At 43.1% G+C, this 72089-nt stretch overlaps 1 protein-coding gene and 2 long non-coding RNA genes across 5 annotated transcripts; 2 read left to right on the forward strand and 1 right to left on the reverse strand.

The window, feature by feature from the left end:
- Nucleotides 1-1657: 1657 nt before the first annotated feature.
- GOT2 (glutamic-oxaloacetic transaminase 2) lies at nt 1658-24573 on the reverse strand. The gene is given in 10 exon segments (NM_001434682.1): nt 1658-2907; nt 3435-3585; nt 6813-6978; nt 7442-7592; nt 8793-8897; nt 9130-9291; nt 9815-9874; nt 11849-11977; nt 14290-14446; nt 24377-24573. Coding segments are annotated over 10 exon segments (1293 nt in total). The 5' UTR covers nt 24466-24573; the 3' UTR covers nt 1658-2784.
- On the forward strand, nt 19900-23622 carry LOC138923573 (uncharacterized). Its single transcript, XR_011437338.1, has 3 exons — nt 19900-19968; nt 20097-20306; nt 23483-23622. It is a non-coding gene; the product is annotated as an uncharacterized lncRNA (long non-coding RNA).
- Nucleotides 24390-31680, forward strand: LOC111772768 (uncharacterized). Of its 3 annotated transcripts, none has more exons than XR_011437335.1 (4): nt 24416-24552; nt 28891-29143; nt 29441-29582; nt 31365-31680. It is a non-coding gene; the product is annotated as an uncharacterized lncRNA (long non-coding RNA). The 3 variants fall into 3 exon arrangements; XR_011437336.1 differs by having other exon boundaries at nt 29451-29582; XR_011437337.1 differs by lacking the exon at nt 29441-29582 and having other exon boundaries at nt 24390-24552.
- Nucleotides 31681-72089: the final 40409 nt, after the last annotated feature.

Consider the following 72089-nt stretch of genomic DNA (forward strand, 5'->3'; position numbering starts at 1 on the left):
GAGGTAAGGCCAGAGAACCAATATTTTAAATAAATAATCCAGATTTGGGAACTATTTTACCTTAAATTACAATGAAACAAGGGCATGACTTTTCCTTCTGAGCAGGCAAACTTCCTCCTTCATCAGGTGGGAGAACATTAACATCATAGACCCGGACTAGGAAACTATAAAAAGGTGGAAGGTAAAGACTGAACTGTGGAGAAAAACATCAGGTTCACACCCAACAGGGGTTTTTGGTGAGGAATGGGACTTTGGCGAGGGTGAGCTGGCAGCACATATGTTTAAAAATAACAAGGTCTGGGGCCAGCTTGGTGGTGCAGTGGTTAAGTTCACACGTTCCGCTTTGGTGGCCCAGGGTTTGCCAGTTCGGATCCTGGGTGCAGACATGGCACCGCTTGGCAAGCCATGCTGTGGCAGGCGTCCCACATATAAAGTAGAGGAAGATGGGCATGGATGTTAGCTCAGGGCCAGGCTTACTCAGCAAAAAGAGGAGGATTAGCAGCAGATCTTAGCTCAGGGCTAATCTTCCTCAAAAAAATAAATAAATAAATAACAAAGTCAGCAAGGTGGTCAAGTTCCTTTTCTGGTTGAGGTCTTGGCAGCCAACTTTCAACCATCCTGGCTCCAGACAAGGAGACTTAATTCAGTTTCCCCTCACTCAGTCCCTTTATAGAGCAGCTGATTAATATGTTGTTTTCCCACTTAAGATACTTTTTCAAAGGTATCAGTGAACCAGTCCATTCACTTCTCCTTTCCCCACCTTGGTGTGACCATTAGCAACAGGAACACTGAAGAGCCCAGGGTCAGGAGCAAGCCCACTGTGCACCGGGTCCCTCGGGGAGTGAGAAGCAGGGGAAAAAACAAATTGAGGCTGCTCTCCCTCCCAAGTGCCAATGTGCCGTGGATGGGCTCTGAGCTGACTCCTGCTCCGCTGCCTGTCTGGCCAGTAGCTGTCCCATCTTGAATGGCTCCTAGCACTAAGCTGAAGGGGAGAGAATAACTTTGGGTGGGACTGATGGCACGCAGGTACCATTGCTAGATGTCTGCTGACGGAGCACATGACTTCATGATAGAGGTTGCACATTGGCCATCTGTTTGCATCTTGCTTGCAAATCATTTAAAAAAAATCAAATTAGCTGCCAAATTTTAAGCATCAATAGACCTCCCATAAAAGTCAGGATTTCCATTTTATTTGAAAGATTTAAGTCCTGCAACCCTGGGCTGTCATTCTCACAGAACCCGTAACTTCCCTACTTCTCATCACTGAGGAAGCTGGTCGGTCACCAGCAACCATCTTACAGCCAGTTTGCACCCCTTCTTTTACTTTACATTCACTGTTTATTTATATTGCCGACTTGGCTCCTGTAGACATCTTAAGTTGCCACCTCCCCTCCATCTCCTCATTCCTGCCCATATCCATGGGTCCTTTAAGGCACTCTACTTGTCCCCCAAGGTCCAAAAGATTATACCGACATTTCCAACATCTTTGGACTGTACAGGCCGAACAGCAAGACGAAGATGCGTCTTTAGTCTACATTTGGAGCAGCTAACATATTTACTGGCTTATGGTCAGCGGGACGTGACTCCAGACTTACGATATCTACACCCCCCACCCTTTCTTTCCGTTAAAGAAAAAAGATAACGTAGTAGACAGTGGTTGGGTCTACAGTAAGTTTATTGTAACAGAGAAACCAGGCTGCAATAAGTCTACATGATTCGAGCAGATGGTGGTTATCTTTCCAAAGGGTGAAGCCTGAGTCCAGCTGGGGGCACAGAAAGGTTAAAGCCAAAGCTCAGAGAATCCTCTCTCCTGGTTCTACCCTGCGACGCCCGACTCATGATGTGAGATGAGTGACTGCACCACCACGCTGAACGAAGGTACGAGGTCCAGTTGGGCAGAGGCAACGTCCCGACAGGAGACAGTTAAACACTCATTGAAGAGGATGCAGAAATAAAGTTCAGTCACCTACTCTCTGCTATTCTCTGCCGAGAAAGGTGAGGCTATGGGACGAGCAGTAAATTATGTTCTTCATTCTTCAAATAAGTACATCCTACAGGATGGGGTGATGGTCAATCAAGCAGTATAATAGGATGAAAATCTAGGCTAGTTATGGACCTTTGTGCCCAAGGAAATGAACAGCAATGATAAGGGAGCAGAGAGCAACATTAAAATGCCTGCAGATATTAAAAAGGAGCACCTTCTTTCTTTCTTTCTTAAATAAGACAGGAAACAGCATCTTTTATATTCCTTGCTGCAGTGGCAGCAGACTCACTGGTTTTCCTAAAACATGATTTCTGTAATAAGGTCTGTTGACAGGGCTGCTCAACCACAGGACTAACGGGAGGCTGCCTGTGATGTTAGAACGAGGGCTTCTCACACAGCCTCTCCTACATGCTATTTTCACGCTGGATCTACAGAGGAACCCCGACACCATCAGGTGCTTCAGTTAAAGCTTCTGAAATATGGCAATGGTGTGACTGCTAGGTTTTTTTGGGCTATGCCTTTCTTGTACATGTAAACTCTTCCGGAAAAGCTGGAGACAAAGGAATGAGGGAGAATTTGGTTTAGAGCCGCAAAGTTCCAGACACCAGCCACACGTGCCTCTGCCCTATTTCACTACACGTTCTTTGCTGAGAAACACATTCAGTCGCTGAGTGTTACGTACTGTGGTTGAAAGAAATGCTCTGTTCACCACCATCCACCCGCCCTCTTCTGCCTTGTGAACCTCACACCAGTGGGGGTCGAAGACAGGAAGGTCGTCTCTGTTTCCTCTCACGGGGGAGTTACTTGGTGACCTGGTGAATGGCATGAGCAAGGTAGCCCACGTTGCCAGAGGTGACCCCTGCCACAGAGATGCGGCCGTCCTTCGTCATGTAGATGGAGAACTCCTTGGTCAGCCGCTCCACCTGCAGAGAGGAGAGAGCTTGGGCACTTCTGGGTCAGATGGACTTCCCCGGCCCTGGCATGGCACAATTAGCCAACTGTTAAAGCAGAAAAATAAACAGCTCTATTTTCTCACTTAAACCCTATTCCTAGAATTTGGGGTGCTAGCTTAGAGTGAAAAAGAAGAAAAAAGTCTTAGATTCAGCATTTGTAGAAAAACAGATTCAGAATCCAGCTTTGGAGCAGCTCTCTCTCCTATCAGCATTCGGGCTCCTGCTTGTCCTGGGATCCCTCCAGATTGGCAGCAGTGGTCAAAAAAGGATCGCAACGGGCTCTGCTCTGCACAAGTTTGTAACCTCAGGGAGGACACAGACAGGCCAGTGACTAATGAAAAATGAGACAAAACGAGCGCTACATCCTTCTGTTACCTAGGAGGACTCCAACATAACTGCTTCTAGGGAAATCCTGAGTAGGCAGGCGACCTATTAGGAATTCTGGTTTGCAAGAGCTGATCAGTCAGTCGGCTGCGGAGAGATCGGAGTCCACTCACCTGCTCCGGCTTCAGTCCTGTGAAACAAAACATGCCAATTTGGTCGGCGATGTGCTGCCAACTGTGGGAGGAGCCCTCCTTCTTGAGGTTGGAGACCAGCTGAGTCCGCATGCTAATGATGCGGTCGGCCATGCCTTTTACTTCTTGCAACCTGTAAAAGAAAAAAAAAAAAAAAAAAGGAAAAATGCAGCTCAATTCTGGACAAGCACTGAACAGAGAAGCCACAGCTCACAGCATTTTGACCTCCCGTGAGTACTGCCCCAGTGTGCCTTAAGTCTCTGTCCTTGACTGCGTCATGTGCTGTCACTGGTCTGGGAAGAAAGCTATTTTATAGCATTCTCTTTCATACTGGGACACTATTTTGATCAGGCAACTAAAATAGTTAACAAAATTGAGTTAGTAAGAAAATGAATGAATGAATCACTCTAGAACTTGGGAAGGCTAAGGTGCCCCATCCTTTATGCGGGAGGCAAAAGGTGTGGGCTAAACAGGAAAATATGACCCCATTTTTAGCATGCATGAAATAAACATTCCTGCCAGCCCAATGAAGACAACGCACTGTGAACCTATGAGGTGCTAAGAGCTGAGGAGAAAGGGAGGCCTGAGATGTGGTCCTTGCCTTTGAAAGCTTACAACTGACGCCAGGAGCAAACCTGGAAACGACCAACTGTGGAGCAAGGCGGGACAAGGTAAGAAGCAGTGGAAGAGTGCTGTGCCGAGAGTACCCCAAGAGGAGAGGGTGTCGATCTGGGGGCCTGGAGAGGCAGGCAGTCCTCCAGCCACACACAGCTCGCTTGATTCTGGATAGTCTTTCCCCTCCTCAGAATCTACCCTTGCCATGCTATTCCCGTGGCTCTATGGGAAATTCCTGCCGGCTTTCACCAACCCGATGACTGCAAAAACATTTACAGTTTATCTTCCTGTTCTTACGTGTTCACTTTCCTAAACGATCTCTGGATGACGATGTTAAAACAGAGGTTACAAACTGCCAATTAAAGGTCTTAGTCATGTTTTATTTGACTCAGTTAAACATTTTAACATTGGGCACTTGCACACAGAAAGGTGGAGTTTTCCTCTCTTGAAAAATGAGAAGCGGCAACACTGCACCAGCAGGGCGATGACTGGAGGTGGAACCCCCGGCCCCTCTGGGGATGCCACTGATTGTTAAACTTCCTGCAGTCCCATCCACCCAGCTGCATTCACTTTGAGCCCTGGGTCTTACGGCACTGAGTGCCTGACCATGGCCAGATCCGGGGCGACCTTAGCAAAACCCCTCCATGCTCCCTGTTGCCTGCAGAATGAAGCTCTGGCTTCTCACAGGACCACTAAGGGGCTTCATGACCTGCTCCCCCTCTGCAGCTTTGCTGCCTTCTCCATCCTCCTCACACTCGGTGTTTCTGCCATGAAAACCACCTGAGACTTCGGAAGCACACTCTGCACAGCGTGCATCATGCGCCGGCGCTTCCCCACACACATCTCCCTGTCCGGTTTCCTTTCTCCTTCATTTCCTTCAGGGGAAAAAACCCTTCTTCTCTCTTCAAGGCTCAGCTCAGAGGCTGGTGTCTTCATCACATCCTCCCTAACGCTCCCTAGAATCCACACTCCTTTAGTCAGCATTTATTCTGTCCTGTATCAGTGCCACGTGTACCTTTCTCATGAGACTATAAACTCCTCAAGGATAGAGACCACATCCTAGTCATCTAGCACAGTATCTCTGCCATCATTGTACACTACAGACTTCCATAGTAAAATTCTAAGTGACAAAACAAAACCAACTCGATCCCTACAAATAGCAGTATGGTATATAGTATGTTACAACAATGGATAATAGCAGGCAAAGACAAAAGGCTGGGTTACAATGACTGGAGTTATGGTTAACTATTTCCCCTCTCCCAAACTTTCTAAAATGCACTTACACATTAATTCTTTTTTTTTTTTGCTGAGGAAGATTCACCCTGAGCTAACATATGTGCCAATTCTTCTCTACTTTACATGTGGGTTGCTGCCATGGCATGGCTGACGAACAGTGTAGGCCTGCGCCATAGATCCGAACCTGTGAACCTGGGATGCCAAAGCAGAATGTGGTGAACTCAACCACTAGGCTATGGGCCAGCCCCATTACACGTTAATTTTATAACAGAAAAAAATAAAATTATAATTTAAATTTTTTGGTAAGTCTAGCATGGAGCCATTGTATTGAAAAGAACTATCCTGAACCAGACTCTTACTATTTACTTCAATGTTAATTTAAGGTAGAAAAAATAGTTGTCACACGATGACTAGCTGAGCTGTAGATAGTTTCTTGCAGACAGCAGACTTAGCTTTTCTACCCAAGAAGCTTCTCAGAGATCTATCCCCTCAATTGACCAGCTACCCAGGATAAACTCTCATATCACAAGTCACATCTCCCAAGGGCTTCTTGGCTTTTATTAACTCTGAATTACACAGAGCAGGGATTCACAAACTTTCTATAAAGGACCAAATCGTAAATATGTTAGGTTTTGTGGGTCATATGCTCTCTTTCACAACTACTGAACTCTGCTGTCACGGCCTGGAAACAGCCACACACAATCCAGCAAGAAATGGGTGTGGCTGTGTTCCAATAAAACTGTATTTACAAGAATAGGAGGTGGACCACATCTGACCTGCAGAGCATATTTGCCAGGCCCAGATCTAGGGGAATATTTTCTAAATTGAGTGTCACGACCCATTAGAAGGTCATAAATTCAATGTAGTTGGAAGTAACTGGTATTTAGAAAACACTGGAGTATAGACATGAATCTTAAGTATTGAGTTTTGGCAACCGTTTCAGTTCTATAAACACACATAGGTGATGTGTGTTCAGGGTCATGATGTAACTGAATGTCTTATGTGGACGGTGGTCAGAAAGATCGAGTAACACTAATCTAGAGCACAGGTCAGAGAGATTCAGATGGTATAGATAATAAAAACCAAATACATGCAGAAACATTGAGGGGCCGGCCCGGTGGGGCAGCGGTTAAGTGGGCACGCTCTGCTTCTTGGCAGCCTGGGGTTCGCCGGTTCAGATGCCGGGTGCAAACATGGAACTGCTTGGTAAGCCATGCTGTGGTAGGTGTCCCACATATAAAGCAGAGGAAGATGGGCACGGATGTTAGCTCAGGGCCAGTCTTCCTCAGCAAAAAGAGGAAGAAGATTGGTAGCAGATGTTAGCTCAGAGCTAACCTTCCTTAAAAAAAACCCACAAAAACCAAAAAACACACATTCCTCTGTCCCTTCCTCTCCTTCCACACGTGGAAGCTGTATGGTACTGCGTGTCACTAGCTGCCAACTATAACGAGCTTTCAAGGATCAATGGTGGGAAAGGGAGACGGCTGGGGAGTGGCAATGTGCCTTTACCATTGTTTTCGCAGATCAGGGCTGGTCAGAATGGTTGAGGCGATCCGGGCCCCATTGAGAGGCGGGTTGGAATACAGGGGCCGGATCAAGATCTTCAACTGTGACTCCACCCTTTTGGCTTCATCAGCATCTTTGCAGACCATAGTGAAGGCTCCCACACGCTCACCTGAGAAGACAAAATGGTTCTCGTCTTCTAGTTCTATCTAAAACGCTAAAGCAAATCAGGATTAAATTTGCTACATATCATCTGCTTTCGTCAGAAGCAAAAATAATGCTGTTATAAATAAAAAGTTTTCAATACCCAGCATGGTGAACCTAGGTACAACAGAAAGTCTGAGTACTCAAGAGTGCTCAAAAGCCTCCTTTTCTTGTCTTACAGAGCAGTCACTTTTTGTTTAGAGAGGCAGTAATCAGTTTCTTTGCTGGAGGAATTCAGGGACACTGAAGAAGATATGGCTAAGATCAGTAAAATCCACTTTGCCTGTCTTTCCGCTCTGGGTAAGGAGGGACATGGAACACACACACAAACACCACCTCCCCTCGCCCCCAACTCTACACCCTTTGTGGCATCTTCTCCCAGCATTTCTTCCATCTCACACTGTGAGGTCAGGCTGGGTCCTTTGGCTTACCGTATAAGCCCATGTTCTTGGCATAGGATTGGCAGAGACAAACATTAATGCCCTGTTCAATGAAATAGCGTACAGCCCAGGCATCCTTGTCCCCATCACCACTGGCAAAGCCTTGGTAGGCCATGTCAAAGAACGCAAAGAGATTGTTTTTCTGGAAAGGAAAAGAGAAGACCAAAGCTTTAGGCAGTCCCTCTTAAGATGCCCCGGATGGTTACCGTGCTTATTGAGACCATGCTGCCTCACACAGACAAAGTCAACACAGTTTTCTCCCCAGATGGCAGTCTGGAGATGTTTAATTTTCCTGCAGTTAAGATAACAACATATATTTTTTTACTTTGGTGGATATGGTCCCTCAAGGAGACATTAAGAAAAGAGAATCTTAATTTCAATCTGCCCAGAATGCTGCTTGGTCAAACAGGAAGCTCTTTTCGGGCCTGTGGTGGTCTGGGTAATTGTTCTGGTCCAGTCACAGGACCAGCATCAGCCTTTTCTGGGGTAATGTAACTCTGGCTGACTCATCTTATACCCAGGGCTCATGGGACGGCCTCATTAGAACTGTCTCATCTTGAAAGTGCCCTCTGGATGCTGTTTCTCTGTCTCATTCTCTTTGCAGCTTAGGGCTGACAGAACGTAAAGAAATGGCAACCAGGGCCCGGCCCTGTGACTGAGTGGTTAAGTTCGTGTGCTCCACTTTGGTGGCCTGGGGTTTTGCTGGTTTGAATCCTGGGCGCGGACATGGCACTGCTCATCAGGCCACAGTGAGACAGTGTCCCACATGCCACAACTAGAAGGACCCACAACTAAAATATACAACTACGTACTGGGGCAGTTTGGGGGAGAAAAAGCCAAACAAAAAAGAAAAGGGCAACCAAAGGGAGTGAAAATAGGGACACACAGCAAGAGGAATATTTCCTTCCCCAGGAATTCTGACTAGAGCCTTCTCTGATAGCTGCCCCTATGCACGATCTTGGCAGTGCCAGGGTAAGTAGCAAGGACAGGCGGGGACATGAAAAAGCGGCTCAAGGATGAACAAGTCACTGCCAAACACAGCGAGTACAGGCACCAACAGCAGACACCCTGGGGCCAGTGGACGCCTGCTGTACAGGCCAGCCAACGACAAGTTTTATCACCCAGGCTGAGGAGCAAAAATTATTTTCAAACTGCTCATCTATCATCAATTAAAAAATTGCTAATTATGCAAATGACCTCTTTCCTGGCAATTTAACAATGCACGGAAATTTCATGCAGGCTCCAAGATTAATTAATTCTCCCTGTTAAGAGGTTGCCAAGTTAAGCATCTAAAGCTAGTTACTAAAAACAGAACCGTCACCCGTCAGCGCGCCCTCCTCACCTTCACCAGTGTTGCTATTTCTTTCCACTGCTCAGGGCGAGGGTCCACTCCTGTGGGATTGTGGGCACAGGCGTGCAGGAGAATAATGCTCTGCTGTGGTATTTTCTGAAGAGACAAATGACCAAGAGATTACTTTGCACCTTCCAAGGGGACAGCTTCCCTGAAATGCCATGAGGTCACTGTTATTTGATAAGTGACACAGATGACCTGAGGACTGGGAACTAGCTCATCCCCCGCATTTTAAGTCAGGTATTGAGATCCAGCTGGGAGACATCAAATCTCTACAAACAGGTTTACTCCTTGCTTCTTCACCCCTCCTGCCCTGAAAGCCACTTACTGAAATGTCCTCCAGGGCGCCCGTGACATCAAAGCCGCACGTCTTGGGGTCGTAGTACCGATAAGCATGGAGCTGCAAGCCAGCGTCCCTGAAGATGGGTGTGTGGTTTCCCCAGGATGGTTTGGGCAGAAAGACATCTCGGCTGAACTTAAAAAATCTTTGCTAAAAGATGGGATGAAAGGGAACGGAAAAATGAAGCAAGGAGAGAGAAAAAAGTTGATTATTATACTGAGAGGACACTTTTCTCTATTGAAATTCAGCTTCTCTCTAGGACTGAGAGAAAGTATTGACTCAGCGGCGAGACTGCCTGGATTGGAATCCAGGCTCTGCCAATTAAATTGGCTGCTGTTGCCAAGGACCTATCTGGGCCTCACTTTCTTCATCTGTAAAATGGTGTTAACTGAACCTCCTTCATGAAGATTAAAAAGCTAAAACAAATCTCCTAGTAAGAGTATATATGCAATAAATTCTATTTATTATAATAACCTTGTAATTTCTTCCAAGTACTTTCGTGCCCCCTCCCTTCAGGCAGGACTCCATTTATCAGAGAACGGGAAATCTTCCAGCTCTGTGGCAAGAGGAAATCCACTTCCGGGTCAGCAACCACGCACGCCATAGGAAACCCCACCATCCTCAGCTTACAGACTGTCTTACAGCTCTTTCTTGAGGGAGTTTGCAGACTCACCAGAAAATTGGCTCCGATCCTTAAGGCCCCAGTTCCAGAAATGCTCTGCACGGTGACATACTGAAGAAGAGACATGCACGGTCAGTGAGGTGCAACTCTCTGTGGCCCACAGCTTAATAAAACCCAGCTCAAGCCCGCAGAGCGGCACCTTGCAGTCAGTACCCTTCCTCCTTTAGAAGCTGAAGACAACGTTCCAAAAGAATGTTTGGAAACGAGAACAGTGCTATTGTTTCATTTCTCCATTTTCTAAGAGATGGGTTGAGTCTTCTCAGGGGTTCTCAAAAGGCCCGTCTCTTCAGTTTTCAAAGCCTTTCTGATGTAGAAGCTAATTTCTTATGGCCTATTATTAGTGCCACCCTGTGTTATGTGAGGAACTTTCAGGACACAAAAATCCCACCCTCTTATGAAAAAGGAGTGATTCATACAGAGAAAAAAAGACACTGAGAACAGCGACTACATTAAAATGTTACTCTACAACTATACAAAATTGAATGACTCTCTGAACATCAAAAAAACAAGTCATCTTGAAAAGCAAGTTAACAAGTGCATTAGCATAACACTTCTACATTTTACAGTTGTCTGAGAGGTCCCCTTCTATGATGACAGATAATCTGAAAATGTTATCTTTTGGGTAATAGAGAGATGCCTGTGGCAGATCTGTTGCTTCAAATTGGTCAACTTTAGGGGATGAGTAAGAAACCACAGGTTTTTTTTTTTTAAAGGCACCAGAGAAGTACGAGGCTCCATGAAACATAAACCTATCTTCTAGACCAGGGAGCAGTGGGTTAAATGGGGGGAACCCAACTACCAAACTCTTCACTAAACAAAGTTTGTCTCCACAAACTTTGGCATGACGGAAATAAAAACATAACTGTAGATCTGAAAATAGTAATGATTCATAAAGGCAGAGCAATTTACAAAAGACAAGCAGATGTTATTTTAAGACAGGCCAGTCTTACACTTAGGTTACAATTTGCTGGACAGAAAGAGAATAAGCAAAAATTCCAGAAAAACACAGAAGTTTCTGTGAGGGGTTAACAGGCGGTTGGCTGACTGCATGGATACCCATCAAACCGCGTTCTGCCCATGACGTCCGATCACGACCGCATCACCCCGGGTGGTGGCTGTATGCTCTTCCGAGCTAATGAGCTAACGTGTGGACTTAGACCAGGCTTGTGAAGAAACTGTATTGATTCTGGCTTTGGGGGAAGGGAGAGGAGAAATGCTAGCTTAGTTTTGCTACTTTGTGTGTTTTTCCCCAGAAAAATAAATATTTAAACATACAAATGTATCCATTAAAAAACACATTTGTTTCAAAAGAAAGTAAATTGTAAAGCACAGGGGCCCACGGGCCAGGGCCTGGCAGCACCCACCTGCCCCAGGCGGTTCTACAGGAGCGCCGCCTGTGTACACTGTGGGCACACACACTAGCTTATGTCTAGTGACTTTAGGGACATCTTTCTCCCACAATAAGTGGGACCCCAGGGAACGGGAAGGAGGAGACACCGCTTGTCCTTCCTGCCACGGCTGCAGTAGAGCTCTCTGGATCTCTGGGAGAGGAGGGAGATGGCAGGAAGGGAGCACCGTCTGCTCTCTTTCAATGTCCAAACGGGCTGTGAAGGGGCACCAGAGGCCACTGGACTAGCCCTGGCCTCGACAGTCCACTTGTGGCGTGTTTCCTGCCCGCTCCCTCCGTCTAAGCCGGAAGCTCAGGGCATGAGGCTGGGGGCTAATTCCTAACGCATATTCAATGTGAAATGAACATAAGTACCCAGAGACTAACAGCAAAAGCAGGGTCGAATCCATCAAATTACTACTGCGTTTTTGGAATTGGTGTTATACGAAATCTTTTATATTTAATTAGTGCCAATTTACCACCTAAAGAAGAGACATTAGCAATAGTGTGGCCACCCCAGAACAATCATCACACACAAAGTGACATCTCTTTTCTTATCTGTCTAATTATTTCACATGTGTTTAAACTGTTAAATTTATAGACAGCCCCTGTATGATGCCAGAGTCGGCTCTGCTTACCCGGCCGCTTTTCAACGCTTCACTGTTCTCACCCAGAGCCAGCTCTGCAGATGCCTTACAAAACTCCGCCAGCCCCCCAATGGGCAGGTATTCTTTGTCCAAATTTTTTGCAGCAATCTGGGCCTCTGCCTAGACAAGAGAAAATGCATCCATTTAGTTTCTTCTTACCTGGAATTATATCATGATTAATAGTCAATGTTTTCCTTTTTTTTTTAAAGACTGGCACCTGAGCTAACATCTGTTGCCAATCTTTTTTTTTTTTCCTTCTGTTTCTTCTCCCCAAAGCCCCCCCAGTACATAGTTGCATATTCTAGTTGTAGGTCCTTCTGGTTGTGGCATGTGGGACACCACCTCAGCATGGCCTGATGAAAAGTGCCATGTCTGCGCCCAGGATCCAAACTGCCGAAAACCCAGGCTGGTGAAGTGGAGCGTGCGAACTTAACTACTTGGCCACAGGGCCGGCTTCAATAATGAATGTTTTGTAAGTTAAATTTTGGAAGTAAAGCCTTGTTTTTTATTTGGAGATGCTATCTAAGAAGAAGGGTAATAATCTAAGAAGAAGTAAAATATTTTATATTGCAGAACAGCAATATCTGAAAATTTTTATTTTATTATTGCTTTTTTTTTTTTTTGCTGTTGTTGTTGAGGAAGATTCACCCTGAGCTAACATCCGTGTCAATCTTCCTCTATTTTATATGTGGGTCACCACCACCAATGAGTGGTGTAGGTCTCTGCCCAGGAACTGAACCTGGGCTGCTGAAGTAAAGCGTGCTGAACTTAACCACTAGGCCACGGGGCTGGCCCTATTATTTTTTTAAAGTTAGGTTTTATGTGGGTGGGTATACAGTGTCTCTTTGTTACCATTTAACATAAAATGGCGTTCTTGGAATGCACAAGAACAAGGTTTAAGGACACTTAAAATAGATACAAGACGATAAAATAAAACTAAATACATAAAAAAGAAGTATTTCAGGGACGGCCCGGTGGCATAGCAGTTAAGTGTGTACATTCCACTTTGGTGGCCTGGGGTTTGCCGGTTTGGATCCCGGGTACGGACATGGCACCACTTGGCAAGCCATGCTGTGGCAGGCATCCCACATATAACATGGAGGAAGATGGGCACGGATGTTAGCTCAGGGCCAGCCTTCCTCAGCAAAAAGAGGAGGATTGGTGGCAGATGTTAGCTCAGGGCTAATCCTCCTCCTCCTCCTCAAAAAAAAAAGTATTTCAAGGTATATGTCAGTCTAAGAACTTTAAAGGTTAATAATAATAGCCACATATCTTCATGCTTTTGAGTCAGAGGCCTGCCTGTTCCATATTGGCTGTGTGACCCTGGGCAAATTATTAAACTTCCTGAGGCTCAGTTTCCTCATCTATTGAATGGGGAACAACTGTTTCTACACCTCATGTGACTGAGGTGAAGAGCTGATGAGGTAATGTACAGAAGCGTGTGGACGTGTTCCAGCTTGCAACAATAGCTAACACCTGCCAAACACTTTCGCCTGACTTACTGAGACCCAAGGCAGTCCCTCCAGGACCTAAGACCCAGCAGCGGGCAGTTTTTAGTAGAGTCCTCTCATCGGAATTGTTTCTTGAGCTTTTTTCTACTCAGAGAATTACAGAGATGACACCTAATCCACACTCCCATACGTTCTGAAATTTCTTCTTTCGGTAGTTCGCTCTATTACTGCACCGGCTCGGGGGGGCCTGAACCCGCCTCCTGCACAGTGCACAGCTCAGATGATTACAGAGGTCTTTCCTCTTGCCCAGAAGTATTCTTCCGTAACTGCCACTCACGGTGCCTAGTTCTGCTGTATGGAGGAACACCACCTCACCACCCCGCTTTGGAAGTGACAAAGCAGCACATTCATATTTCATCAGAAGAGGTGCAGATGGAAAGAAAAATACATACTTAACAAAAACTATTCTAAGGGGATTAGTTATACTATTTATAGTTATAATGATAAGCAATAGAAAGACTACTACTAAAAATACAACAACATAAAGAAAATTATTCTGTGGTTCAATAGGAAGAAAGGAGCAAGCATGCCTGTGTAGGAGGGCTTCATTAAGGCAATCAAAGTGAGAGAAGCGGAAAACAACAACAGAAATCCTCATCCACAAAGGGCTATTCCTGTCACCAAGAGACAAAGTTTAAATTCTTAGTCTTTTTCTGCACCCTCGGGATTAGACATGACACTATGCCTCTTTTTTTATGGATAATCACGGAAGTCCAATCTTGGAAAGACCAGGTAGTTCCAACCTCTTACTTTTACAGCCTAGGAGACGACAGCCCAGACAACCTAAGTGATTCAAGCAGTTAGTATCAGAACTAGAACCCAGGTCTCCAGACTCCCAGCCCAGCAGTCTTTCTGCCACTCTCCAGGAGCTCCCTTCAGTTGATTCAGCCCCATCAAGCAGGGCACGGGTGGCAAACTCACCTTCCGGACGCTAGGGAGCACGTAAGGTTTTCCATTATCATCCCGGTAGGCACCAACTCCCAGATTCATCTTTTTGCTGTTGGTGTCTCTCTTATAGGCTTCTGTGACTCCCAGGATGGGATCTGGGGGCCCCATCTCCACATGGGCCCACCAGGAGCTGAAATGGGAAATACAAGACATCAGTCACAGTAGCTAGATTTCCACGGTCAGAGATGTCTCGGATCTGCCAAAAACCCATTTCAACAATGTCTGCCTGTTTATTACACACAGGGTACAGCAATAGGCACCAACAAGCCAACAATGCGTAAGACTTCAAAGCACTTCGCAGACGAGTGGAGAAGACCCATAATTCCACTACAAACACTGAGAAGCAGAAGGGGGGCACTGGGACGATCCTGGGCGGGACAAGGCATATGCGTAGGTTCTCGAAGCAGCCCAAACCTGACTCAGGTCAGGCAAAGCACACTTCAAGTAATTTGGCAGTGAGAAGTTGAGAGTGGTCAAAGATGAGACTAGAGGAGTAAGCAAGGGCCAACGCAGGAGTATTATGTGATGCCCCCTCCCCTGCAAAGGGCTGGGGTTTTATCCTGCTCCCAAGCTTGTTAAGGGCATCATTTGGAGAGCTTGTTAAAAATACAGGTTCCTGGGCTTCACCTTGGAGGGAATGAAAACACGTAGACTCATTAACGTTAATGAGGGTAGTGGTGATCAGATTAGGGGAATCACATGAACGGACTTACATTTTTAGAGCCCACGTAGTTGCAAGGTGGGGTACTGAACACAGAGTGGTAAGGGTAGATGCAGAAGGGTCACTGAGGAATCTGGTTTGTTGCCCAGCAGGAGTGACAGAGATGAGGGCCTGAACTGAGGGGGGACAGCAGGAGTGGAGAGGATGACAGAGAATTGCTAGGTACTTAGGAATTAAAAATCAGCTGGAAGGACTGGTTGTAATATTTCACTGATTTAATTACTTATTGAGTTAAAACATTTGACAATGTTCATTATTTTGTATTTGTATGAGAGTCATGATTTTACCTTAAAAAATTAAGTCTTAGGGGTCATCCACCAAGGCCCAGCGGAGTTGCCTGACTGGGCCGGTGACCCGTGCTGCTGAGGAAGTGCACTCCCTGAGTGACCCTCAAGAGGCAACACAACTTTATCCAGCTCTGGTTCTCGAGCTCATTTGGGGGTTCTGGATCACTCGTGGCCAGTAAGCTGGTCCCCACTGGCAGCAGTGACTCTGAGTCTGGCTTCATGCTCTGACCGCTCAGTGATCTCTAAATGGACAGCAAAGGTCTACTCTCTGGTGAGAATTCTCTGGTGAGAGATGACAGATAATCTGGTTTGTTTTTTTTGCCATCTCTTTTTTATCCGATTTGTGAGATTTTTGTGTGTGTGCTTATTATTTACCTGTGGCTGAAGTTGTAGACCTGAAGAGCTACAAGCTCCCTATATGTTGGTAATTCAAAAAGGCTTTTTTTGGTTTTTACCTCTGAGTGTCTGAATGTGAAGTGTTTTCCAACTCTGGAGAGATAAATTAGATTATAAAACCTCAAATTAAAGGCACTCTATTCTGATTGTGTTATAGAGACGGAATTTCTAGTATTTCAAGTGTGCTAGACTCAGTTTTTTTCCTTAAAGAAACTAGCTCAGAAACATTTAAAAAATTCAAGTTCATATAAGTAAGGTAAATCTTTGATAAATGAGACTAGTTTAATTTTGATTTAATAAAAATAGCCATGTCTTTTATTTATTAATGGTAAGTATAACACAAGCATATATTTTCATCTCTGTGGGTTTTTTCCCCCTAAACTTATTCTGGGTTACTGATAAAATAAATTAACATTACTCCTCCATAATGTTTAAAATTATGAAAAATGTAAATTTGTTCAACTATTCTGACAAATTTTTAATTTCAACAGTAATGACATATTTTGACTCTGTTATTAACAGATTTTAATTTTTAGAATACTTTTAGATTTACTGAAAATTGAGCAGATAGTACAGATCTAGCTCCCACGTACCCGCCTCTCACAGTTTCCTCTTACCACTAACATTTTATGGTAATAGGGGACATTTGTCATAATTAATGAGCCAATATTGATACATTATTAAGTCCACGACTTCCTGCTCCGCCTGCTGTGACAGCTTCACACCTTCTGGTATAGTGGAGGATGCCCCTCCACTGGAATTCGATATTTTTCTCATTAGACTGGGGTTATGGATTTTTGGGAGAACAGTGATTATATTTTGTAATATATCAGTTTGAAGACAATTTCCAAGATCTTTAAGTAACTTAAAATCTTGGAATAATATTACAATGAGTCCATTAACGGATTAATGAATCATTGGATACCTAGATAACTTCTGAGTAAGATAAAATACTGACAACATTGATTACTAAGCCGGGTTTAAAGTTCATATACTTTTGCTTCTTATTTTTATGTGCTTCAGAGAGGCTTTAGCTTTGGGTCATTTTAGTGAACATGTTCTTTCTTCCCATTTTAAGAAGGTATAAAAGGGATGTGTGTGTGGCTGGAGGTGTTGCACTGTGTGGCTCCATGAGCTTTACTGGTCTGCTAATGTGCTTGTGCAGGGCTGACATCAACGCCCTCCCCGTTTTATCTGTGAAATGAAAGTTACTTCGGTTAAAAGTTATAGTTAATAAGTTGATTCTATACCAGGATCAATAGTGACAAAGCAATACAACTGTGTATATGTTTTTGTCTTTCAAGGAAAAAGAGTCGTGTTGTCCCAAAGCAGTGGTTCTCAAAGATTTTGGTTTTTGCATCCCTTTACGCTCTTAAAACTTAGTGAGGGCCCGGAAAAGACTTTATTTATGTGGGATATAACTAGCAACATTTACTGTATCAGAAATTAAAACTGAGAAATCTGTTATACTCTCCTAAAGTGTCAGTTTGTTCTAAACATTAAAGAGCATGTAAAGACAAACCTTGGAAAGGGAATTCTGTTTTGATTTCTAATAACTGAGTCTGAAAAAAAGCTACGAAAGGTGTTAATACCTTAAAATTCTGCTCAATCTTGCCTGGTTTAGCGATCAATGACTTTCCTTACAATACGAAAGGTTATATTTTTACCTTCTGTGTACTCTGCCTGGATAGGAGAGATTCTGTGTTTTCCCAGAATACTTCTCTAGGCTTTATGTTGACTCTCTTATATCCTTGATTATTTAAGGAAAAAACAAAACTAACAAACAAAAATGGTTCTGCACACCTGAAAGAGGTAAGGTTCTTTACCACCATGTTATATGTTCAACGTGAATTTTTGCTGTTGTTTTGATTAAATAGGTACGCAATGATTATTTCTCAGGCACTCACAAATCCCATCTTAATCAAGTTGATGAGGATTTTTAGGCTGGTTAATTTTAAAACTGCAGATGAGAATCAGGCTCCGAGGAGTGGAATTTGCTTGCCCTTTGATCAGAAACAACTGCATTTGTGAAGGAAATCTCCATGCCTCCCTCTCTGCGCCAGGAGGATGGCCTTATCTCTGGAAACTCTTAATGGGGAAGGCAAGAACTTAAGTTGTTTACTGTCTGGCAACCTCATGTAACTGACCCCCCACCCCAAAATCCTCCTTTGTCTTTAGTTGAAGATAATATTTGAGCGGTGACTTCTGCCATTTACTCAATCTGGTTTGATTCTTATCTAAAAGTTGTGGGACCGCCCAATGGCCGGACCCTACCTGCAGTGGTACCATTTTAACTTTTTTTCCTTTGTCTTGCAAAGAGATGACTCACATACCCATGCCTTAAATTTAGCCCTAACCCTCAACTCGGGGCAGCAGCAGGAGCTCTGCCTGCCCATGGGTCCTGTCCCCATGCCAGCGGGGGCAGCAGCAGCGGCTCTGCCTGCCTGTGGGTTCTGTCCCCATGCCAGCGGGGGCAGCAGAAGCAGCAGCAGCAGGAGCTCTGACTGCCCGTGGGTCTTGTCCCCACGCACCAGCTCTGCCTGCCCATGGGTCCTGTCCCCATGCCAGCGGGGGCAGCAGCAGCGGCTCTGCCTGCCTGTGGGTTCTGTCCCCATGCCAGCGGGGGCAGCAGAAGCGGCAGCAGCAGAAGCTCTGACTGCCCATGGGTCCTGTCCCCATGCTATTCTATACTATTCTCTAAATAAAAGAGCACTACTGCCAGATCTTAAGAGTCTAAGAAATCTTTCTTTCGACTCCTCGGCTCACCGACCCTGCATCAAAGTGACCAAGTATCACCCAACAACCTTTTTGATTTGGCCTTCCCCAAATTGAATCCTAAGTATAGAAAATGAAAATTTCAGGCTAACTTTCCCCTAAAACTATCTTTGAGATTTCCCAGAGAAGCACCATCTTTTTTCCCAACACTCTCCTGGCAGCACGAACGCATTAATCTATCAAACTGAGGTTTTACCTTATGGCAAATTACTGTTCTGAGACAAAGATTAATCTACCCTTTTTCTTCAGAGGAAACAAGCAAGGAGTTTTTAATACAGTTTCATATTACAGAAAACAGTGTCTTTATGATCTCTAAATCAATCATTGAGAACCTGCTATGTGGTAAGAGCTTGGAATAGAAAGAGTAAAACACAATCCCTCACCACCACATTAGCCCAGCGGGGAGTTACACACAATGCAGGCTGGGGGGTGGGAGGGTGGAGGGGTAATATATGGTGATACAAAGACAGCCTCAGGGCAGAGAATATTATTTACAAGGACCCTGAGGACAGGCTCTTACAGCCTGGGTAGGGGAGATAAGTATAGGCTCAGGAAGGCTTCGAGAAGGAGGTGACCTATGAGGCAAGTGCTACGGATGAAAGGAGGAAAAAGGCATTCCAAGCAGGCATAAGAATAAAGGCTAAGGGTTAGAAAAAGCTGCGGGGGGGAGGGGAAGGGAAGATGGGGGTGTCGGGGGTGTTACAGTATAAAGTGGAAGCAGGAAGCAAGGCTCTAAATTACCTAGGTGAAATAGCCCATGTTCTCTTAGCAATCATTTATCCAATCTCAACCGATCAAATGTTTCAGCCCGGCACAGGGAAAGTTCCCTGCGCTCACCATGCTGACTAGCCCGGAGGATTATTTCGTTAGAATTTCTTTCCCAACAATCGTTTTCTTGTTGAGCTGTGGTCAGTCAGCACTCACAGCTCACTCCTTCATGAGGCACACTGGATGGCTGGATGGACACGGAACTACAGTTAAATTCATGCTCTCTCGACAAGTTGGAAATTGCCTCAGTCTCAATAGCCGTAACTGGTATGCACAGCTAATTCTCTGTTATTGAAGGGTGTATTATTCCATGTTTGGATTTCCCAGGCTTTTCTTTCTTTTAATAGGTTGCCTCGAGCAATGTCAGTACTGGGCAAACAGAACAGATTCAACAGCAGCTCAGCCACTTACTAGCTGTGTGAGCACAGGCAAATCAATTAACTTCTCTAAGTCGCAACTTTTCTTATCTGTAAAATGGGGGCTCAACTTACCTATCTCACAGGGTTGTTATAAGGATGAAGGGAGTTATGAAACATAAAACACTCAGAACAGAGCCTGGGACAGAGCGAGTGCCTGATGTTTGCTGGTATCAGTTACTAAATTAAACTACTACACTTATTTATTTATAACCGCCATGCCTGGTGAGGCCAAGCACGTACAGAATTCAAGGAGCATGTGGGCATAAGACTTCATGGCCAAATGGAGGTCTTTCTTGCTTTTCAATGATTACTACTTAGTTTTTTCTAGAGTCTCGAGAGACATTATCATCCTGCTTCCTCACTACCTCTACTGCCAGGACTCAAAATCCCTCTCATTCTTTTTCGTTGTTCCAGGCCGCTTGGTTGTTCCAGTATGTAAGCAATAGTAAGAAACAGATACCTTGAAGCAACTTCTGAACCGGGCCTGAAGAAAGCTTTCCTAATTTCCTGCCCACAATTCAGACCCTGAAAACATGCAGCTACCTGCCTGTCTACATCACTGTCGTGAACTGACGAGTGAAAGGAATACTTGGAACGTCAAGGACGTCTTATAGAGAACTTCTGGTAAGCAATTTTCATTTTTAAAAAGATGGTCTGTCTAGCAGGTCTTCAATCAACGATGACACAGCTGTTGCTCCTAACCACCAGGACAGAGGGCACTATTCTTGTTAAATGGTGTGAAAAGCCTTAATTTGTCACGTTCTTTAAAAAGTTTTCTAGCAGAGAAATTCTCTCAGAAACAATAGCCTGGAGTTTTCTGCCAGAGATCTGGTCAAGAGTGGTATCTTTTAAGGAGAATTCTAGAAGCAATGTGAACACACTGCATCTCAACATAGGATCTGAATACAGGAGCAGGGCCTCTCCCTTTGATCAGTCCCACATCAGCAACCAGGCTCAGGTCCTCCACACTCGGCACTACTCCATTCTTTAAAAGGGTAAAGACTCCATGCCCACGTTGTAAGAACTCTGCCTGATGTTTTTAAAAGGCCAGTAGTAGGTGAAAACAAGAGTGCTCTGTGGACAACGATGCTGACACCCTGTGGCCTACAGTGATCCCTATCAATGCACTTTGGACAGAAGAGCAAAGTCTCAGGCACGGAACAATACTGACCAGCTAACCAAAAGAGGTGAGGTACAAAGTATTCAGATAAGCATTTCCAATTCAAATACCCTGCAATTGCCCTGGGAGCCTACCCAGTGCTTTATAGTTCCTAAAATGCTCTCCCTCCTGTTCTTATTTTAAAATAAGAAGAGAAGTTAATTAACTGGCTCATGACCACAGAGCTAAAAACGACAAAAACAATACTACAATTTTGACTTTCTAAGTACCGGTTATCGTACCACTATTGCCACTGCTTTTCTTTTTTTTTTTTTTAAAGATTTTTATTTTTTCCTTTTTCTCCCCAAAGCACCCCCAGTACATAGTTGTATATTCTTCGTTGTGGGTCCTTCTAGTTGTGGCATGTGGGACGCTGCCTCAGCGTGGTCTGATGAGCAGTGCCATGTCTGTGCCCAGGATTTGAACCAACGAAACACTGGGCCGCCTGCAGAGGAACGCGCGAACTTAACCACTCGGCCACGGGTCCAGCCCCAGCCACTGCCTTTCTTAAGGGTCTCAGGATACTCCTTCAGTCATTTCACTAAAAACTAACCAGAATTAAGTAATTAAGAACAAATCATTATAAATCATTAAAATTAGCATATTATTCTTTCTTCATTGACCTGTGACTACCCGGTGGTGCAGTGGTTAAGTTCGCACGTTCTGCTTCGGCGGCCCGGGGTTGGCCGATTCGGATCCCGGGTGCGGACACGGCACCGCTTGGCATGCCATGCTGTGGCAGGTGTCTCACATAGAAAGTAGAGGAAGATGGGCATGATGTTAGCTCAGGGCCAGTCTTCCTCAGCAAAAAGAGGAGGATTGGCAGTAGTTAGCTTAGGGCTAATCTCCCCCCGCCCAAAAAAGAAAAAAAAAATGCAGCTAAATGAAACATTTGAACTTAGAAAGTTCTATTTAAATGACCCAAGTATGCCTGTCAATGGATGAATGGATAAAGAAGATGTGATATATATACACAAAGGAGTACTACTCAGCCATAAAAAAGATGAAATCTTGTCATTTGTGACATAGATAGAGCTTGAGAGTATCATGCTAAGCAAAATAAGTCAGATGGAGAAAGTCAAATACCACATGATTTCACTCAAAAGTAGAAGATGAAAACAACAAACAAACACATGGACACAGAGATTAGACTGGTGATTACTGGAGGGGAAGGGGAAAAGGAGGAGTGAGAATGGGGTAATAGTGCACATACGTATGGTGACAGATGATAGTCTTTGAACATGAACATATGGTGAATATGATGTAGTCTATGCAGAAATCAAAATATAAGGATGCACAACTGAAATTTATATAATGTTATAAACCAACGTTACCTCAATAAAATAGTAAATAAAATAAATGACCCACGTATGAAAATTAAGCATTTCATAGGACAAATCCTTAGTTTTTCAGAATACCAACTGCCAGGGTTTCACTGTATTAGAATGAGCTGTTTTTAAAAAAAGAAACTTCAATTACTTGAGTTTATTTTAAACGTTTTCCACTTTCACCATTTGGCTTTGGGTAAAGGTCACTTCTGCCATGGCGAGAGTGCAGGTTCTGACTGCCCTGGTGCCTGAATAGCTACCACTCACGGCCAGATATGGCCTCAGGTTCTATCATCCACTCACGTGATCACTGTTCAGATCTGAACAGTACTTCCTCAGCGGCAGGCGCTCAAATATTTGCAGATTTTATTTTTTTGTACACATTTTGCACCACTGTGGTTCCCCTACAGGTTTACACTTGGATCTAAAATACAATATTAAAACGTCACATTTGTTGCTGTTGCACTAATCTAAAAATCAAGGCTTGAAAATAAAAATATTCCATTTGAAAGACATGCCAGGGCCTGTCTAAGTGCTGAGACAGATCAGTGAACAAAGTACTAGGTACAGCTCTCACGGAACCTACATTCTAATGAGGAAAAGGCAGGAAAGAAAAATGAGTCAGGCTCTCAAACTGAAAGAATGACTAAAAGGTCACACTCATAAGGATTTTCACCCAGCACTTTAAGTAGAGCTGCAGGCCACCCAGCCAAATCCAAAAAACCAAGAGATTATTGATGACTACTATGGTGCAACAGACTTTCTCTCGTCCCTAACTTTAGGCACCCTTTCTGTTCTCCAAAACTGGTGCATAAATGATAACCTCTCTAATTCCGGTCTGCTAGGTAGGCTGGTTTAAAAAGCAAAACTCGACAGTGGGCCAAGAAGGAACCAAATCAGGGAGACAAGAAAGTATGAAAGCCTGGACAAAACCGTACTGCTGAGGGTGGGGCTCTGGACAGGACAAACTGTTCTGCTGGCTTAAAGACATCGTGCATACATCCAAAGGAAGGCAAGGCACCCCGCAGCAGAGGCCATGGCTTTGCTCCTTGAAGTTAATATCTGGTCGGAGTGGTTTAGAGAGACAGCTCTCGATTAGGCAGACCTTAAGGACTCTGTCCCAAATAGGCTTCTTGAGTGAATCAACCACCTGGCTCAGGTCTCCACTAGGAAGGAATTACCAACTCGTTTAACGCTGCGTACTTTTTCTCCGCAACACTTATCACATCGATTGAAATCACATATTTATAATTTTCTGAGCGACACCTGTCTCTGACTCAGGCTCGTTCACCGCTGTCTCTCTCTCTCACCAGCCTCTGGTCCAGTGCCTGGTTCTGTGAAACTGCGATGACAAAATATTTACTAACTCAAAAGAGTAGAGTGAGATAGAGAGGAAGAGCGGCGGCTTCCCCACGGCCAGACCTCCGAAGGGCTTAAAAAAGAAAAGGAGGTGCACTACACCCCGACCGTTTTCCATCCAAAGGCCAAGTGGCCGGGGGGGGGGGGGGGGGGGGGGGGCGGGGAGGGGAAGGGGGGCGGGGCGGGCACCGGTGACTCAGGCAGGCACAAGGGTGGGAGGATGCCGCGCGGCAAGGTCACCGAGCGCAGAGCGGAGAGCCGGTCTTGAAAGCCAGAGCCCCGGGAACCTTCCTCCCCCCGCCCCGGGCACGCAAACGGCCACCAGCACCGCCCTATCAACGCCAACCGGTCCCCAGGGAGCCCACGACGGGTGAGCCCCGCTGTCCCCCAGGGCAGCACGTCAAGGGCACACGCGCCCCCCAGAGCCGCCGCCAATCGGCGCGAGGCGGCCCCGGTGCCACAGCCAATGGGCGCGAGGCCGGCCCGGCGCCGCAGGCCGCGTGCTCTCCTCTCGCCCCTCCGCCCGCCTTGAGCCGAATCTGCGGCCCAGGACCCACCTCCCCTTGAACGGGAGTCTGGGCACCGAAGAGGGCCACACTTCCTAACCCAGGGGAACGCGTTGGCACGCTCGCCTGCAGTCCTGGGGACAGCGGAGGGGAGGGCTGTAGGACCCCGAGGGTCATTGTGAGGGGCAGACGCTCAATCATCAGCCCCCAGTGAAGCCGAGGGGCAACAGAGAAAGCGTGCGTGTGCGTGTGCTTGCGGGGGGTGGGCAGATGTCCTGGGGCGCCCAGAGCTCGGTAGGGCGGGCCCACCATCCCGGCTCCGTCTCGGTCTCCCCTGCTTACCTGGCTCTGGCAGAAGCCGCGGCAGCGAGGCCTGGGTGGAAGGCGGAGGCGACCCCGGACAGGACGCGGCCGGAGTGCAGCAGGGCCATGGTGGGCGGCGAGAGGGCAGTGGACAGCTGCAGGACGGAACGGAGAGCCGGCGGGCGCGGACTCGGAGGCGCGGGTTCCGTCTGAAGGTAAGGACGGCGACTTCCCCGGGCGAGGCTAGAGCGGCCGTCCGCCAGCCCGAGCCGCGTCACAGCGCACCCTGGCGGCCGGAGCCGTGGGTCGGCCCCGCCGCCGAGTCAGCACTGCCCGGGCCACGTGGTCCCGGAAAAGGGGGACGGCTCTGCTTATCGCGGTTAGCGCGCTTGAAACGCTTCATTCATTTAATCACGACGGACCGGACCGAAGAGGTAGCTGTTGTCATGCCAATTGGGAAGATGGGGAAAGGTAGGCTGATGGAAGTGGAGTAATTTGCCTAAAACCATACAGCCAGGAACCAAGGGGGCCGACCCTCAATTTTCAGCCGGATTTTTCCCCAAGTGCAAATCACCTCACGTTCTTCTTGAATGTTTCCTTGTCCCTGTAATGGAGAAGATAACATGGCTATCTCATGGGGGCATTTGTGAGGATTAAGTGAGATTAGCTGATTATGTCTAAAAACAGGCCCTGGTTTAGTAAGCACAAAATAACCTGTGGTTATTAATGACAAACGTGTTTGTCAAATCCTTGTGTGAAGGGAATTAATCACCTTTAGAGGAAAAAGCGAATGAATCTGAGAACCCAGAAGTTGAATGATTCAAACAAGCCCCTTGTTATAAACAAGGGCTGTTTCTCTGACACTCTTTTCTAAAACCCAAATAGAATGTCCCTTGCTGATTTAATTTATCCTCTGTGGCATCACATTGCCTGAATGCATAAGTCCAGATGTCCACTAAGGTCACATTCTAGGTGCTTCCCAGTCCAGCCCCAGTTTACTGTCTCAGACTCATCAGCTCTCTCTCTGATCACATGCTGTGCTCCTACAGGCCTCAACTTTCAATTCTGCTACTGTATTAGTTTCCTATAGCTACTGGAACAAATTACCACAAACTGGATGCTTTAAAACAACAGAAGTTTATTCTTTCACAGTTCTGGAAGCTAAAAGTCCAAAATCAAGGTGTTGGCAGAGTTCTTTCCTTCCGGAGTCCCTCAAACAAAGTCTGTTCCAGGCCTCTCTCTCAGCTTCTGGCAGTTACCAGCAATCCTTGGCAGTTCCTTGGTTTGGAGACACGTGACGCCAATCTCTGCCTCCATCTTCACACGGTGTCCTCTCCCTGTGTGTGTCTCTGTGTCTCTTCTCTTCCTATAAGGACACCAGTCATATTGGATTAGGGCCCACCTTAATGGCTTCATCTTAACTTGATATAAAGACTCTATTTGCAAATAAGTCACATTCACAGGTACCTGGAATTAGAACTTCAATATCTCTTTTTGAAGGATACATTTCAACCCATAGCAATCTCTGTCCCTAAGATCCAGCAATTATACTTCCAGGTATAGACCCTAGAGACCTCACACATGTATAAGGATGTCAGTGAAGCATTGTTTATAAAAGCAAAACATAGGGAACAACCAAGTTTCCCATTGATAAGGAAATAGATTTGCTCTTACAGTCTCACGATGGAACACTATAGAGTTATTGACATGAATGAACTCAGTTTGTAGGTATCATCATGGATAGACCTCAGAAACATAAAAAAGCAAGTTGCAGAACTATAGGTATAACATGACACCATTTAGATAAAATTTTCAGATACACAAAACCATACTATACATTCATTCATAAATGTATGTAAAAGTTTGAAAAAATACAGCAAGGATACTGTTCAGTACAGGATCTGAAGGGCATGAGAGGGTGTTTGCCCTTGTGGAAGGAATGACACAACTCTGTCATATTTACTTCATAAAAAATTACAGATAATATTAACAATTGTTACCAATCTGGGTGTGGGTATTTGCCATATTGATCTCTGTAATATGTATATTTAACTTTCTCATAGGAAAGCTAATTTGAATTACTGGTATGAAAGATGGATTGAAAAGGACAACCAAGGAGGTAGGGAGACTAGCTAGAAAAAAGGCTGACACAGTAATCTAGGCAAGAAATTCTGATTGTCTGAGCTCAGGTAGGAGTGGCAATGATGGAGAAAGGGTTACAGATCTGGGACATATCAAGGTGGTAGAATAAAAGGGTTTGGTGATTAGATGCAGGGAGAGGTGGAAAAAGAGTCAGAAATAATTCCCAGTGTATCAGTTAAAATTGGGATTGTCTGCAAGGAACAGAGACCCAAAATAATTGCCTTAAACAAGATAAAACTTATTTCTCTCACATAAAAATCTGGAGATAGGCAGTCCAGGGCTGGCATGGCGTTTCTGCCCTACAAAGTGCTCAGGGACCCGACCTTCCAGGTTATGACTCTGTTCTCCCTCAGGTGTGGCCCTGGTGGTCCAAGATGGTAGCCACAACTTCAGCAATCACTTCTCCATTCCAGGCAGGAGTCTAAAGGAAGGGGCAAAAATAAAGTGCAAAGGGTATACACTAGCTATCTTTTTTTTTTTAAAGGCTGGAAGCTGACCTAACATCTATTGCCATCTTCTCTTTTCTCCTTCTTCTCCTCCTCCTCCCCCTCCCCGTCCCCCTCCCCATCCTCCCCACCCCCAAGCCCCCAGCACGTAGTTGTATATTCTAACTGTAGGTCCCTCTGGTTGTGCTATGTGGGACACTGCCTCAGCATGGCCTGATGAGCGGTGCCATGTCCACGCCTAGACCCAGACCGACGAAACCCTGGGCCAGCTAAGTGGAGCTCGTGAACCCAACCACTCGGCCATGGTGCCGGCCTACCCACTAGCTGTCTTTTAAGGAAGCTATAAAAGGAGGAGGCAGACTGTGGCAAAGATCAGATGGAGGAGAAAGAGGCAGGGGAGGGCAAAAGAGGGAGGATTTGGTGCCAGCTGTGGAAATCGGGGAGGCCTTCATGGGGAAGGTGGCATTTGATCTGTACTTTGAGGACATGTGGTATTTCACCATATGTGGAGTATGTGGGTATGTGGGTATGTCAGTAGGAGGGAAGGAAGGAGCATGGCCCGTGCCCCCGTCACTGTCCAGCCTGTCTCTGCTGCCCCTGCTTTCTCCTGTCCTTCTTCCTCATTCCAGTCAGAGTGACTCTCCACCTCCTGAATCTCCCTCCAGGAGAAGGCTGTGGCTGGTCAGCTTCCCGCTTCTGACTGATCATCCCTTCTGGCCATTTCCCTGGGTTTTTTTCGCTCTCCCACTTTACACCCTGAACCCTACTATTGTTACTGAACCAGGTTTGTTTTGCCTGCTGCACAATTATGCCACTCACCAAGACGACAGATTTGCAGCAGAAAGAGGGTTTATTCACAGGACAGCCAGGTGAGGTGACAGGAGAACCAGTCTCAAATCTGCCTCCCCCCAAAAATGGGGGTTAGGGCTGTTTATGGGATAAGGGGGCAGAGTAGTCTAAAGTGTGGGAATAGATGATTGGAGGTGAGGAGAAGTGAGGTAACAGATGACCTGCGCAAGCATAGTCAAATTCATGGCTCCTCATAGGACTCATGTTCACAAAATGTTGGCATTAGCATGATCTGAGGGTGGAGTTTTCGGCCCCTTGATGTCAAAGGGTCACCTATTGGTAATCCACACAGGCCCAGTTGATGAGTCAGTGGTCTTAACCAGCCTGAACTGGGTCAACTCTCAGTTCCTGAAAAACGCAAGCACCTATTACCGTGGTGACCCAAGCATCAGAGATGTTATCTATAGGGTGGGTTTTAGTAAAGCATTGTCTAACTACTTTTGCAAATAGACAACTAACTGATTATAGTTAAAACAAGTTGGCCTCCAGTTTCACTATTAATTACTAGGATTCCTGAATCCTGCATTTCACGTTTTGGTCCTATCTGCCACTTAACAGCTGCAGATTCTTCAAGCCATCCACCTGCCATTGCAGTCAGGGAGCCTCTGGCAGCCACCTCTGCATTCAGAGTCAACCATAATGTCTCTGCTTCTCTGTATTTTACCATAAGAACTTCAGAGTAAGCCCTCGTATGTGTATGTTTTAAGTCCATCAGTTTTTTTTTCAAATCAGTTTTAATAAAACAATGTGCCAGCCCCTGGACTAGGCAGTCTGAGTGACCTGTGGGCTTGGGCATTCCTGGGCACTGGGTTCCTGCGCTTAGAAATTACTAGACAATGTGCTCTGTTCTGCTGTGTCATGAGCTTCTGGGGCCTTTCTGCCGTTTCCTGGTCACCTCCAGGTGGACCCAGAGGAAGTGTTTCCAGGATGAGCTCAGAAAGGGCTGCCCCCAGGTACCCCAGGTAGATGCAGATGTTTATTGGATTCTCCTGGGTGAGACGGGGTGGGGAATGTCTAATAGGAGGAGGTCCTGAGTCACAGAGGAATCCTTTCTTCGCCTTCATTTGTATTGTTATGACTCTTCTCACAGCTGGAAATTTTTTTTTTTTTGCTTAGGAAGATTCACCCGGAGCTAACATCTGTTGCCAGTCTTCCTCTTCTTGTATGTGGGCTGCTGCCACATGCCTGCTGATGAATGGTGTAGGTCTGTGCTGGGAACCGAACCTGGGCCGCCAAAGTGGAGCACACTGAACTTAACCACTAGGTCACCAGGGTTGGCCCAACAGCTGGGAATTCTGCTGGAGTTAGGAAAGCTGCCTGGAATTGCACTGTCTAGTCACCAGGGACCAACAAAGACAAGGCTTTGCAGGCAAGTCAATAACTCTTCTCAACCAAAGCCCCACACTTCCCACCCCAATCCTGTTGAAGGTGTAGACTGTAGGAGTCTAGAGACTGGAAGGCCTTTCAGAGCTCTTTTAGGACAGTGCTTCTCACACTGTCAGTGGCATCAGAATCACCAGGGATCTTGTTACCATGCACATTCTGATTCAGCCGGTCTTGGGTGGGGTCTGCCATTCTGCTTTCCTAACAAGCTCCAGGTGAGACCCATGCTGCTGGTCGGTAGATCACATTTTGAGCAGCGTAGATCTAAGCTATGCCTTGCCAGTCTTTTATAGATGTCACAGGAAGCCTGTGTCCCAAACTCCAGAGTTCCCACTATATCAATGGAAAACCTGAGGCCAAAAGAGGGAAGTGTTGCCTGAAGTCACATAGCCAACTGGGGTTCGAGACCAGAGACAAAAGCACAGGTGAGGGGTAGATTCCTTTTACCAATTTCAGCGCCAAAGGCATTTGTCTGCGAGTATCTCCTGATCTGTTCTCTGCCCTGAGTCAGTCCTTTGGCGGGTTGTCCAGGAATCATCTCTGGGCCTCCACTCCAGGCCTAGGCTATTGGATCGGTGCTGCAGGTCAGCCTTCAGGCTGTGGCCAGAAAAGATCTAGTCTCCCCAGGCCAGAAGACTGAGGGCAGCTTAAAGAAAGGGAGAGTTTTGTACAGACGCACACCATATTGGGGAGTGCTGTGGCGATCAGTGTTAACTGAACCAGGTTCATTTTTGCCCATTGCCCAGAAAGCCAGTCACCGAGGGGACGAGACTGTAGCAGAGAGAGGGTTCTAACTACAGGGCAACCAAACAAGGAGGTGGGAGAACCACTCTCAGATCTGTCTCTCCGAAAGTAGGGGCTCAGGGATATTTATGGGGTAGGGTGTGGGGTGGTCTGAGGTGTGGGAATAGATGATTGGAGGTGAGGAGATGTGAGGTAATTGATGATCTGTACAAGCGTAGGTAAGCTGCATGGCTCTTCATAGGATGCATGTTCACAAAATGGCGGCATTACCATGATCTGAGGGTGGCGTTCTTAGCTCCTGATGTCAAAGAGTTTACTTATCAAAGGGCTGGCCCAGTGATGTAGTGGATAAGTTCATGCACTCCGCTTCAGTGGCCTGGGTCGTAGGTTTGGATCCCGGGTACAGATCTACACCACTCATCAAGCCATGCCGTGGTGGCGTCCCGCAAAAATAGAGGACAGTTGGCACAGATGTTTGCTCAGGGCCGATCTTCTTTAAGCAAAAAAAAAAAAGAGGAAGATTGGCAACAGATGTTAGCTCAGGCCCACCCTTCCTCACACACACACACATACACACACACACAGTTCACTTACTGAGCCTTTTTGTGGGCCCAGTTGATGGTTTGGTGGTCTCAACTGGCGTGAACTGGACAAGGGGTTTCAGTTCCTGAAAAAGCATTCTTAATTACTCTGTTGGTCAGGTGGGGTCAGTTGAGCTGGTCCTGGAGGGCCCGCGGTTACATCAGCACCCATGGGGAGTGGAGGACCTGGGGCGGGGAGGGGGAGAAGCACTGGCAGAGGCTCTGGGCTGTAACAGTCCTGAAGAGTTGTCCTGAACTGGGGCCTGGCATGATCCCTCTGCGTCGATTCCTCTCCTCTGCTCCCTCTGCCTCCTTCCTGCTGAGGGACCTTGCTGGGCAAGCAGAAGCTTCAGTGGAAAGGGGGCAGGGGATCTGAGCAGCATTCCACAGCATCTGCTACACAAATGTTTATATAAAATATGTAAGGAGCATAGTTGTGAGGTGCCCACGTGTACATGGGTTGGGTGTGTGTGTGTGTGAGTAGCTGTATGTGAACATACCTGTCTTTGGAGTCTCTGGAGGGCGTGCATGTGCACTTGGGGTGAATGTGTTTCAGTGTGACCTTGTTGTGTTTGCATTTGTGTGTGTACATGGAAGCCAGTGAGTGGCATGTCTCTGTGCAGGTGTCTATGAGTGTGCCTGTTTGCGTGCGGGGATTCTGTATGTGGGAGTGGTGGGGAGTGGATGTGTGCCGGCTTCCAAATCCATCAGACAAGAAGCCCTGGGGCCTGTTCCTGAAGAGGCCAGAGGAGGCTGGGCTGCCTCAGGGGCCTTGGTTGGGGTGGGGATTGTGCTGGTGGAGAGGGCCGCTCTCATCTGAAGAAGTAGCCCTTCTTTGGAGTGACCAGGGCCTTTTGTATCACTACAACCTTTGTCCTCCAGGCCAGCCTGCCCCAGGGAAGTGCAGAGCCGCAGAGGAAGAGGCTGGGGCAGGCACTGCCCTCCCACAGTCAGCCTCCTCCTAGCAGAAGGCAGGAGAGAGTTTCTGGTGACTCTGCCCCTCCTCAGGGTGGAGAGCGTCTCCCAAGCCCCTGCAGAGCATCCTGGCCTCTGGCTAGTGGACCCTCTAGAAACCTCGCCCACTGGCTCACAGAGTGTCTCCAAACACTTTTCTGTGTATGTGAAATTACTCTGGAAAAGTACACCCCCCTACCTCTACTTGCTAACTATAAGGATTTTAATAAATGACTTAAAAATACTTTATTAGTGCTGTCCGTCTTTGGCTCCCCATGTGCAGCCCCTGGGTGTGTCTCGATTCCCCTTTGTTCTGCTTCACACTCAGACTTTTCACCAGAAACACCCCAGTTCTCCTGTCAGCCATGATCATGACAGCAGGAGGTACAGGTTCTGGACGAGCCCTGGGCTCGTGCTGGCTGCTTGCAGGGAGGAGGAGCAGAGCAGCACGCGTAGCAGGGAGTGCCTGTGCGTGCCAGTGTTGTGCCAGGGGCTGTGGGGTGGGCAGAGGCCAGACACAGCCCAGTAGATGCTGGGAGGGTGGGGTTCTAGGAGCCCAGAGTGGAGAGGAGTTGCTTCTGGCTTGGGGATTAGGAAGGGTGACATGGAGGAGGTGGCATGTAAGTGGGACCTTGAAGGAAGACATATTTCAACATCCTCATCTGTACTTCATGGCTCTCAGTGTCTGAGAGACCAGAGCAGGGCACAGTCGTCTCCCCCATTCACACATGTGTGAGCTCAGGCCCCAGACTGTGGAGGGACTCACCCAGGGTCACACGGAGCCCCTCTGATAGGGCCCAGCCTTCGGATAGTTGGCTCGTTGTTTTTTCCGATCAGTTCTACCTTTTCTGGCTCCCTGTGCTGGGATCACCCTGCCCTGCCCAGGGGCGTGAGGACCAGGTGTCAGAGCCAGCCAGGGTTGTAAGGTGAGAGCCCAAACATATTCCACCTGCAGATCCCAAATATGTCCTCCTCCCGCCTATCGCAAGACCTGACACGCTCACTGTTGAGTCATTTCGGACTTACCCATTTCCTTCAGCCAGAAATTCAGGAGTCATCCTCGATCCGGCTCTCCCTCACCTCCCGTACTTCCTGGCCGACCTCCAGAACACGTCCGAAATGCTACTGCTACTACTAAAACACTCACTCCTTCACTTATTCCTCACGGTGGTGCTGTGAAGTTGGTGTCCAAAGTCCATAGCCAGGGAGGGGCAGGCTGGGATTCAGCCCGGCTGTGTCTCCTTATTCCAGGAAGCCGAAGCCACCTCCTCTTGCCTTCCACATGGCCACCGCCATCAGCCTTCTCTTGGGTCATACCAAAAGCCCCTCACCGGACTGTTTGAGGTCTTGCTTCTTCAAGACATTCCCCGTGGAACAGCCAGCGGGATCCTTCTAAAACATATGGCTAATCATGTCTCTCCCTTGGTTAAAACCCTTCAGAGGCTCCTCAAGATAGAGTCCAATCCCCTCCACATAACCCTTGAGGAGGCCTTGCAGGATCTGCCCACCAACAGAGAAAGGCAGATGCTGGCCTCCTCCCATGTCACAGACAATGCCAGGGCTGCACCCACAGCCCTTGGATCCTTTTACTGCCTTGGTGCTCTCTGCACCCCGTGTGCCTTGACTCTCAACAGTCAGCCATTATGTGCCTGGAGTGTTAGCCACCCTAGGGGGACATGGCCACAAAGGGCAATTATAAAAGAATATGCTGCATCTGTCACAAGCCTGTGAGCATCTTGAAGGTGAGAACCATGATTTCAGATTCTCTAAGTGCACTGACAAATGTGAGTGCAGACGCCGCTGCCAGAGGAGTGCAGGACAGAAACACCTAGCCCGGGGTGTCAGAAAAAACCACTTTGGAGGAGAAAACACTTGACCTAACTCTAGAAGAATGAGTAAAAGTTTATTAAACAAAAAAACAACAAAAAAAGGAAGGATGTTACCAGGATGAAGGAGCAGCACTTGTCGAGGCTGGAAGACATCAGAGAACGAGATGCAGATAGTCAGACAAAGTCAAGATGCTCCCAGATACTACAGAACCAGTTGGGGAGGGGCGAGAGCTGTCCCACCAGCAGTATGATGAGGTTTCGTGGCAGGGTTATCAGCCCTATCTTTACAGAAGAAGAAGGTGTCTGAGGCCCAGAGAGGTCACAAGACTGGCTCAAGGTCACAGATTGACAAAGTCAGGTCTGACCAGGTCTTCAATGTTCCTCACCTTGCAAGTGTGCAGCCCTGAGGGGGAGACTGAGGGAATTGAGACAAGCCCTAGGCCTCTCTCAGCTGACAGTGGGGAGGGCAGAGGGAGGGGGGCGTCAGCGACCTCAAAGCCAAGGCTGGAGGCTCCCTGGGGAGAGATTCCCTGGGCTCGGTAGTTAAGAGGATTTGAGCTCCTCCTAAGCACAGTAGAAGCCAATGTACCCAGTCAGGGCATTTAATTCCCCGGATAAATTATGCTTGAATCATGCTCAGGACCTGACAGAGCCACAAAAAGAGTAAGAACAAACCTTCATTTCAAACTTGAAGCTCTTCTCCTGCCTTAATCAAGTCCGTTGTGTCTGGCCCCACTTCCAGGCCCAGGTCTAGCTCTCATTGCTTTTGTGGGTTGAAGTAAACCCCTTCACATAACTTAAATGAGGATTCTTGTTGATGTTTTTTTTTTTTTAAAGATTGGCATCTGAACTAACATCTGTTGCCAATCTTCTTCTTTTTTCTTCTTCTTCTCCCCAAAGCCCCCCAGTACATAGTTGTATATTCTAGTTGTAGGTCCTTCTAGCTCTGCTGTGTGGGACGCCACCTCAGCATGGCTTGAGCAGTGCTAGGTCCACACCCAGGATCAGAACTGGCGAAACCCTGGACCCTGAAGTGGAGGGAGAACTTAACCACTTGGCCATGGGGCCAGCTCCCGATTTTTTAATTATTAAAAAAGAAAGAAGATATCAGGATCACAACAGTCCAAACCGCTGATTTTACTGGGCACAGGCTGTCCCTCAAATTGGAGAGAGCATTTCCCAAAGAGTAAGGGTGATATCAGTAAGGCCATTGACCATGAGGGGTGTGGTGCAGCCTCCTTGAAAAGACCCAGATGGGCTGGAGCTGTTCCCATCTCCAGTTGGTCCTTGTTGGTGGCTAGAGAGGCTCCTGTAGGCTACACGGGGTCAGATGGCTACTGTGGAAGGCTGTACTGGCAAACCATGGAGTTGCTGGATCAGAAGCTGCCTTCAAATGCCGTTTATTCAGAATGAAACAACAATCTCAGACTTCGTGAGAACACAGAAAACACCAGCTCAATCCCTTCACTTTCCAGTTGGAAAAAACGTAGGATTTGATAAAGAAGATGACTTGCTTTAAATCGAGTGAGTTGATGGTATAGGCGGAATCAGAATCCAAATCTTTCAGACTCCAGACCATCACTCTTACTGGGTTTAGCTGCTTAGATGGCAGAAAAAGGCTTCTGGTTCTAAGTTTTTCCTTCCATCTGATTACTAAAGAAAAGGCTTCCCAGGAACAGGGAAAAAGCAAAGGGAGTTGGTGGCAATAAGAACGTTGAGAAGCTCATTTACAAACTTCCAATCTGACGCCGCCTTTGTGCCCTCGCTAATGGGCGTATTTTACTGGCATGGCTCTGTGTAAATACAGACCTGTCAGTTGCCTGTGCCATGTGACTTAGGAGTGGCAAGTGTGGCCCCTCAATAGGAAGAACTTCCCCCTTCACAGCTGAGCCTGAAACTACAGAAAGAAACATGAGATGTAGGTAACGGTGACAGAGAGAAAAAAGATTGTTAATGTCGAAAAGACTCTCAGATCATCTCGTTCAGCATTTCCTACAGTACAATCTAGGGAATGCTAATTTGCTGTCACGAAGAAAAAAGGTGGTTAAATGGCTTTTGGAAACCTTGGCTTAATTCAAATCAAACCAGTTTCTTTTCAGTAGGGCTTCTCAGAGTTTTTATTGCATGCATTTTAGATTTCTAGGGGAGATATACAAGATGCAAAGTTTCCCAGACTTTTTCGACCGTGGAACCCTTTTTTCCCTAAGAATAATCTCATGAGTCTAATGTTCCTGGGAATAAATCTTTTAAATGTTGACCTCCTTCAGTAGTCTAATTTTACAGATGAGAATACAGAGGCTCTGAGAGAGAAGGGACTTGTTCGAGGTCACAAAACTGATTTCTGGTGGAACCAGGACTCAAACTCAGATTTTCAGACAGAAATCCCAGAACCAAATCCCTCTCTTGTTTCCTACTGTGTTCCTAGTGCTTAACTTTGTGTCTCCAATGGAGTGATTAATAAATACGGTAAGGCACAGAGACTGACAAGAGCTAAGTGCTTTACGTGCATTGTTTCACATGGTCTGGATTAAAACCCTAAGGGATGGCACTGTTATCCATTTTACAAAATGTTAAGTGAGAAATTGTGAAAGGTCTGAGATTTTACCTTATTTGCAAGCTTACAAGTTAGCCTGTCACAGTTTTATACACATATACTGACAGAAGACATGAAACCCCTGGGTCAGCGACACAGGTGATGCATTACTCTCAGCAAAAACAGCAGCCGGGGCAGCATTTCCCCAGGCTCCAGATTCCACAGGGAAATGTGACGAGGGCCAGATGTTACCTGCACGTGCAGTGGGGTGCCCCCCAGGAGAGGAGCCCTGAGATTAGGAAACTGGTGACCTATCCGACGTCCCCTCTGGAGAGAGATTACTCACTACCCTGGAATGTGAGCGAAGCTCCTCCTAGGGAGAGGGAAGGAAAAGGCATACCTTCACTACCTTGGGATATCTCCAGAGGTAATCTCCACATGTCTCAGGAGAGAACATACTTCTAGATTTTCAGGTTGTTTGCTATTCAAATGTATCTTTTGTTCAGAAGGCCCAAACCATCCACAAAGTGAGAAATCCAGGGACACTTGTCTCCCAACAGTGAAACAGAAATTGAAGCTTAATGGACAAATTATTTGACCTTGGGCAAGTGAAAATACTAGGAAAATAAATAAATTAATGGGTGAATGACCTGGGCGAAGACACTTTCTACTACAGATGTAAATGACCACCTTTATATTTTCCTGAAAACGGGTTACGATGGGGAGAAGGGAGGGATAAAGGTATATGAGTGCCTTGTGATCATGCCAGAAAACCTCTATCGAACTAATTGAAGATGGCCCCAGCTATTCACAGCCAGTTGCAATAGCTCGGGGACTCAGTCACATGACCAACACAGTTTCTGCGCAACTATTTTGCACAAAATAGACCTCACTGGTCTTGCAGTGTAGCTTCCTTGTATGCCTGGTTGAAGCCTGAGAGGTCCCGTTCTAGCCGTAAGGAAGCCTTGTCACATTGGCCTTATGTTTTCTTTTAAGAGTTTTATAATTTTGGCTCTCATATTTAAGCTATTGATCCATTTTGAGTTAATTTTTATATATGGTATGTGGTAGGGGTCCAACTTTATTGTTTTATATGTGGCTATTCACATTTCCCAGCATCATTTGTTGAAAAGACTATTCTTTCCCCATGAAACAGTCTTGGCGTCCTTGTTGAAAAACAATTGACCACAGATGTATGGGTTTATTTCTTGACTCTTAATTCTAGTCCATCGTCCTATACATCTACCTTTATGCTAGTACCACATTGTCTTTATTATTATTATTATTTATTTGTTTTTTATTTTATTGAGGTCATATTGGTTTATAATATTATATAATTTCAGATGTACATTATTATATATGAGTTTCTGTATAGACTGCATTGTGCTCACCACCAATAGTCTAATTTTTATCCGTCACCAAACATATGTGCCCCTTTACCCCTTGTACCCACCCGCAGCCACCTTCTCCTCTGGTAACCACTAATCTGTTCTCTTTATCCATGTGTTTGTTTATCTTCCACCTATGAGTGAAATCATATGGTGTTTGTCTGTCTCTGTCTAACTTATTTCACTTTAATACCCTCAAGGTCCATCCATGTTGTTGCAAATGGGACTATTCTTTTCTTTTTTATGGCAGAGTAGTATTCCATTGTATATATATACAGGACATCTTCTTTATCCATTCATCAGTGGTTGCGCACTTGGGTTGGTTCCATGTCTTGGCTATTGTGAATAATGATGCAATGAAGTTGGGGACGCATAGATATCTTTGTATTGTTGATTTCATGTTCTTTGGATAAATACTGAGTAGTGGGATAGTTGGATCATATGGTATTTCTATTTTTAATTTTTTGAGAAATCTCCATACTGTTTTCCATAGCGGCTGCGCCAGTTTGCATTCCCACCAGCAGTGTATGAGTTCCCTTTTCTCCATATTCTCTCCAACACTTACTATTTCTCGTCTTGTTAATTATAACCATTCTGATGGTTGTGAGGTGATATCTCATTGTAGTTTTGACTTGCATTTCCCTAATAATTGGAGATGTTTAACATTTTTCATGTTCATGTTGGCCATGTGTATATCTTCTTCAGAAAAATGTCTATTCATATCCTCTGCCCATTTTTTTGGTCATGTTATCTTTTTGTTGTGGAGTTGTATGAGTTATTTATATATTTTGGAAATTAACCCCAAGTTGGATATATGATTTACTAATATTTTCTCCCAGTAGGTGGGTGTCTTTTTGTCTTTTTCTTTGTTTCCTTTGCCGTGAAGATTTTTAGTTTGATATAGTCCCATTTGTTTCCCTTGCCTGAGTAGACATGGTATTTGAAAAGATGCTGCTAAGACCGATGTCAAAGAGTGTACTGGCTATATTTTCCTCTAGGAGTTTTATGGCTTTAGGTTGCATTCAAGTCTTTAATCCATTTTGGGTTAATTTTTGTGTTTGGTGTAAGATAATGGTCTACTTTCATTCTTTTGCACGTGACTGTCCAGTTTTCCGAATACCATTTATCGAAGAGACTTTCCTTTCTTCATTCTATGTTCCTGGATCCTTTGTCAAAGATTAGCTGTCCATAGATGTGTGGTTTTATTTCTGGGCTTTCAGTTCTGTTCCATTGATTCGTGTGTCTGTTTTTGTGCCTGTACCATGCTGTCTTGATTACTATAGCTTTGTAGTATATTTTGAAGTCAAGGATTGTGATGCCTCCAGCTTTGTTCTTTCTCAAGATTACCTTGGTTATTTGGGGTCTTTTGTTGTTCCATATAAATTTTAGGACTCTTTGTCTATTTCTATGAAGAATGTCATTGGGATTCTAATTGGGATTGCATTGAATCTGTAGATTGCTTTAGGTAATATGGGCATTTTAACTATGTTTGTCCTTCTAATCCGTGAGCATGGAATATCTTTCCATTTCTTTATGTTGTCTTCAGTTTCTTTCAATAATGTCTTAGAGTTTTCAGTGTATAGGTCTTTCACTTCCTTAGTTAAATTTATTCCTAGATATTTTATTCTTTTTGCTTCAATTGTAAATTGGATATTATTCTCGACTTCTCTTTTTGTTAGTTCATTATTAGAAATGCAGCTGATTTTTGTAAGTTGATTTAGTACCCTGCACATTTGCTGTACTTGTTGATTATTTCTAGTAGCTTTCTGGTAGATTCTTTAGGGTTTTAGATATATAGAATCAGGTCATCCACTAACAGTGAGAATTTTACTTCTTCTTTTCCAATTTGGATACTTTTTGTTATTTTCTTGCCTAATTGCTCTGGCCAAAACCTCCAGTAGCATGTTGAATAAGATTGGTGAGAGTGGGCATCCTTGTCTTGTTCCTGTTCTCAGAGGGATGGCTTTCAGTTTTTCACTGTTGAGTATGATGTTGGCTGTGGGCTTGTCATACACGGCCTTTATTATATTGAAGTACCACGCTGTCTTTATCATCATAGTTTAGTAGTAAGCTTTGAAATTAGGAAGTGTGAGTCCTCCAACCTTGTTCTTTTTCAAGATTGTTTTGTGTATTCTAGGTCCTTTGAATTTCCGTATGAATTTTACGACCAGGTTATCAAGTGCTGCAAAGGAGCCAACTGAGATTGTGGGAAAGATTGTGTTGAACCTGTAGATCAGTTTGGGGAGTATTGCTCTCTTAAGTCTTCTCATCCACAAACATGGGATTTCTTTTCATTTGTTTAGATCTTCTTTAATTTCAACAGTGTTTTGTAGTTTTTGGTGTACAAGAATTGCACTCATTTGGATAAATTTGTTTCTAAGTATTTTGTTCTTTTGGATGATATTACAAGTGGAGTCGTTTTCTTAATTTCATTTTTGGATTGTTCATTGCTAGTGTATCGAACCACAACTACTTTTTATATATTGATCTTGTATCCTGCAACTTACTGAACTTATTTATTAGCTCATAGTTTTATAGTAGATTCTCGGGGATTTTCTGTGTATAAGATCATGTCATCTGCAAATAGAGACAATTTAGCTTCTTCTTTCTGATCTGGATGTCTTTATTTCTTTTCCTTGCGTATTTGCACTGGTACAATGTTGTACCTCCAGCACAATGTTCAATAGGAATGGCAAGAATGGACATTCTTGTCCTCTTCCTGATCTTAGGGGGAAAGCTTTCAGTCTTTCACCACTAAGTATGATATTAGCTGTGGATTTTTCACAGATGCCCTTTAGCAGGTTGAGAAAGTGTCCTTATATTCCTGGTTTGTTGAATGTATTTATCACGAAAGGGTGTTGGATTTTGTCAAATGCTTTTTCTGAATCTATTGAGATGGTCATGTGGTTTTTGTTTTTGTTCTATTCATATGGTGTATTACACTGATTAGTTTTTGTATCCCGAACTAATCTTATGTTCCTGGGATAAATCTCACTTGTTCATGGTATATAATTATTTTTATATGCTGTTGGATTTACTTTGCTAGTATTTTGTCAAGGATTTCACATCTATATTCATAAAAGAGATTGGTTTGTGGTTTTCTTTTTCTGTCGTCTTTTTTTTTTTAATTGTTTTTTTCTCCCCAAATCCCCCCAGCACGTAGTTGTATATTTTAGTTGTGGGTCCTTCTAGTTGTGGCATGTGGGACGCTGCCTCAGCGTGGCCTAATGAGTGGTGCCATGTCTGCGCCCAGGATCTGAACCGGTGAAACCCTGGGCTGCTGAAGCGGAGCGTGCGACCTTAACCACTTGGCCACTGGGCCGGCCCCTGTCATGTGTTTATCTGGTTTTGGAATCAGGGCAGCAGTATTGGTCTCATCCAATGAGTTAGGAAGTATTCCCTTCTCTTCTATTTTTTCAGAAGAGTCTATTTTTTCTTGAATGTTGCTGAAGTGTTTGCTGCTCCTCTTGGGATCTGAAAATATTTCCTACCTTTGCTGTTGACTTTATGGTCTTTCTAATAATGGAAAAACATCGATATTTAAAGTCAGAAGACTTCGAAGTGGAATCTGCTTTCACTTTAACTGTTATGTGACTCTGAACAAATTGTTTGAGAATTAAGATGATCATTACCTCTGTTACCATTTTCTTCTTTATCTCCATCATTTATTGACTGTTTATTATGGACTTTATATTCCTTTATCACCTTTAAATTTCACAACAAAATGATGGGGCAACTGCTGTTGTTATCTCCATTTTATAGATAAGGATATACGGCACAGAGAAGCTAAACTTGTTCAATTTGTGAGCTTTGGCAGATGGCAGGCCTGAAATTTTAACCCAAGTGGTCTGACTCCAGAAGCCACAGTTTAATAACCACTAGATAAACTCTTTTTTTTTTTTCCCTTTTTCTCTCCCCAAAGCCCCCCAGTACATAGTTGTATATTCTTCGTTGTGGGTCCTTCTAGTTGTGGCATGTAGGACGCTGCCTCATCGTGGTTTGATGAGCAGTGGCATGTCCACGCCCAGGATATGAACCAACTAAACACTGGGCCGCCTGCAGCGGAGCGCGTGAACTTAACCACTCGGCCACGGGGGCAGCCCCTAACCTCTTTTGAAGTGCCAGGCATTCTGTCTGCGTATATGTGTATGTGTGGGCATGTGCATGTGTATGAATAAATTCTCCTCTAGTTTTCACAAGTCTACGAGAGAGGCATTATCACCGTCACTATAAAGATGAGGACACTGAAACTGAGAAAGGTTTAAAAAGTCGCCAAAAGTCACAGGGCTAATAAATTGTATTGTTGGCATTTGAACTAAGAGCTCTGTGTCTGCAAAAGCTAAGCTCTGTCCATTGTACGATTCTGATGTTTCTGAGCCTCAGTTTCCTCATGTGCAAATGAATGTAATTAAAGCTATTCCCTAACAATGACTGAGGGCAGTATCATGTAAGACCGTGGTATGTGAAAGCCCTCATAAGCTGTATGCACAGTCATGGTTGCCTATGCTCATCTTTGTCTGGGCAAGCCAACCAAGAGGAGTTTCCTCCGGCAGGCGCCATCTTGCTGGCTTGAATATTAGGTGGACATTAGATCCACTTGTCTAATTTTCAAGGGCCTAGTACAACATAGGAGGTAATTTGTCTTAGTTAGAAAGACAATTTAGTGATAAATCTACCCTGAAGCATGAGTAACCCTAGACTTGAGTGTCCCTGAGGGAGTCTTTCCTATCTTAGCAAAACAAGTCAACCTGAGGCCCAGGGACATGTCATCACAGTCTCGCTAGTTTAACACAAAATGCATTGAATCAATAGGTCTTTATTCCTCTCACCTCCAAGAGACTCCACTTCTCCCCACAAAACGAAACAAGTGGGTGGTTTTTGCGAGCATTGAGGTTAATTGGATAATGTAAATTCTAGTTGATATTTATCAAAAGTTATTGGATTCTTGACCTGCATTTCTGTAGATGCTCCTTTTGGGTTACACAAACAAAGGGCACAATTAGGAAGCAGACGACATTTATTATACTTGTTTTTGCCTTGAGAATATGTCTCCCCTTGATTTTTAAAACACTTTCTGAACACAAAGGTTAGATCAGAGGATGGTTGCCAGCCAGCCTCCAAATGATAGTATTTGCTTGAAACAGAGTTTATGCTTTAATTTAACTTAATTTTTTGGAACAGCTTTATTGAGATATCATTCACTTACCATATACTTCCTCCATTTAAAGAGTACAATTCAATGGTTTTTAATATATTCACAGAATTGTATAGCCATCGCTACAATCAATTTTTGAACATTTTCATCATCCCAAAAGAAATCCAGCAGTTGCTACCTCCATTTCTCCCCTCCCCCACCCCTCCCCTCTCCCCATACTAGGCAACCAATAATCTATTTTCTGTCTCTGTAGATTTGCCTATTCTGGACTTTTCATATAAATGGAATCATGCAATAATAATATGTGGTCTTTTGTGACTACACTTTCATTGTGAGTCATGTCAATTCCTGCTCACAAAGCTACCACAAATATGAAGAAATCTATTCTCAGTGTCTTAAATCATTTGGATCACGTGGCCCCAGGCAATCTAAATCACCTCTATGCTGAATTTGCTGAAGTTGATTAGTTCCAGAATTGCTGTCTCATTTCTTTCTCTCTCCAGCCTTTTAGCAATAAAATGCCTTCTTCCTACTGATTGAGGACAAATAGAAAAAAAATCCTGTGTAAATCCAACTGGAGGGAGACCACGTGTGTTGGCTTAGATGTTAGCCATTTGCCTTTATATCCCCTTTCATAATAGTCCTCTTGTTTCAGCGTCCATTATCATGTCAGATGGGGTCTTTGCAACTGGCTGAGGATATTCCATCTCTCCTCTAATCTGAGTGAATTGATGTGATCAAAACAAAGGCTCAGAATTCACACAGATGATCAAGTCAGGGGACACAGAAAGTACAGATAAAATCGTGACCAGATCCATGGGAACAAAATAGTTTGAATGCTACCTCATGTGGTGTCTGTGAAATGCCATTTCAGATGTACAAGGAAAAGTGTCATTGCCTGACTCTCCTGATTAAAATTTTTCTCTTGGTGAACTCCTACATTTATCATACAGGCCTTCACGATCTTGGCCTTGATTGGATACGGTCAATATTTATTAATCGTCTCATCAGCAGCCAAATGCATGTGGGACAGTGCTGGGTGTCATGATGTTCTTCTCCTGCTGCATCTTTCCCCACAATTTTGTCCCCTGAGCCTGCTGCCTGTCCCTATGTTCTTCTCCAAACAGGTTGCCTGTGCTCTCTGACACCTCCATGCCATTGTAGTGCTGTGCGCTCTTCCTGCTCTCCTCAACATCTTACTCATCCTTTAAGGTTGAGCTCAAGCTCTCTCTCTTCTCTGGAGTCTTCCCTACTTTCTTCCACTGTTGGTTTTCTTAGCATACTTGTGATAGATTGAAAAACACAGCCACAATATTTTGCAGCTTCTCCCATCGAAAGGAAGAGTCTGTTTCTCTATTCCTTGAATCCAAACTCGCCTTCTTACTTGCTTTGACCCATAGATTGTGGTAGAAATGATGCTATTCAAATTCCAAAGCCCAAGCCCCCAAATACCTTAAGACGTCCTCCTTTGCCCTCTTGGAATGCAGCCCTGAAACCACTGTGTAAGGAAGCTCTGCCTAGCCTTCCAGAGCGTGGGAGGCCAGTGGAGGAGAACCGAGGGGCCCTGGCCGGTGCCATCCAGCCAGTTCATCTCAGTTGAGCTGTCAGATGACTGTAGCCACATAAGTGAATGCAGGCAAGGCAGGAAAAGTTCCCATATGAGACCAGCCAAGATGCGGAATTATAAGCATATAAGTTTGTGATTTTATGCCACGAAATATTGGGGTAGCTTGTTATGCGGCAGTAGATAACTGATAACAACCAGCTGTTTTTCTTGGTGTTTATAAAGGTCGCATATGTGAAGGAGGTCACAGAAAACTGGGAAGGAGCATTTTCTCAGTGGGAAAACCTCTCTTTCTCCTATCTTTATTCATCTATTCACTTAACGCTCATTCACTATTTAGGTCTCCAATTATGTAACCATTGTCTGGGGGTCCTTCTCTGACTACCCATGGGACAGGTGCTCCCTTTGCACACACATCTCAGTATGGTGCATTTCATGCTTTATAGTTATAATTTCCTGTTTTTTCCCCAGATCTGTTTTCCCTGTGAAGGCCTTCTGTGGGCAGAGACAGAGCCCACCTCAAACACCACCGTGCGTGGTGAATTTGGCACAGCACATCACATATATGGAAGAATTTGCTGCTTATGGATCTCCTTGATTCCTTGAATGTTTACTGATGCCCTCACCAGGCCACCTGGCCTTTTGTGGGACAGCACTTGGTGTGACAATGCTCTTCCTTCTGGGAGATAAACTCTGCATACCTTCTATTCACAGGTGTGCATCTGATCACCAGAGCCAGAAAAAAAATGCTGTGCATATTGGAGTGCAGGTGCTATGTTCTCTTTTTAAATCATCTTTTCTTCAGCCTATAGCAGGATAAACAGCTGAGGACCCTGGGGATGTCTGGCCTGGAGCCCCTGGCCATCCTGGTCTCTCTTTTCTGATTAACAAAACTCGTCTTAAAATGTCCTAATAAGAATTTGGTATCAAAACCCATTCTTCAGGTTAACAAAACCCATCATAAAATTTTGTAACAAGAACTTAACACCATCAGGAGAGGTCTGACCAAGCAAAGCAGAGTGTGACGATCACTTCCATTGTTTAGGACTTCATTCTTTTATTAATGCAGCCTAAGCCCATATTGATTTGCTGACTGTAATGGCTCTGTGGCCAGCAGTAGCATGTAAAAAGACTTCTGGGTCAGAGTTACGTACTATCTGACCTCAAACTAAGAATGCACAGCTTATTGTATTTTATATTTAACATTTTTAGAACAAATGTGGCAATTTTCATGTAACAAAAAAATTTTGTGGTGACGAGGCATTTTAGGTGCTGTTGTTACTAAAGAAAACCGCATTTTATGCAATACCTGTGAGAATTCCTGTTGACTGGAGTTCCACATTCCATTCCACTTAACTATGGCTGCCCTTTAGTAGGAGAACTTCTACTTAGCATTTGGCAAAATTCTTTGTTTAATTTGACTGGATCCTATTTGTAAAAGGAAAAAAATTGGAAGTGACACTAAATTCTTTCCAGAGAACTGGATATTCTTTTTTTTTTCCCGCCCCCGGTATTTTAGGAAAAGCTGTAATAGTAGAATGAATGGGGTTTGGAAGCAGACAAATCTGGTTTGCATCTCTTTTCTATTACTGTGTGGGATATGACAATGGAGAAGAGACTAAACTGCACTGACAATCAGTTACCTGACATGAAAAAAGGGGATAGATGACTTCCCAGTGCCTGGCAGGGGAAGTTTGCCGTCAACATCAGCGAGTGATCTCTTTGTGGTTTCCTTCGATTCCTGGATGTGCCAGGTACAACCCCCACCGCTGGTGACCTAGTTGCCATTGGAGGCTAAATAAATCCTGACATTAAAACTATTTAATTGCTACATCTCCGCTGACTTCTGTGTTTAAAATAGGAAGTAAGGAACAGATGTAAGATCCCTCTGAACCTTGAGATTTGGTGGTTCAGGGACCTTTTCTCAGCTTGGACATCTTGTGTGGTGTGTGTGTGTCTGTGTTTGTGTCTAAAATAGGCAAAGCTGTGTGGAAGGTGACAGGACCTATGTGCATGAGGGCGGGAGTGCGGTGTACCTGTGGAGGCGTGGAGAGAACTGCCCACTACTAGGAGATGTGTTTTGAACTAGCCCTCTGCCTCCCAACAGGAGGCAAGGGCTCGGGACCCTCTGGTGTTCCTTAGGTATAGTCCAAAGTGTTGCAGAGAGGGGCTTGGCTGTTGTAGCGTCTGTGGGCAGATGCTGCCATCTTGTGGTAGAAGTCTCAGAATGCTCCGTGGAGGATGCAACTTGGGCGTGCTGCTGGAACGCAGGATTCTTCCTCCTCCTCCTCCTTCTCCGACTCTAGTCTTGGGCCTCTTTTTCCTCTTTCCTCTGCTCCCCAGCCCAGAGGAAGCTCTTTACAGTCTTTATATATATACAAAATATTTATTATGAAGAATTGACTCATGTGATTATGGAGGCTGAGAAGTCCTATAATCTGCTGTCTGCAAGCTGGAGGCTCCGGAAAGCTGGTGATGTAATTCCAGTCCAAGCCCGAAGTCCTGAGAACCAGGGGAGCCAATGGTATAAGGCCCAGTCTGAGTCTGAGGGTCCAAGGACTGGGGGAGTTGATAGTGTAAGTTCTGTTCCGAGTCTGAGGGTCCAGGAACCAGGAGTGCTTCGCTTCGTCTGCCTAGGGTTTCGCTGGTTCAGATCCTGGGCGCAGGCATGGCACCCACATGCCACAACTAGAGGTACCCACAACTAAAATATACAACTATGTACTGGGGGGATTTAGGGAGAAAAAGCAGGAAAAAAGGTGCATTTTCAATAAAAGTTTAAAAAAAAATTGTAGATTTGTCTATTTTCATGGACCATACTTTCAGTGGCAAGTTTCTAGGTATCACCTGCTTCTTACTTCCCTGGGGAGCTTTTTCTGACCTCCCAGCTCACTCCCAGAATGAGGTGCTCACAGAGCACATTCTACTTTTCTGTAGGAGCACTTACCACTGTGTTTAATTGCCTATTAATTTTTCTGTCACTCCCACTAGATCTTTGTGTCCTAGACAACAGTAACTGGGTTTTGCTACATTTATGCATGAAAAACTCAAGAAATATTTGCTGATGTAAGAAAGATATTTGAGGCTCAGTAAAGGAGCATGTGGTATAATTAAAATGAGGAACAAGAATTCAGTGGATTCAGGGAATTGCAGCAAGGAGTGGCAGTGAGAGTGTAAGAACCTTGGTAATTAAAAAAATTGTTGGAGAGAGCATGACTTTTCACATGAAGAAAAATGAAGAGTGAAAGCTGATGAGAACATCTGACACTGGGTTTCATTAACATCTACTCGAATTAGGAGGGTCATATCCTTGATAGTTTTTGTTTCCCTTTCTACCTCATTTCTAAAGGATCCGTGTAAAATGTTGACCAACAGATGGGACAGGGGCCTCATTTGAGAGCTCACATGTGTACCCAGGGATTACAGAGATTACAAGGGTTTGCACTGGATGTTGGGGCCAGGCCATAAGAATGAGGGTTTTCACTTTGTCCACAGTAACCAGAAGTAGGAAAATTCATAAGAAAATAAGGCATCATGGTTGGTGAAGAGAGCTTGGGATCAGAACCATTGGTGTACAGTAACAGCCTGAGGACACATGCAAGATTCTAAACAGAAAAGAGATGCAAAAACAAAGCCAGAGGGTGATGGCTCAGGACAGAGCTTGAGAAAGAGAAATAGCTCGTGGAGATGACTTCTCTTTAGATCTTCTGATGTGGGGATGGGTCGTGAGGCTTAAAGGGGCAGAGGTAGGCTCTACTAGACAAGGTATCATCTTAAGAGGTGGTACATTTGGTATCTTTCTGCAGTAGTGACAGGAAGAGGCTCTTTCAATGCTTAAAGACCCAACTTTCCAGAGCCAAGACAGATGGGGAGCAGCCATCACTGAATGAATGGGTAGAAAACTGTAAACTTCACGGAACATTTTATCTCCATCTGCTTCTGTCTGCAATTTCGACTTGGTGCAATAAATGCAAGCCTCCCACTTCCCTTCCTCAGGCTGACCAGGCTGCCTCTGTCTTAGAAGTTGATAGGTAGCCAGGCTGTTTTGGAAGAGACCTGCTTAACCAAGATGTTGAGCGTAGAGTTTTCAAAAGTGGAGTACCTTTGCTTATATTGGTGGATTGTATTAATGTTTTCCTACCCTGGGCTTTGATTCTGCATGGCCAGTATCCTCAGAAAGAATTGGAAAAACTCATTCAATAGCTTTCTGTTCAAACACTGCCTTAGCCACTCACGTACTCACTCCATTGCTGTACTGATATGTGGATTTATTCTGATCTTTATCTGTCTAGGAACTGGCAATACAGATAGAAATTTGATACGGTCTTTGTCCTTAAGGAGCTCATGGTCTAGTGGAAGGAGAATGAATGGATGTTGTTTAGTTATCTACATAATAATTTACGATTTCCCATAAATCTATGGGTTGGCTGTGAGTTTGCTGGGGCTCGGTTGGGAGCTTCTTCTACTTGTCTTGCTTGGGGTGTCTCTCATGCACTTGCATTCAGCTGGTTGATGGGCTTGGCTCGAAGATCCAATATAGCTTCACTCATGTCTGGTGCCTCAGTGCTCCTCCAGGTGGGCTTTCTCCTTCCTGTGGTGTCTCATTCAATAGTCTAGTCTAAGTTTCTTTACAGTGAGGTGACTGGCTTCACCAGGGAGGAAGTGGCTTCTTAAAGGAGAGGACCAGAAATGGTATCACTTCTACTGCATTTTACTGATCAAGGAAAGTTACGATGCCAGCCCTGACTTTAGAGAAGGGGTAATAGTAGTGGTAATGAGTGAAGTCGCACACATGTAGAGAGAGGGAAGGAATTGATGGCAGCTCTTTTTGGGGAGCATCTTCCACAGCTAGAAATAAGTAAGAACCACAGCTAAAATTTTGTGAGCCCTTCTGTGTCAGATAGCGGTATAAATACCTGACATGTATTATCTTATGAAATCCTTATACTAACCAAGTAAAGTAGGAATCATTCCTATCCCCATTTTATAAGCACGCAAATGGAGGCTGGTGGAGGTTAAACAATAACCCCAGTTCACAGATCTAATAAATGGCCAGGATTCAGACTCCTCAGAGATTGATTTGTTGTTATGTTATGAGAGGAAGTTGAGTGAAATGGTGCAGGACTCAGTCTGTGGAGTCATCATACTGTAATAAATGCTATGAGAGAGGGCAATGGGGTTCAGAGAAGAGAAAACTCCTTCTGTCTGGGAATTCAGGGGTCTTCAGGGAAGGTGTCATTTGGGTTGGATGTAGATGCTTAAAGATGATTTAGACGTGAACAGATTGTTGCATTATGGATCTCTTGCAGTTGGGAAACATCATGAAAGTACGTTTGAGGAGCAGAAGCAGGAGCATGCACTGGGACCAAGTTTAGCTTGAGTGGATTCTAGAATTCAAGGAAGGAGACAGCAAGAGCTGAAGGAGGCAGGAAGTTTGGGGTCAGATTGTGAAAATACTTGAGCACTAGGCCGAGATATATGTGTGCCTTTATTTTGTGGAAACTGGGGAGACATTTGGTGTTCTGGAACAAGAGCTTTGTTTTAGGGAGCTTAAAATCACAAGGGTAGACTTGGTACACTGAAATGCAGATGCTGAAGGCGAGATGAACAAAGAGATTGCCTTCCTAATTGGCTTGTTGAGCGGAAACACAGATCTGGAGCTTTTTGGGATGGAGAAGGGGTATGGAGTAGAAGAAATCTTGAAGGGCTTGGTGGTTGAGGAAGAGTCAAAGATTGGTGTAGAATCTCTAGCCGAAGTCACTAAAAGAATAGAGTTGGAGTAGACATGGGGAATATACAGCTATTTAAACTTTGGGCTACTGGGTCAACTTCAAACAATGCTCTCGACCTGATGAGGGGTCAAGGTGGACTTGTGGGAGCTAGTCCAAAGAGTCATTGTTTGTAATGAGGAAACATGATAGTTTTACTTTTAATTAATTTTGCAAGGTATTATAGATGGGTAACGATTCTCTTCTCTTCTCTTTGTTAGTCTCAATCAAACCCAAATGGAGCCCAGTTACTTTTACAGCCTGCTCCATTAGCTGTATATGTGTTCCTATCCATATCCCTCCCCGTCACATCCTCACATTAACCTCCTAAGAGGTGCTGCCCTGTATCAGTGCATTAAGTGCTCGCTGGGGCGGATGCCTTGACCAATTGCTTTACATATAAGAAAAATGAGGTAGAGAAAAGTTAAATGACCAGCGCAACATAGAGTCAGGATATATGTGCTGACCTAAGTCAGAGCAGGAGGAAGGATATTTATGATCTTTATTCACAAGGCATGGGAAGGCGGAAGGTCAAGTCATAGTCAGATAAACCAAATAGTTGGGGAAGAGATGGTTACTGCTTTGTGGCCTGCCGGCATTAGGAATAAGCCTGGGATAGACAGAGCTATGAGCTCAGTTCCCTTTGTGGAGGCCGGCAAACACAGGATATTTACTTTTATAAGAGTCTCAATAGGTTCAGGGTAGAAGATTCTGTAACATTGCTGTGGTTAAGGACTTTCATTCTGATTAGAATTATACTGGCAAATGAGCCGGAACCGTCAGAACTTAAGTAGCTGCTCATCAGAACGTGTGCAGCCATTTTTGAAGTGGGTTGTTAACTTATTACTTGCTCTGTTGTTTTTCGTTTGCTTCAGATCTGGGTATGTGGATTCTGGGGCCTTGGGAATGGCAGCAGGGATTTGAATGTTTAATGCGGGGCGCTTCCTACCACTCTGCCTCATTACCGACACTCACTCTCATTCATCAAAAGATCAGTAGCTCCTCGAGGAGGAGTGGGAGATTGCCCTGCGTCTCTTCATGTGCTTGGTCAAACCCCTGATTATTTGTCTGAGTTGTCTGTACACAGTCCCATACTGAAGGGAAAGGACCCACGTGGGAGCTGGTTTCCAAGAGCCATATAGTTCACTAAGGATTTCCTGGTTCAATCTGCTGTTACCTGTGTTCATTTGCCAAAACAATGCTACTGGTGTATACAACTAATATTTGTAATAGTAACCTATCTTACAATGGGGTGGGCAAGTTATATTTATTATTTTGAATCCTTATAACAACCCCTTTTATGGATAAGAAAACAGATATCTCAGTTTCACAGCTTTAAATACTGGTTTAGATGCCAAAGTTTATGCTTTGTCTTCTGTGATGGGAATTGAAGTCGCTGTTTTCTGTCTTACATGATGGGGAATAAGAATGTTAGGATAGGCCTTTGAATATAACTCCCATTATTTCTATACCCTCTTTTGGTTATTTCAGTGAATGTGGGCATCAAGTATATGCAGTTCCCAATGTTGTATTTCTTCCCTGCCATCATGGTATAGCCGAGTTAGGATGCTCCTGGGAGTAGTTCAGGCTTGGGCGTCAGGAAACTGGGCCAGGCACAAGATAGACGCAAAACACAGAGCATATGGATTTATTTTGGATCATCTTTCCTTCTGCAGCTAGGCTGGCTTCTGCCAATGGGAGGTGAACATTTGGAAGCTATACATGAATCAATACTTACCAGACATAGCTTAGGGTAATAGGTAGTGTTGATCAGAGGAGAAATCTATTGCGTGTGTAGGGGAATACAGCGGGCTAAGCTGTGTAATGAAAAGAACACAGACTCAGCAGTCTAAGAGACACTGATGTGAATTTTGTCTCTACAACCAACCTTGTGACTTTGAGCAGTTCTCTTGGTCGTTGTGAGCCTCAGTTTTCTTGTCTACAGAATGCACCTACCTCACAGGCTTGCTCAGAGGAAGCTGTAATTACTAGTTGCCAAAGCTTCCTGCTCCTCAGGCACTCTGATGGCTGCTTTAAGTACACTCTGTGTCTGTGCTTCTGCTTTTATTGATGTTGCACACTCACAAATACTTACTTTGGATATTTGACCATCAGTTTCTGCTATTACATTTTCCTTTACTTTTTCCCCATTTTGGTGGTTATTGAAGTTATATTTGAACACACCAACCTATTCCTGCTCTACTTAAGACAAAGACAACATGTTTAGTGGCTGTTGTGGAATTCTAAGAAGGGAGCAGGATGCTCCTGGATGCTATTGTGGAATAAAAGGAAAGGATCCAAGCAGAAGGTAAAGCAGAGAGCACTGTTCATCCGGCTGCCCGGGTCTCTGGGAGAACCCCTTGGAGCTCTGAGCCCTCAAGGGTCCAGCCTTATGGTCTTGGTGTACTGAATTTAACAAACAATGTATCGCTTTCCTAATTTCACTAACCTTTATCTGAATCTTGTCTTTGAACTTTATCAAATGTTACCTCTTACTATTATCATTTTCTAAGAATCTTACCATGGTTTTTATATTGTCAGGTCATTAACAATTCCACAGTATCTACTTCAGAGTTGGCACAGGGCAGGTGCTTAAGTTTTTACTTTTTTTGCTGTTGCTTTATTTTGTTTTATTGAGGTCATAATAGTTTATAACGTTGTGAAATTTCAGTTGTATATTATTATTTGTCAGTCACCATATAAATGTGCCCCTTTACTCCTCATGCCCACCCCCGGACCCCCTTCCCCATGGTAGCCAGTAATCTGTTCTCTTTGTTCATGTATTAGTTTATCTTCCACATATGAGTAAAATCATTTGGTGTTTGTCTTTCTCTGTCTGGGTTATTTCGCTTAACATAATACCCTCAAGGTCCATCCATGTTGTTGCAAATGGGACAATTTTGTCTTTTTTTATGGCTGAGTAGTATTCTAGTGTATATATATATATATATATCACATCTTCTTTATCAACTCATCAGTGGATGGACACTTGGGTTGCTTCCATGTATTGGCTATTGTGAATAATGCGGCAGTAAATATAGGGGTGCATAAATCTCTTTGAATTATTGATTTCAAGTTCTTTGAATAAATACCCAGGAGTGGGATAGCTGGGTTGTATGGTATTTCTACTTTTAATTTTTTGAGAAGTCTCCATACTGTTTTCCATAGTGGCTGCACCAGCTTGCCTTCCCACCTGCAGTGTATGAGGGTTCCCTTTTCTCCACATCCTCTCCAACGTTTGTTATTTTTGGTCTTGGTGATTTTATTTGTAGATGTGTGGTTTTGTTTCTGGGCTTTCAATTCTGTTCCAATGATCTGTGTGTCTGTTTTTCTATCAGTCCCGTGCTGTTTTGATTACTATAGCTTTGCAGTATATTTTGAAGCTAGGGGTTGTGATGCCTCCAAATTTCTTCTTTTTTCTCAGGATTGCTTTGGCTATTCTGGTCTTTTGTTGTTCCATCTGAATTTTAGGATTCTTTGTTCTATTTCTGTGAAGAATGTCATGGAGATTCTGTTTGGGATTTCATTGAATCTGTAGATTGCTTTAGGTAGTATGGACATTTTAACTATGTTTATTCTTCCTATCCATATGCATGGAATATCTTTCCCTTTATTTATGTCATCATCGATTTCTTTCAATAATGTCTTATAGTTTTCATTGTATAGGTCTTTTACCTCCTTGGTTAAATTTATTCCTAGATATTTTATTCTTTTTGTTGTTATAGTAAATGGGATTGTATTCTTAAGTTCTCTTTCTGTTAGTTCTTTATTAGAGTATAGAAATGCAACTGAGTTTTGTAAGTTGATTTTGTACCCTGCAACTTTGCTGTAGTTGTTGATTATTTCTAATAGCTTTCCAATGGATTCTTTAGGGTTTTCTACATATAAAATCATGTCATCTGCGAACAGTGAGAGTTTCACTTCTTCCTTTCCTATTTGGATACTTTTTATTTCTTTTTCTTGCCTAATTTATCTGGCCAAGACGTTCAGCATTATGTTGAATAAGAGTAGTGAGAGTGGTACCCTTATCTTGTTCCTGTCCTCATAAGGATGTCTTTCAGTTTTTCCCCATTGAGTATGATATTGGCTGTGGGATTGTCATATATGGCCTTTATTATGCAAGGTACTTTCCTTCTATACCCATTTTATTCAGAGTTTTTTTTTTTTTTATCATAAATGGCTGTTGGATCTTGTCAAATGCTTTCTCTGCATCTATTGAGATGATCATGTGGTTTTTATTCCCCATTTTGTTAATGTGGTGTATCACACTGATTGATTTGCGGATGTTGAACCATCCCTGTGTCCCTGGTATAAATCCCACTTGATCATGGTATATGATCCTTTTAATGTATCGTTGTATTTGGTTTGCCAATATTTAATGGAGGGTTTTTGCATCTATGTTCATCAGTGATATTGGCTTGCAATTTTCCTTCTTTGTGTTATGCTTGTCTGGCTTTGGGATCAGGGTGATGTTGGCCTCGTAAAATGTGTTAGGAAATATTCTATCTTCTTCAACTTTTTGGAATAGTTTGAGAAGGATAGGTATTAAATCTTCTTTGAACGTTTGGTAGAGTTCTTCATCCAGAGAAGCCATCTGATTCTGGGCTTTTGGTTTTAGGGAGGTTTTTGGTTACTGTTTCAACTCTTTAATTGTGATTGGTCTATTCAGATTCTCTATTTCTTCTTGATTCAGGTTTGGGAGGTTGTATGAGTCTAAGAATTTATCCATTTCTTCGAGATTGTCTAATTTGTTGGCATATAGTTTTGCACAGTATTCTCTTGTAATCTTGTGTATTTCCATGGTATCCGCTGTGATTTCTTTTATTTCTAATTTTATTTATTTGAGGCTTCTCTCCTTTTTTCTTAGTGAGTCTGGCTAAGGGTTTGTCAAATTTATTTATCTTATCAAAGAACAAATTTATTTTCATTGATCCTTTCTACTGTGTTATTGGTTTCAATTTCATTTATTTCTGCTCAAATTTTTATTATTTCCCTTCTTCTGCTGACTTTGGGCTTTGTTTGTTCTTCTTTTCCTAATTCTGTTAGGTGTAGTTTAAGATTGCTTATTTGAGATTTTTCGTGTTTATTAAGGTGGGCCAATATTGCTATGAAGTTCCCTCTTAGAACCACTTTTGCTGCATCCTATATGAGTTGGTGTGATGTATTTTCACTTTCGTTTGTCTCCAGATATTTTTTGATTTCTCCTTTAATTTCTTCAATGATCCATTCAGTAGCATATTGTTTAGTTTCCACATATTTGTCACTTTCTCAGCTTTTTTCTTGTAGTTGATTTCTAGTTTCATAGCATTATAGTTAGAAAAGATACTTGATATGATTTCAAGCTTCTTAAATTTGTTGAGGCTTGCCTTCTTTCCAAACATATGAGAATTCTCCATCCTTGAGAATGTTCCATGTGCACTTGAGAAGAATGTGTATTCTCCTGTTTTTGGATGGAGTTTTCCAGATATATCTAAGTCCATCTGGTCTAGTTTTTCATTTAATTCCACTATTTCCTTGTTGACTTTCTGTCTGGAGGATCTATCCATTGATGTAAATGGGGTGTTAAGGTCCCCTACTATTATTGTCTCATTGTTAATATCTCCTTTTAGGTTTGTTAATAGCTGTTTTATTAGCACTTTGATGCTTCTGTTTTGGTTCCGTATATATGTTTTATGTCTTCTTGGTGGAGTGTCCCTTTTATCGTGATATACTGCCCCCTTTGTCTCTCATTGCCTGTTTTATCTTGAAGTCTACTTCTTCTGATGTAAGTATGGCAACACCTGTTTCTTTTGTTTGCCATTAGCTTGGAGTATCATCTTCCATCCCTTCACTCTGAGCCTGTGTTTAGAGGCGAGATGTGTTTCCTGGAGGCAGCATGTTGTTAGGTCTTGTTTTTTAATCCATCCAGCCACTCTGTGTCTTTTGATTGGGGAATTCAATCCGTTTACATTTAGAGTGATTATTGATATATGAGGGCTTAATGTTGCCATTTTATCACTGGTTTTCCAGTTGTTCTGTATTTCCCTTGTTTCTCATCCTATGTATTTCAGACTGCAAATCCAGTTTGGTAGTTCTTTATGATGGTTTTCTTTTTATGTATCATTTGTGTCTCTGTTCTGATTATTTGTTTAGTGGTTAACATGAGGTTTATATAAAGAAATCTCATAGAGGAGATAGTCCATTCTCTGATAGCCTCTTATTTCCTTAGTCTAAGCCGATTCCATCCCCTTCTAAGTTATTGTTGTCACAACTTATTCCATCTTGTGTTGTGAGTTTGTGGTTAAAATGATGAGATTGTAGTCATTTTTGATGTTTTCCTTCCCTTCATCTTTAATGTTATAATTAAGTGTTTGCTAACCTGTTCTGATAGAGAGCTGCAATTTCTGATTTTGTCTGCCTGTTTATCTCCTTCCTCAAGGTTTTGTAAACCCTTTTTTTGGGGGGCGGGGTATGAGGGCCTTCTTGATCATTTCTTGTAGGGGTGGTCTTGTGGCGATGAACTCCCTCAGCTTTTGTTTATCTGGGAAAGCTTTTATTTCTCCATCATATCTGAAGGATATTTTCCCTTGATGGTGTATTCTTGGCTGAAAGTTACTGTCTTTCAGAATTTCGAATACATCATTCCACTCTCCCCCAACCTGTAAGGTTTCTGCTGAGAAATCTGCTGAAAGCCTGGTAGGGGTTCCGTTGTAGGTTATTTTTTTCTGTCTTGCTGTGCTTAATATTTTTTCTTTGCCAGTTTTATTACTATATGCCTTGGAGAAGATCTTTTTCTTATTTCCAGCTCCTGCCCCAGGTTTGGCAAGCTCTCAGCTATTATTTCTTTGAACAAGCTTTCTGCTCCATTCTCCCTCTTTTCTCCCTCTGGAATCCTATAATCCTTATGTTGCATTTCCTAATTGAGTAGGATATTTCTCGGAGAATTTCTTCATTTCTTTTTAGTCTTGGTTCTCTTTCCTCCTCCACCTGAAACATTTCTATATTCCTGTACTCCAGATTGCTAATTCTGTCCTCCGTAATATCTGCTCTGTTATTCAAGAACTCCTGGTGGCCAGCCCAGTGGTGCAGCGGTTAAGTGTGCATGTTCTGCTTCTTGGTGGCCTGGGGTTCACCGGTTTGGATCCTGGGTGCGGACATGGCACTGCTTGGCAAAAGCCATGCTGTGGTAGGAGTCCTACGTATAAAGTAGAGGAAGATGGGCATGGATGTTAGCTCAGGGCCAATCTTCCACAGCAAAAAGAGGAGGATTAGCAGCAGTTTGCTCAGGGCTAATCTTCCTCAAAAAAAAAAAAAAAATAACTCTTGATGTTTAGAAATCTTATTTGTTGTGTTTTTCATCTCTGATATTTCTGATTGTTTTTTCTTTATAGTTACAATTTCTTTTGTGAAGAATTCCCTCTGTTCCTTAATTTTGTTCCTGATTTCATTGAACTGTCTATTTTAATTTTCTTGTAACTTGTTGAGTTTTTTTTATGGTAGCTATTTTGAATTCTTTGTCATTTAGCTTGTAAATTTCTGTGCCTTCAGGATTGATTTCTGGGTGCTTCTCATTTTCCTTGTTGTTTGGAGTATTAATATATTTTTTCATACTATTTGATGGCTTGGATTTATGTCTTCACATAGTGATAGTATGTGTTTGCAGATCCCACCTGCTGCCACTGAGGGAAGGTCAGGAGCTGTGTATTCTGGTGCCTGTGCCTGTCCTTTGGGATCTATGCTGACAGGGCCTGTGTGTGATTGCCTTTTCACAGCTGCTGCTTTTCTAAGGTATGCACAGGTGCTCTGGCTGACTGGCCTAACTGGAGTGCTGGGTGAGGGGGAGGCACTTTATTTCGCATGCACAATCCTGGGGGCATTCTCACTGTGCCCTCACTACCCACCCTCCTGGAGTGCTGGCTCGATGAAGACACCCTGCAATAGCTTAGCCTCCTCTGTGTGGAGCTTTCCCATGGGCTGTGAAGGAACTTGGAGAGTGAAGGCATTCCTGTGGAGAGCTGCCACTCCCCCCTCTTTTCTCAGAGCCAAGTGCAGTCCTGCTCCCTAGATTGCTGCCAGGGAGGGAGAGAAGATCTCCTTACCTCCTTACACTTCCTCCTCATGGGTCCAGCATCTCCACCTTCAGATGTATGGCTGCATGGGTCTCTCAGACACGTTTTGTGTTGTGTGAATGTCCTCTGGTTGGTTTATGAATGTCCTTTTCATTGTATCTTAGGGAGGAGAGTCTGAGGCAAGAGCTCACTCTTATCGTGATGCTGATGTCACTCTGCTGTTGCTTTTGATTTAAGGAAGAAATCAAAAGGAGGGAAGTGCCATTTCAATTAATCCCCACAATATCTTATAAGATTGTTATACAGATATGTTTAGTTAAACAAGTACTTGTGTCTGCTTTGTGCTATGTGAGATGCCACCTCAGCATGCCTTGATGAGTGGTGCCATGTCCATGCCCAGGATCCGAATCAGTACAACCCTGGGCCACCAATGTGGAGCGTGCAAACTTAACCACTTGGCCACGGGGCCGGCCCCTCAAATGATATTATATCACTTCAGGTATAGTACAGGAACCTTACAATAGCATACTTCCGTTCTTCCTTCCCAGCACTTACATTGTTGTTGTCATACATTTTATACACACACACACACACACACACACACACACACACACAGATGGTCCCCGACTTACAATGGTTCAACTTATGATTTTTTGACTTTACCATGCCGTGAAAGTGATATGCATTCAGTAGAAATGGAACTTTGAACTTTGATCTTTTCCCAGACCAGCAATATGTGGTAGATACTCTTTCATGATGCTGGACAGTAGCAGTGAGCCGCAGCTCTCAGTCAGCCACTTGATCTTGAGGGTAAACAACCTATACACTCACAACTGTTCTGTACCCACATAACCATTCTATTTTTCACTTCCAGTACAGTAATCGATAAATTACATGAAATATTCAGCAGTTTATTTTAAAATAGGGTTTTGTTAGATGATTTGCCCAACTTTAGTCTAAAGTAAGTGTTCTGAACATATTAAGGTAGGCTAGACTGTAATATTTGGTAGGTTAGGTGTATTAAATGCATTTTTGACTTAGGACCTTTTCAACTTATGATGGGTTTATTGGGATGTAACACCATTGTAAGTCAAGGAAGATCTAAACTCTATAATACACTATTAATTTTGTTTCAACTGTCAGTCATCTTTTAAAGAGATTTCAATAAATAATAAAAAATCATAGCTTTACTTTTGCAGTTACCATTTCTGGTGTTCTTCATATTCCTTTGTGTGGATCCATATTTTCATCTATTATCATTTTCCTTCTGCCTGAAGGACTTGCTTTAACATGTAGTATGGGTCACTGGTGGTGACTTCTTCACCTTGTGTAATTCTGAAAATTTCTTTATTTCTGCTTTCATTTTATAAAAAGCTTTATTGAGATATGATTCATATATACAATTCACCCAATTACAATATGTTTGAGTTTAGGACTCCAGCTACTCATATATTAAGCTGATTGAAGTTGTCTCACATTTCCTGGATGCTCTTGTAATTTTTTGGGGTGCTTTTTTCTCTCAGTGGTACATTTTGAGTAGTTTCTGTTGCTATATCTTCAAGTTCACTAATCTTTTCTCTGCAATGTCTAATCTACCATTACACTCGTCAGATATATTTTTCACATCATACATTGTATTTTTCATCTCTAGAAGTTTGATTTGGGTCTTTTTATATCTTTCATGCCTGTACTTCAAATTCTGAAAGTATGGAATACAGATATACCACTTGTTTTAATGTCTTTGCCTGCTAATTCTAACATCTGTGTCATTTCTGAGTCTGTTTTGATTGGTTGATTTTTCTCCTTGTTATGGTTTTGTCTTTTTACTTCTTTGCAGTGTCTGTTAATTTCTGATTGGATGCCAGACATTTTGAATTTTACTTTACTGAGGGCTGGATATTTTAGTATCCCTATGAGTATTTTTGAGGTTTGTTCTGGGACATATTTAAGTTATTTGGAAGCAGTTTGGTCTTTCTTTTAAGAAATATTAGGTGGGACCTGAGCAGAGCTGTCTGGGGATAATTACTTTTCATTACTGATGCAAGACCCTACTGTGTACTCTACCCAGTGACCTGGGAGTCATGTGGTTTTCTAGTCTGGCTGATGGGAATAGGCACTATTCCAGCCCTGTTTGAACACTGCCTACTTTAATCTTTTTGGATGGTTCTTTCCCTGACCTGGGTAGTTTCCTCATGTATATGCACTGGTCAGTACTCATTAAATACTTAAAGGGTACCCTTTGCAGATGTGTACAGTTCTCTCTCTGTGTACCTCCTTCCTCATTGGTACTTTGTGCCACTTTCATCTCACTGGACTCTTACGTTTGTCTCCTCAATTCAGGGAGTCTGCCAGGTTCTGCTTGCTTTCCCCTTCCTGTGCAGGGGTCTGAGCACTCTCTTAAGAGAGTTCACGGAGGCAATACTAGGGCTCACTTTAATTGTTTCCCACCTCTCAGGGATCACTGACTTTGTTGCCTGATGTCCAATGTCGTGAAGACTTTTGTTTTGTATATTTCTTTTTTTTAGATGTAAGGGTAATTCCAGTCTCAGTTATTCTATCTTGTATGCCCAATTTTAAATATTGAAAAAATATAAGCAATAATTAAGAAAGAAATAAAATTAGTCATCTCCTTATATTTTAGCAACACCTATTGTTAATGCTTTTTAGTGTTTTCATCCATTAATCTTGTATGCTGTGTAGTAAAAATGGTTTTGGGGGTTAGATAGACTTGAGGCTAAATCTGCCACTTATTTTTTGTGTTAGCTTTTATAAGTTACTAAAACTCTCTAGCTTTAGTTTTCTTGTCTGTAACATAGAGGTAATGATATTTATCCCATAGGTTGCTGCTGCAAGGACTGAATAAAACTATATTTGTAAAACACTGAGTACAGTGCCAGGTACATAATGAGTGTCTGAGAATGGGTAGTTAATACTTACGGTCAGGAGCTAGGGAGAAAGTAAGGCAGAGACAAGCAGATTTGAGCATGAAGATAACAATTTGTGAGTCTCTGGGAAAATGCCACAAAGTGTGTGGTGCATCCTTGCTATGGCAGCTTTGGGCGTTAGACCCTTGATGCTTTGATTTGGTGGCAATTCAGAAAGTTTCATAGTTGACTTGCATGGGAAACGTAACTGGGGTGGAGGAACAGAGGAACTCATATTGAAGATGTGGATGAATAGATATCAGTGTGGCATAATAATAACCATCATAGAAGAGAGAAATCAGAGCAGTAGAGCTGGGGGAAGTGACGTAGGGGTTCACCCATGCAGGTCTAGGCAGATATATAATAAACCCGTTAGGATAGTCCAAGACCAGTTCTTTGGTCCTGGAATTGCTTGTTCTCTGGACAGGAGGGGAACGTGGAATGGTTGATTTTTGGCATGAAAGGGCTTAGCTGAAAGCAAATTTAGGCTCTTTTTAAACTCTAAGAGCTCTATGAATAATATGATGTAGCCATTTATTCTCCCTTGATGGATTTCTTTATATCATCAAATTACATCATTTGCTGTTGCTACCAGTTAAAGCTTTTAACTCCCTATCTTGTTTGGGCCAGATGTGATGTGGAAGGTGAGTCAAGGTCAGAAATTTGGTCTCTGGCTCCTAAGTTTTCAGTCTGTTGTCTTTCTTCAGTAGATAAAAAGGGCCCGTGAGCTCTATAGTCTGTTGAATGACTTTCATTTATTACTTTAAAAGCGGTTGTCTGAAGGCTTAAAAAATTTCCCAAGGTGGGAGTTTTAATATTCAGAGAAGCAGCCTGCTTTTGAAAGCTGAATTCTTTTGTTGCTGACAAAAATCAGAAAAGCTCTGGAGTTTGAGGGGAAGATTCTTGTTTTTTAAATTGCCTCTGAAATAACTATCTTATGGTGAGGAAAATGTTCACTTTGTGGATAATGGGGTCCTAATTCCCATCCCCATGCCTGTCCTGCCCCAGGGGCTCAGTGCTCATGCCACCTGATGCATCAGTTATGGGCTCTGTGTATGGCCTCCTTGAATGGGGGTCAGAGATTCCCAAATCTCTTTCAATTCAATACATTCATCCTTTGGTATATTTTTAAAAGTTGCTTCTGTATTACCCCAACCATCTCTTTCCCAAAGGGCAGAAATAAGTGTGTGGTGACCCCAGGCTTGTGTCTTAATGTTGGGAATGGCGTGCCACCAGGACCAAGACTATAGACCATGGAAAGTGGCTCCACTGAAGCACAATAGTGTCTCTGCCTGAAGCTTTTCTTCCTTACCTCCTGCGCCATAATGCAGGTTACTTGGCACTGTTGACATTTGTGCTGGATAGTTCTCTGTTGTGGGAGCCTGTCCTGCTCCTTGTGGGATGTCTAGCAGCATCTGTGGCCTCCACCCACCAAATGTCAGTAGCATCTCTTCCGCCCCCAGCTGTGACAACCAAAAATGTCTTCAGACATCGCTAAATGTCCTCTGGGTGGGAGGTGGAGGCAAAATCATCCTCAGCTGAGAACTACTGGCTTACTAGTTAAAAGCCCGGGCTTTAGAATCAGGCAGCCCCTGGTAAAATGTAACTATCATTTATCAGCTGTGTGTGGCTTTGGGAGAGGTAACTGATCTTTTAGACCGCAGTAGCTCCATCTGTAAAATGGGATGTGATTACTTACTTCACATGCTCGGTCTAAGGTTTAAGAGAAACAATTCCTGTAACAGCACGGTGCCTGCCAAGGCTCTTTCTTGCCTCTCCTTCCTCCCTTGGTCCCTAGTATCTTACTTCCTCATCCGCTTCTGCTCGTCTTAGCCCTGGATTGCTGATAGTATTCTGATTTTCTTACTGAGATCTGAGGTTGTCTTGATTGGCCTGATTCCTGACCTGTGACTCAATGGCAATTCTTCTATTCTACATTAATAGGCTTTGGTGATGAGAAGGCTGGGGTAGCTTTTGTGAGGTCATGCTTTAGTTATCTGAACTACCATTTAAATCTCTTTTAGCCCATTGAATTGAAAGGAGCAGGCACACACATGAGAAACATCAGGAAGAATTTCAGGTTACCCTAGGAACAAAGTTTGGAACATCATGATTAGAACCTGCTGGAGGGGATTATTGAGAGAATTACTATTGAGAGAATTATTCTTGAGGACTCATTTTTCTTGGAAATGGGTTACAATTGAGTACTGGCTCTGCTTGAAGTTGCTTAGATACAGTCCATTTTTGGAAGAATAAGGAGAATTAATGTTCTCTTCTAATACTACTAAGAGAAAATATGTCTAAAGTGAATTCTGAAAAGTAGAAATATGTTTTACCACGAAATCAAAAACATTAGAACCTGGTAAGGGCTTACACAAAGAACAGTGAAAGCAGAATTAGAAAGTAAATCTGAGGTCATCTGGCTTCATCTCCTCTAAAACATAGACATCTGACTTCTCCACAGCATGCTTGATTTGTGGCCATTCAGTCTCTTCTTGAATACCTTGAAAAATGCAGCTGTCGCTGCATTCTCAGACTGTTCATTCCCTATTGAATTCGTGTGAGAAAATTATGCAATTGCAATATGAGGGCAAAATCTGCTCCCTTGAAATGACCACCCATGTGTCCTTGATATGGTTTCTGAAAATACGTAAGTGAGACTCAGTAAGACTCAGGGAGACTTTCGTCTGTGGCATACTTCTTTTCAACAAGCCAACCCTTTCTTGTTCCTTCAACCCTTTTCCGTAGTAGTTATCATTCTTAGGATACACTCTGCCTTCCCCGAGGTGGACATCATGTTCCAGACGTCTGAACAGAGCAGGCCTCCTTCATTCAGCCAGCCTATTATCCGATTTATTGTCTGAGCAGACTTGCCTTTGCATCTTTGTCTAAAATCAATTATCACATATGTAAGGTCTGTTTCTGGATTCTTTATTCTTTTCCATTGATCTACAGATCTGTTCTTTCTCTTCAATATCATATTGTCTTGACTATTGTAGCCTTATGGTAGATCTTGAAATCAGACAGTGTGAGTCCTGCTTTGTTCTTATTTTTCAAAATTGTTCTGGCCATTCTGATGCCTTTGCATCTGCATATAATTTAAAAAATCAGTTTATCAGATTCTATGCAAATTTCTGATGGGATTTTTATTGGAGTTGTGTTGAATCTATATGTCAGTTTGAGAAAAACGTGACATCTTACCGATACTGACTCTTTCAACCTATTTTCATGGTTTCTACATCCATTTATTCAGGTATTTTTAAATTTCTTTCACCAGTTTTTTGTAGTTTTTAGCACATAGATTTATGTATGTAGTTTTCAGCATATATAAATTGTAGCATTTCTCCTTTTCTAGTTCTATAAATTTTTACTTCATGCATTTTGAAGCTCTCTTGTTAAGTGCATACACATTTGGTATTGTGAGGTCTTTATGGAGAATTGATCTGTTTATGATAACGTAGTGCCCTCTTAATACCTGAGAATATCCCTTGTTTTGCAGTCTGTTTTGTCTGATATTTATATAGCAACTCAAGCTTTCTTTTGATTATTGTTTTCGTGGTATGTGAAATTAATATAAATGTAAAATATATTTCATCCCTCCTTTTACATTTAATCTGCCTATGTCTTTATATGTGTAGTTTTTTTTTTTTTTTGCTGAGGAAGATTTGCCCTGAGCTAACATCTGTCACCAATCTTCCTCTTTTTGCTTGAGGAAGATTTGCCCTGAGCTAACATCAGCGGCTAGTTTTCCTCTATCTTGTATGTGGGTCGCTGCCACAACATAGCCACTGATGAGTGGTGGAGGTCCGTGCCTGGGAACCAAACCCAGGCTGCTGAAGTGGAGCATGCTGAACTTAACTACTTAATTGCTAGGCTACCAGGCCAGCCCCTGTAGTTGGTTTCTTAGGGATAGCATATCATTGGTTCTTGCTTTTTAATCCTATATTATGATCTTTGTTTTATAATTGGTATGTTTAGACTGTTTATTTTAATGTAATTATCCATATGGTTGGATTAAAATCTACCATACTGCTCATTTTTCTATTTACTCTATTTGTTCCTTGTTTCTTTTTCTGGCTTATTTTGGATTAATTGAGTATTTCTTGTTTCTAGTTTTCTACACTATTGGCCTATTAGTTATACCTTTAAAAAATATATATATTTTGGTGAGGAAGATTGGCCCTGAGATAACATCTGTTGGTAATCTTTCTCTTTTTGCTTGAGGAAGATTGTCATCGAACTAACATCTGTGCCAGTCTTCCACTATTTTTTGTATATAGCATGCCGCCACAGCATGGCTTGATGAGTGGTGTGTATGTCCATGCCTGGGATCCGAACCTGCAAACCCTGGGCACTGAAGTGGAGTGTACGAACTTAACCACTATACCACTGGGCCAGCTCCTTAAAAATAATTTTTAACTGATTACTCTAGAGCCTACAATACATCTGTTATGGACTGAATGTTTGTATTCCCCTGCCCCTGCTCCCCTAATTCATATGTTGAAGGCCTAGCCCCCAGTGTGATGGTATTTAAAGATGGAACCTTTGGCAGGCAATTAGGGTTAGATGAGGTCATGAGGGTGGGGCCCTGGTTTGATAGGGTTAGTGTCCTTATAATAAGAGACACCAGAGAACTCGCTTTCTCTCTCTGCCATGGGTGAATACAGCAAGACGGCAGCCATCTTCAAGTCAGAAAAGAGCCCTTACCCGAAAGTGAATTGGCTGGCACCTTGATCTTCCACTTCCCAGCCTCTGGAACTGTGAGAAATAAACTTATGTTGTTCAAGCCACTCAGTCTATGATATTTTATTATGGAAGCCCAAGAAGACTAATACAATATCGTTAATTAATCAGAATCTACTTTCAAGTAGTATTACACTGCTTCATGTGTAGTGTAAAGATCTTACAACATTATTCTCCAAACTCCTTCTTCCCATCCTTTGTATTATTGTTGTCAAACATTTTCTTTGACATATGCTATTTTATATTGCTATTATTTTTGCTTAGGCAGTCAGTTTTCATTTAGAGCAATTAAAATAAAAAATTAATTTTATATTTACCTTTATTCAATATATTTCCAGGACTCTTCCTTTCTTTGTGTAGATCTAAGTTTCTGTCTGGTGTCATATTCCTTTTGCCTGAACAACTTTCTTTAAAATTTCTTATTGTGCAGGTCTACTGGTAATAAACTATTTCAGTTTTTTTTCTTTTTCTGAGAATGCTTTTTTTCTCCTTCATTTTTGGGAGATACTTTTGCTGGATACAGAATTCTGGGTTGACTATTTCCTCCCCTGGTACCTTAAAAAATATTACTCCATTGACTTCTCGCTTGCATAGTCTCTGACAGGAAGTTTACTATAATTCTCATTTTTGTTCCTCTCTGTGTAATATGTCTTTTCCCTCTAGCTGCCTTCTAATATTTTCTCTGTATCTTTCCTTTTCAGCTGTTTGAATATGATATGCATAGGTATGCTTTGTTTGGTATTTATCCTCCCAAGCCAGGATGTCTGTCATTAATTTTAGAATATTCTTCACCATTATTTCTTTGAATATTTTTCTGCTTTATTTTCTCTCTCTTCTCCTGGAAAAAAAGTGCAATCTTTTTCTGAGATATCTATTACATGTATATTAGACCATTCGATATTGTCCCACAGCTCTTGGGTCCTCTAGATTTATTTTTCTCTTTGTGTTTCAGTTTGAGTAATTTCTATTGACCTATATTCAAGTTCACTGACTTTTTTTCCCAATTATGTTGAGTTTAGTGATTAGCCTGTTGAAGGCATTCTTCATCTGTTACTGTAATCTTCATTTCTAGCATTTCCATTTAATTCTTTCTTATAATTTCCATCTTTGTGCTGAAGTCACTCATCTGTTCTTGCATGCCGTCTGCTTTTTCCATTATAGCCTTTAACATATTAATCATAATTACTTAGAGTTCCCTGTTAGTTTCAACATCCGTGTCATATATGAGTCTGATTCTGTTAATTACTTTGTCTCTTGACAGTGTTTTTTTCCTTGTCCTCTTTTTGTATGCCTAGTAGTTTTTGGTTGAAAACCAGACTTGTTTTTTAGAACTGTAGAAACTTAAGATTTGGAAATTGGCATGCCTTTCCTTCTGGTAGGCCTTTAGTACAGTGGTTGATTCCATTTAGTCAGGGGTTAAGTTGGGTGGGATTTATTTTTTCTGTGGTTACCCTCTGTGCTGGTTTGCTAGGGCTGCCATAACAAAGTACCACAAACTGAAGGGCTTAAACAACAGAAATTTATTGTTTCATGGTTCTGGAGGCTAGAAGTCCTAAACCAAGGTGTTGGCAGGGTTGGTTTCTTCTGAGAGCTTTGAGGGAAGTTTCTGTTCCAGGCATCTCTCCTTCGCTTGTGGATGGCTACTTCTTTATGTGTCTTTTCATATCATCTTCTTGCTATGTGTGTCTGTCTCTGTGTCCAAATTTCTCCTTTTATATGGACATCAGTCATATTGGATTAGGACTAACCCTAAGGACTTCATTTTAACTCGGCTGCCTTTGTAAAGACCCTATCTCCAAGTAAGGTCATATTCTGAGGTACTGGGGCTTAGGATTCCAATCTATCTTTTTTGGGGGGAAACAATTCAACTTGTAATATCCCCAACGTACCATAGCCTTCAAATCCTTGTGGCTTTTCTTTGTGTTTAAGGTTAGGACTGATTTGCTAGAAGGTGTTTCTCAACATGTGCTCCGCCATCAGCTTTAGGTCTTTCCTATTGTCCCTCTCCAGCAATGGTTTCTGTTATTTGTTACTTGATGCTTGTTAGCCTGGTGGCGGAGCAGAGGAGGGGTCATTTTTCTGTTGTCCTGTTTACATCTCACTATTAGATAGGCATTCTGTCCTGGGTCTTGGGAATGGAGTCTTCTAGGGATCCTCCTTCCTTCCTCCTCAGCTGGAGGAGATCTCTAATGGTCTGTGTCCAGCATGTGTTCCTGCCCCTTCTCCAGGGTTAGATAGTTTTTCTGTTCCCTTCCCTCAGCTGCAGTGCATTTGTACCTGTGCCCTAGGCATGATAAAGCCTAATACTTCCTCTATAAAATAGATACATGATAATAACAGTTGTAACTGTACGAGGATGTTTTCTGATAAAATGCTATGATTTAACTATAAAGCTCACCTTAATGATAGTAAATAGATAGTTGCATACTGCACTTCACTTAACAGTTTTTTTCTCCACATTTTCATGTTATTTGCAAGGCTGAGTTTGTACCTTTTTCATCCTCATTTAAGTCATTAGAAGTGCTGATTGTTCCAAGTCCTAAACGCAATGACACTCATAAACAATTATCTGAAAAATAAAAATTATCTTACTGAATGTCCTATTTGGTTTAAATTCTATTCAGCATTCCATAATTTGAGGTGAACTTTCCAGAGACTTCTTCATGTTGGCAGTTGGAATATGGTAGATTGCCCCAGGAACAATGTTTTGTCTGGTGGGATATTTGCACAGGACAATGAAAATAAGGAAAAATCCAAATTATAATTTAGAGTAGAGGTCATAAATGGGAAGGTGAATTGCAAAACAGTAGGCTATTAAAGTTGAGACCCCAAACACAGGTAAAATAGATAGGTAACACCTGGTGGTATTCAAAAAAGATTGTAGATAGTTTAAGGATTCCGTGGTAAATTTAGGTGAAGTGCATGTGCAGGGAGTAATATGGGGGCATGTAGAGAGGAGGGGGCATTCCGATGGTGAAGTGGAGGATATGATTAACCAGACATCTGCCCTGGGTTAGAAAGTTTGTGCCCTACCGTTTCCCTCCAGGATTTGAGCCACACCAAGATAAATGTGAATTTCTTCTCTTCTCACTGTTCTATATGGGTGTACAGATGAGAGCAGAAAGAAAATGGTGAGTGTACAAGGAGAGATTCTTATTTCTGATATCTGTGATACAGAGAAGGCTTAGGCAATCTACTTCTTTTTTTAAATTTAATTTAATAATTTTTTTTTTTTTTTTGAGGAAGATCAGCCCTGAGCTAAAATCTGCCAATCCTCCTCTTTTTGCTGAGGAAGACTGGCCCTGAGCTAACATCCATGTCCATCTTCCTCTACTTTATATGTGGGATGCCTACCACAGCATGGCTTGGTGAGTGGTGCCATGTCCACACCCGGCATCCCAATCGGTGAACCCTGGGCTGCCAAAGCAGAATGTGCGAACTTAACTGCTGCGCCACTGGGCTGGCCTCTAATTTTTTTTTAAAGATTTTATTATTGTTTTTTTCCTTTTTCTCCCCAACCCCCCCAGTACATAGTTGTATATTTTTAGTTGTGGGTCCTTCTAGTTGTGGCATGTGGGATGCCGCCTCAGCATGGCCTGATGAGCGGTGACATGTCCGCGCCCAGGATCTGAACTGGTGAAACCCTGGGCCAGCGAAGCAGAGCACGAGAGCTTAACCACTTGGCCACAGGGCCGACCCCTAATTTAATTTTTTAAATTTATTTTTTATTGCAGTAACCTTGGTTTATAACATTATATAAATTTCAGGTGTACATTGTAATATATTGTGAATTCTGTGTAGATTACATCATGTTCACCACTCAAAGACTAATTACAATCCAAGGCAATCTACTTCTTGATTCCCTAATTCGAAACTGGAAAAGGAGATTAATCATTTTTTAGGTAATTAATAGGAGCGCTGAAGCTTTTGTTCACATGTCTACAAATCATCAACGGAGCAAAGTGCCAGCTGGAGGCAGGTGACTTTCCCACTCCTCCGGAGAGTTCTTTGGTGAGGAATATTTTTCAAATTTTCAAGCTGCATTTTTACTAAAAACGATTTACGGGAAGTAAGTTTTAACACCCATGTTTAGATGCCTCTGGTGTTACACCAGTGTCTTAGTAGAGTGTCCCGCGTAATCTATTCCATGGATTATGTGAATCTACTCATTCTTCAGGCTCATTTCAAATCCTTATCTGTCTGTTTCTGCATTCAGTTTTTCCTCTCTACTATGTCTCTCTTCTAGTTTGCTAGCCAGCCCAGGTCCTGTACACTTTCTTATACCAGATTCAATCCCCCACTGACTGGGTCACCCTTTGGGAACAGATGTGTCACCAACCCAAAATTTGGGCCCTCTTTACTTTTTCAAATGTTGCTGCTGGTTTTCAGGTTTGAAACCAAGCAAAATTCTCTATGGAATACTTGAGTGCTTTGGAAAAAGCTGATATTCACTGGTCTTAAAAAGACCTGTAAAGGAAAGCCATTCTTTGTAAAGGATCTTTCTTTCTGTCCTTGCTTCCTTCCATTCTTTTTTTGTTTTGAGTATCCACTATGCACTAAATTCCATAACTGTTTAGTTTCAAGGAGCGAATACTCTCCAAGCTTGGTTAAACTAAAGCAGAGGAGGGTGGAAGACTATCAAAAGAATACAAAATCAGGACTCATAAATGTCTGGAACCAATAAGTCAAAAAGCCAGTGGGAGCTATGGCAGTTTCTCTCCTTTTCCTCCCCTTCTTCTCCCTCTTCAAAACATGCGCTAGTCTCTGGTCTAAGACTCTGTATGGGAGGTAAAGTGGGCAGGTGGTGTGTGTAGGAAGACACAACTGGCTGTATTCTGGAGATATCACCCACTTTCTTAAGATTGAAAACATAATTTCTCAAGCCCCTCCTTCCTCTTTCCCCATCACAAGGAGCTCTGTTTTCAGGCTTGGATTCCTCTCCAGTAGTCCTATAAACTCTTGAGAATAGGGCGGAGGTTTATTCTAACATTAATTAATTAGTTCATTCAACAAATACTTCCTGAATGCCTTCTTTGGACCGGATACAATTCCAGGTTCGAATAATACAGAGATGAAGAAGACAGAGTGCCTACCTTCGGGGAGCTAAGAGTTAGTAGTAAAACTTTCAGTGAATTAACTTTTTGCTCAGATTTGCGGAGGAAAACAACTCTCTTTTGAAAATTCAAACTTTGTTCTTACAAGTGTTATAAAGGTCCCACTTAAATCTAAAATAGCACGGCTCTCAGTGGTGTGTGTTGTTGGCGGATGACACTAAATTGTATAGTCTCTCTTAAATGTTCCACATGCTCTTCAGTTCAAGAAAACTGAGCTCATCCTCTACCACTCCCTCCCACCTCTCAATACACACCGGCTTGAAAACACACGCAGAAAAATGCATCGCAATTCACCCACTTGTCCAAGTGAGAAACTTAGGAGATGTTCTCAACGTATGCCTTATTTCCACACCTAGTTGGTCTTGCTCATAGAGTCCTTTAAAATATTTTACTAAAACATAATCTCTCAAAGCTGATTCCTCCTCTTCACCCCTTTAGGCATCATCTTTAGACGTGCGTTCTCTCTCACCCAAACCACTGCCATAGTCGCCTGGCTGATTTCTCACCTTCCAATCCGTACTTTTCCCACCCATTCTCTAAGAGCAACGTCGGACAAACAGTGGTTATTGTAAAGTTGAAAAAAAAGGTAACTTTGATGCATTAGTTCTGTTGTCCCAAATTACCTTGATCTTAATGTCTGGGAAGACCATGTTTTCCATTTGGCCATCTCTAGATCTCTTTTTACTGCTAAGATGGTGATAGGATTTAGATTCTCTACTGGTTGAGAAAAAATTATTTAATACTTTTAAATGAATTGTTTTGTTTATTAAAACCTCCTATATAGGTTTAAAAAATGTGCAAACATTGTTCATTCTGTCTGTAGACTACATTTTGTGAATAGAGATTCACAATAGCTTTCCCCATGAACTTGTGGCCTAAATTATAGAAATTACTGTTCTGGACAATGTCCTCTCTATGATAAAGCAAAATACAGCCTTTCTCTGGTAATAATGAAGTGGAAATCTTCCTCCAACAGTGCCCTGGTAATTGCACTTGATGATAAGCAGATCCCCATCCATAAGATTTAATTATTTAAGCGGGCTAAAGCTTTCTTTCTAGCTTATTCTTCTGTAACCTGATAAACACTCTAAATTCTCATTATACAGCCTACTCTTATGCTAGGATGTGCGTCAGTATTTCCTGACTCTGTGCCTTTGCTCGTGCTGTTCCTGCCGCTAGTGATGTATTCTTTCTTTCACATTATTGACTGTTGAAATCCTACCCACCTTTCAATTCATCTTCATCCATAAAACTCTTCTAAGATCCTTTCGTAGAGGCTTTTAATAATATCTTCTCTGCTAGACCATAGTGATCTGTAGACCATAAATCATATTTAAGTTATCTTTGTGTCCTTCCTCAGCTCTTAATGCATCAATTAGCTTATAGTAGGTGCTTAGTGTATTTGATAAATGGATGAGTACAGTAGCTAATACTTATCGTGAACTTCCTAGGTGAAGGTTACTCGGTTAGGTATGGAGTAGAGGTGGCAAAAGAAGAATAAGATGTGGTCTTTAGTATTGTGTACTCCTCTGTTTGTGTTGTTGCATATGTCTACAAATAAAAATTATTTTTTGTCTTCAAATACAT

This window comes from Equus caballus, chromosome 3 (assembly GCF_041296265.1).
Source record: "Equus caballus isolate H_3958 breed thoroughbred chromosome 3, TB-T2T, whole genome shotgun sequence".
In the NCBI taxonomy this organism is placed as follows: Eukaryota; Metazoa; Chordata; class Mammalia; order Perissodactyla; family Equidae; genus Equus; species Equus caballus.